General features: G+C 47.3%; 1 protein-coding gene across 1 annotated transcript in view; it reads left to right on the plus strand.

Annotated features, from left to right (window-relative positions):
* The first annotated feature begins 70942 nt into the window (after positions 1-70942).
* cyp1b1 (cytochrome P450, family 1, subfamily B, polypeptide 1) overlaps positions 70943-72089 on the plus strand; it is a 3322-nt gene continuing 2175 nt past the window's right edge. The window contains exon 1 of the mRNA XM_085997889.1: positions 70943-72089. This exon is cut by the window's right edge and continues 2175 nt beyond it. Coding sequence (XP_085854015.1) covers positions 71778-72089 — 312 coding nt within the window. The 5' untranslated portion in view covers positions 70943-71777.

Raw genomic sequence — 72089 nt, forward strand, 5'->3', positions numbered from 1 at the left:
CACAATCCCAACCGCCACTTCCCTCAAGACCCTAGGATGTAAGCCATCAGGTCCAGGTGATTTATCCGCCTTGAGTCCCATTATTTTACCGAGTACCACTTCCTTAGTGATTTTGATCGTGTTTAGCTCCTCCCCCGCTATAGCCCCCTGTTTGTCCAGTGTTGGGATATTCTTAGTGTCCTCTACTGTAAAGACTGATACAAAATATTCATTCAGTGTTTTTGCCATCTCCATATTTCCCACCATTAATTTCCCGGTCTCATCCTCTAAGGGACCAACATTTACTTTAGCCATCCTTTTTCTTTTTATATAACTATAAAAACTCTTACTATCTGTTTTTATATTTTTTGCTAATTTACTTTCATAATCTATCTTCCCTTTCTTAATCAATCTTTTTGTTATTTTTTGCTGTCTTTTAAAGTTTTCCCAATCCTCTATCCTCCCACTAGATTTGGCTACCTTATATGCCCTTGTTTTTAGTCGAATACTATCCTTAATTTCTTTACTTAGCCACAGATGGCTGTCTTTTCTTTTACACCCTTTTCTTCTCAGTGGAATATATATTTTTTGGAAGTTGTAAAATAACTCCTTAAATGTACACCACTGATCATGTATCGTCTTACCCTTTAATCTATTTTCCCAATCCACTCTACTCAATTCCGCTCTCATACCTTCATAGTCTCCTTTATTCAAGCTTAGCATGCTTGTTTGAGATCCAACCTTCTCACCCTGTAATTGAATATGGAATTCAACCATGTTATGGTCACTCATTCCAAGGGGATCCTTTACTAGGACATTTTTAATTAATCCTGTCTCGTTACACAGGACCAGATCTAAGGTTGCTTGCCCCCTGGTCAGTTCAGTTACATACTGCTCAAGAAACCCATCCCTAATACACTCAATGAACTCATCCTCAAGGCAGCCCTGCCCAATTTGATTTGTCCAATTAATATGATAGTTAAAATCCCCCATAATTATAGATGTTCCCTTATTACAAGCCTCAACTATTTCCTGATTGATACTCCGTCCAATAGAGTTACAACTGTTCGGAGGCCTATAGACTACACCCACTAGTGTTTTTTTCCCCTTATTACTCCTTACCTCCACCCAAACTGTTTCACTATCCTGATCTTTTGACCCAATATCATTTTAGGGTGGTGGATGGGGTGCAAATCAAATGGGCTGCTTTCTCCTGGATGGTGTCGAGCTTCATCAGTTTTGTTGGAGCTGCACTCATCCAAGCAAGTGGAGAGTATTCCATCACATGCCTTACTTGTGCCTTGTAGATGGTGGAAAGGCTTTGGGGAGTCAGGAGGTGAGACACTCGCTGCAGAATACCTAGCCTCTGACTTGTTCTTGTTGCCACAGTATTTATGTGGCTGGTCCAGTTAAGTTTCTGGTCAATGGTGACCCCCCAGGATTTGATGGTGGGGGATTCAGCAATGGTAATGCCATTGAATGTCAAGGGGAGGTGTATTGATTTCTTTGTGGGTTCAATGATGAGACAGTTATGAAAGAGAATGTCTTTTAATCCAAAGTCTGTTCAACTCTTTATACAGCATTTACAGGAGACATTATGCTTGAGATGCATCTAGAACAAAACTGAAACTAAACTAAACTGCCTTGCTTGTCTCAGTCACATGACCTCTGCTGGTCAGGCACAAGCAATCAATACATACAAACATGCTGTTAAGGCATGATAATCGAACAGGCAAATACTATCTCTATTTGCTGATATCATTACATCTCCTTTTCTTAAAACAAAAGTATTTTACTTTTAACTAACAACATGTTTTCTTTGTATTAATCTGCATTTTAACTGTAACACTTAATGAACTTACATTATCATTATCATGATCAAAGTTTTTTAACCTTGCTTTGTGTGTTCACATGAAATATGTCAATACACTAGAACTTGAAGAAAGAATAAGATAACATTACTTCCTTCTATAACAATAGTCCTTAAATTTGCTCAATGAGTCTCTCAGGAGGCTTCACATATCTTGAGGATTTTCTGATTGATTGTCCTTGAATCTGAGTTGTTGCCTCAGATGATGTGTTCTCAGCTGTGTGATCAGGTTGTTCAACATTATCAGTCTCTTGACCTGCTGTGGCTGGTCCCATGAGAAGATCTCGACGATTTCTTCTCAGAACAGCACCCTCATCTGTCTGAATGGTGTATGATCTTGGTTGAACTTCACTCAGGACAGTTCCCTTCTGAGTCCATGTGTTTGTTTTGTCTTTGAACCTTACTTGGTCACCAGTGTGGAGTTCAGGTAGGTTTTGTGTTCCTCTGTCATAGTAATACTTTTGCTTTTCTTTCTGTTGCTCTTTGAACTTCCTCACTTTCTCCCCCTCTTTTGTTTTCAGGAGGTTCTCCGGGATGGGTAGGTTTGACCTTAGCCGACGTCCCATAAGGAGTTGGGCTGGTGACATACCACACTCGAGCGGCGCTGTGCGGTATACAAGCATGCTTTGGTAGAAGTTAGTTCCACTGTCTTTTGCCTTGTACTTCAGTCTTTTCACTGTGTTTGCGGGCTCTCCTGGGTCAACAGCTCTGGACAACGTGTCTGCTGTATACCTCAGCTTACCCGGTGTGTACGCAACATTCAGTTCATCATAGACTGTCTCTCCTTCGCTTTCCACAACGAGGACTCTCTTTACCAGGTTCAGTCTCTCACAGGCTTTTAAACCTAGTATGGCTTGCACATCCTTTGGCACCACGATTAATGCTAGCGTGTGCTCTCTGTCCTTGTGTGTTACTTTGACAATGCATCTTCCTTTCATTGGTATATCAGTACCTGAGTATCCTGTCACTTTCACTTTTATTCCATGTATCTTTGGTCTGGGTCTAATTTTCTTAAAATCAGTCTCTGATATCACATTAACTTGTGCTCCAGTATCCAATTTAAATGGAATGTGTATGTCATTCACTTTTAGTGTCAACATCCAGTCTCTTTCTTCTTTTTTGTTTTCAGACACTACATCTACATAGAACTCCTCTATGTCGCTTTCATATACTGCATGGACCTTGCTTTGTTGCATTTGGTTCTTACAGCAACGGGCATAATGGTTGTTCTTGTTGCAACTATTGCATGTTTTACCATATGCTGGACACTTTCTTGGTGGATGCTGTGTACCGCATCGACTACATGACTTTCGATTGTCCCTTTCATTTTCGTTCGCTGGCCACGCCTCTTTTTTCACATTGGCGCTCTTTTTGTTAAACGGTTTGTGTCCGTTCTTACTCACTGCATCCACGTTGCAGCTACTGTCACTGAACAGCTCCTTTGCCTGCAACTTCACAGTCTCTGTAGCCCTACACAGTGCTATGGCTTTTCCCAGGTCTAGATCTTGCTCTCTTAGCAGTCTTTCCCTTAGACCATTATCTGGAATACCACACACCAGTCTGTCTTTTATCAGCGAGTCTGTCAGTCCCCCAAATTCACATGATTTGCTTCGGTTTCTCAGTTCAGTCACATACTGATCAATAGTCTCACCCGTTTTCTGTACACGTGAAAAATCTGTGCCTCTCAAACGTCACGTTACGTTTAGGTATGCAGTAGGCCTCAAACTGTTCCATTATTTTATCTAGCTTCATTTTGTCTCCATTAGCAGCGAATGTGAAGTTATTATACACCTCCAGCGCTTCATCACCCACGACATGTAAGAACAGTGACGATTTCCTTTCATTACTTTTCTCGTCAGCTCCGATTGCTGATAAATACAACCCCAAACGTTGTTTGAACCTTCTCCAATTTTCAGTCACATTACCTGTCAACTGAAGTGTCGCCGGTGGGAGTAAACCTTCCACTTTTCACTTCGTTAGCTATTCTCCAATGGTAAGCAACGATGTTCTCTTTTGGCTTGCTAATTTGTGGAGAGCTGATTTAACTTCAAATTTTTTCTCTTCATCTCTTTCAGCCACTTCTGACACCATGTATTGATTTCTTTGTGGGTTCAATGATGAGACATTTATGAAAGAGAATGAGTTTTAATCTAAAGTCTGTTCAACTCTTTATACAGCATTTACAGGAGACATTATGCTTGAGATGCATCTAAAACGAAACCGAAACTAAACTAAACTGCCTTGCTTGTCTCGGTCACATGACCTCTGCTGGTCAGGCACAAGCAATCAATACATACAAACATGCTGTTAAGGCATGATAATCGAACAGGCAAATACCATCTCTATTTGCTGATATCATTACAGGAGGTAGTTAGACTCTCGCTTGTTGGAGATAGTCACTGCCTAGCACTTCTGTGGTGCGAATGTTACCTGCCACTTAGCCAAAGCCTGACGTCATCCAGGTCTTGTTGCATGTGAGCATGGACTGCTTCATTATCTGAGGAGTTGTGAATGGCGCTGAACACTGTGCCGTCATCAGCGAACATCCCCATTTCTGACCTTATGATGGAGGGAAGGTCATTGATGAAGCAGCTGAAGATGGTTGGGCCTAGGACACTGCCCTGAGGAACTCCTGCAGCGATGTCCTGAGGCTGTGATGATTGACCTTCAACCAACACAACCATTTTCCTTTGTGCTAGGTATGACTCCAGCCAATGGAGAGTTTTCTCCTTAATTCCCATTGACTTCAGTTTTGCTAGGGCTCCTTGATGCCACACTCGGTCAAATGCTGCCTCGATGTCAAGGGCAGTCATTCTCACCTCATCTCTGGAATTCAGCTCCTTTGCCCATGTTTGGACCAAGGCTGTAATGAGGCTGGGAGCTGAGTGGTCTTGGCGGAACCCAAACTGGGCATCAGTGAGCAGGTTATTGGTGAGTAAGTGCCGCTTGATAGCACTGTCGATGACACCCTCCAGCACTTTGCTGATGATTGAGAGTAGACTGATGGGGCAGTAATTGGCCAGGTTGGATTTATCCTGCTTTTTGTGGACAGGGCATACCTGGGCAGTTTTCCACATTGTCAGATAGAAGTCAGTGTTGCAGCTGTACTGGAACAGCTCGGCTAGAGGCGCGGCTAGTTCTGGAGCACAAGACTTCAGCACGATAGCCGGGATCCATAGCCTTTGCTGTATCCAGTGCACTCAGCCGCTTCTTGATATCATGTGGAGTGAATCGAATTGGCTGAAGACTGGCTTCTGTGATGGTGGGGACCTCAGGATGAGGCCGATGTGGATCATCCACTCGGCACTTCTGGCTTCAGCCTTGTCATAGAGTCATACAGTCATACAGTTACACAGCACAGAAAGAGGCCCTTCAGCCCATCGTGTCTGCGCCGGCCATCAAGCCCTATCTATTCTAATCCCATTTTCCAGCACTTGGTCTGTAGCCTTGTATACTATGGTGTTTCAAGTGCTCATCCAAATGCTTCTTGAATGTTGTGAGGGTTCCTGCCTCTACCACCCTTTCAGGCAGTGAGTTCCAGATTCCAACCACCCTCTGGGTGAAAAAGTTTTTCCTCAAATCCCCTCTAAACCTCCTGCCCCTTACCTTAAATCTATGCCCCCTGGTTATTGACCCCTCTACTAAGGGGAAACGTTCCTTTCTATCTACCCTACCTATACCCCTCATAATTTTGTACACCTCAATCAGATTCCCCCCTCAGCCTTCTCTGCTCTAAGGAAAACAACCCCAGCCTGTCCAGTCTCTCTTCATAGCTGAAACGCTCCAGCCCAGGTAACATCCTGGTGAATCTCCTCTGCACCCTCTCCAATGAAATCACATCCTTCCTATAGTGTGGTGACTCTGAACTGCATACAGTATTCCAGCTGTGGTCTAACTAGCGTTTTGTACAGCTTCATCATAACCTCCCTGCTCTTATATTCTATGCTTCGGCTAATGAAGGCAAGTATCCCATATGCCTTCTTAACCACCTTATCTACCATGTCCTGCTGCCTTCAGGGATCTATGTACATGCACACCAAGATCCCTCTGATCCTCTGTCCTTCCTAGGGTCCTACCATTCATTGTGTATTCCCTTGCCTTGTTAGTCCTCCCAAAATGCATCACCTCACACTTTTCAGGGTTAAATTCCATTTGCCACTGTTCTGCCCATCTGACCAACTTGTCTATATCGTCCTCTTTTGCACTCACATCTGGGCTCCGCCATCATTGAGGATGGGGATATTCATGGAGCCTCCTCCTCCCGTTAGTTGTTTAATGGTCCACCACCATTCACGACTGGATGTAGCTGGACTGCAGAGCTTTGATCTGATCCGTGGGATTGCTTAGCCCTGTTTATAGCATGCTGCTTCCGCTTTTTAGCATTCATGTAGTCCTGTGTTGCAGCTTCCCCAGGTTGGCACCTCTTTTTTAGGTATGCCTGGTGCTTCTCCTGGCATGCTCTTCTACACTCCTTATTGAACCAGGGTTGGTCTCCTGGCTTGATGGTACTGGTACAGTGACGGATATGCCGGGCCTTGAGGTTACAGATTGTGGTGGAATACAATTCTGCTGCTGCTGATGGCCCACAGCGCCTCATGGATGCCCAGTTTTGAGCTGCTCGATCTATTCTGAATCTATCCCATTTAGCTTATAATCACCTGAGCTTAAAGTCAATGGCCTAGAAATTCAGTTGCTTGCGCCAGCCGGTAGTGCCTTAGGAGGAGGAGATGTTGGGCGATAGGCGGCTAGCGGCCGGGCGCAGCGCGATCTGCGCCTCTCCCCAACTTCACTAGAGATTTAGCGTCGGCGCAAAGTCTTTGCGCGTGCTCAGCTGCGCGCGCAGATCCTGACGTCATTTCATCGTGCAACACCCTTTGTGCGCCCCAAACCGGAACTTCAGTGGCACCGCCCTTCTTTGCGCCTGGCGCCCCCAGCGACTGCTAGAGGGGAACGGTTCCCAGTCGCTGCGGGGTGCGGGGGGCGCTATTTAAAGGGGACTCCTCCTGCATTATAAGTGACAGCCATTTTGTGCCAATCCTTCTGTGTGAGAGACAAAGGCAGAGAGCTTTCTGCTTTGACTCAGCGCTCGCACAGGTACTTCTGGCTTCAGGCCAGAGCTTTGCACTTGGATTTCACTTTCAGTGCCATAGCCTTGAGTCGCCACATATACTGTAATGGGGGCTACAATGGGTGGAAACGTTGGCTTTCTGCATTGCATTCAAAGGGATCAGAGACGCCGTGAGAGAGTGCCAGTCATGGCCAGACGGAGAAGGGCCAACAGGTGTCAGCACAGGAGGCCTTACCCACCCAGGGTATACCGCCAGCAGTTCTCATATCTGAACATGTCTGAGGAGCAGTGTGTTCGGAGGCTGCGATTCAGAAGGGAGGTGGTCACTGAGATCTGCCACCTGCTTCGCAGAGATCTGCAGCCACAGCTGAGGAGCAGGACGTCTCTGTCGGTGGCAGTGAAGGTGACGGTGGCTCTCAACTTCTATGCCACCGGCTCCTTCCAATCCGCTACTGGGGACATTGCCAACATCTCCCAGTTCGCGGTATATTGCTGCATCCGACAGGTGAACAATGCCCTTTTCAGAAGGAGACGTCAGTACATCTCCTTCCCCATGACCCTGGACAAGCAGCAAGAGCGTGCAATGGGATTTGGAAGAATAGCGGGCTTCCCCATGGTCCAGGGCGTAGAACTGATGAACCAGCATTGGTCAGGCCTTGCTTCAGGGCTGCAGTGCGCAGGGCATGGCAGCCAGACAAGTCCACCCTGCCCCTTTAAGAGCTGACCGGCGCCAGAGTGTCTGCCGTCAATCAGCAACTCGTTGCACCTGTGCTGCGCCCGCCCTCGGGGGTATCACCCCAGACCGCCGGCTTAGCGCCTAATGATAGTCGTGCATCGCCTGTTTTAGCGCAGCAGCAACCTCTTGGGGCGATGCGACTGAATATCGGTGAAGGTGGCGCGAACTTGCGCCGGGCGCAAACTTTAGCAGCCGCCCGACTGTAGCGCCCCGAACGTGGCTATACTGAATTTCTAGGCCAATGATTTTAGATGCTTGCTTGTAATAAGTACATGAATTGAGTACAATTTGTATTCTGGTAATTACCTGTAACCTCTTGTTGATTTTTAAGTATAAAAAGTTTCACAGATTCATTGGGTTTTGTGTTGCCTGTTCCATGGGTCTGAACTCTATAAACTGTCAGACAATCAGAACATCTTATAGATTATTGGTGCCCAAACAGGGACCGGTTCAGATCAGATAATGGCAAAGACAATGGATGAGTTAGTCACTAGGTATGTGACAGTGAAGCTACCCCTCAAAGAGGGGTGGGTACGGGTCATTATAGACAGTGATGATCCAGTATTGAAGGTTGAACAGTGGACCCAAGGGTCCATGTGTCAGCAAAGGTTAAGGAAATCTGTTTGTTTATTGGCCCATCAGAGGCAATTTAAATCTGATGAAAGGGTAAATATCAAGTTAAGGAAAGAAACAGAAGAAGAAAGGGAACATAGAAACAGGCTCAAGGAAAAGTTAGAACCGGAGGAGAGGTGATCTAATAAAGTACAACAACTCGAGAGCCAATATATTAATAATCAGAATCAGTGCGATGTCTTGTCAAAAGAACTATTGAAACAGAGACATCAGTCAGAGCAGGCAGAAAAGATCAATGAGGACCTGAAGGTTGCATTTAGGGTCACCCAGAAACAGGCTCTAGAGGAACGGACTGCTCGTGGGGACCACACTGAAAATCAAACAATACCTATTTTTTTGTAATCCAAGCAGATTAAGGAGTGGAAGATAAAGAGGGAAAAAGATTTAAGTTGCAGGTTAACCAATCTGAACACTCGGCAAAGTAAGGAAAAAAACGGATTTAGAGAGCCAGGAATAGCTGCTGAGATGATGATTTAAAAGAAGGAAAAAAGAGAAACTTAAAGTTTTACTGACATGGAAGCTATCAGTGTCTGTGCCGAGACAATTAAACACAAGATTTGCTGAGTGAAAGGAACCTTAAAGGATGCTGGAATTTCAGTTTGTGTGAAAGTGTGTGTTAAAGTGTGGAAGTTTTCCTGACTATGAATTTTAAGAAGTTACAGAATTCCTTTTGTCTGAAAGTCTGTTTTTGAAAGAAAGTGTCTGTTGTGTTTGTTTTAGTTCCACCCACTTTTCTGTGCATGGAGCTAAAGCCATTTAACCCTTTGTTGGACGTTGGAAGTTTTAAGAGTGTGGATGTGTTCAATATGTTCATTTCAATTTAAGATTGTGGACCTAGAAGTAGGAGAAGCTTTGTGATTTGAATTTTTTTAAGTTAAAGACACTGCTGTGGATATATTTTGACTGGGACGAATTGTAGAGCAAACAGTAGAAGCAGTTTGCTTTACAAAAGATAAACTTCAACTTTGAAGTTACGGTTGCCATGGTTTCTAATCATGTCTGGTAGAAATGAATTTGGACCTTTTGAAAGTATTTTGTTTTAATTGGATTACAAAAAATAGCTATTGTTTGATTTTATTTTAAATCAATTTGAACATTTACAATCGTTTACTGTCTTCTTAATTTAGTTACTGCAAGTCTGAGAGGCCCACTTTCCACATTTTTGACAAGTAGCCTATGGTGAAATAAAGAAAGGATAAAAGGAAAAGTTCTGTCCCTCTTTCTACTTTCAGTGTAGCGATATCTGAAAAAAAACCTTGTATGAATTTTTCGAAGCTACAAGCTGAGAGAAGCTTCTCCCTTTCTTTTGAAGCATTACTGGTTAGTTTGAGATATTGGTTTGAATTGAATTGGAGTTATTGAGGTTAATTAACCTGTTTAAACCAGACTTTTATTGTGGCCACTGTGAAATTCTGGTTGGTAAATTGTGTGTTCTAGTTCTGGACATGAGGCAATCACATCAACAATTGGTATTTATGAAATTTCGGACCAATTTCAACTATGTGTGACCAGGAAAACAATAGAAATGCTATTGTTGTGTGTGGAGTTGATTTACAAAATGTTTGTAGTAGTAACACAATTTTAAAGGCACTAAGATTTTGTTTTAAATTTACCTGAAAGCTGCAAGAAGCTGTGTGACACAAGTTGACATTGATTGATGGTATCTGGGTTTGTCTTCTTTTGAAAAATGTTAACTAACCTGTTAAATTGTGAAAACCAAACCTTCTTTTTCGACCAGGAAAGTTTTTTTTAAAGATTTACGTGAAGTGACGCAATTGCGTGTGCCTGACAATTTGTTCCGCCTTCTTACAAACCTGCAAAGGAGTTAGCTCTTTCCGCTGACAGCTGGTTTTCCTATAATTCACCACACAACTGAATGAAATTTAAAGATATTGGACAGTATTAAATTTAAGTTTCTTAAATTTAAGTTCCTTAAATTTAAGTGAATATTTCCTCACAGTGACAGAAGGGAATCAGGAAATGACGAATTAACCCATTGGGCTCGTAGGAAAGCCACAATGGATTATCTGTTTTTTCTTTTAAGCAGGGGGCCAGATGAGTGTTGATGGTGCAAGATTACCAGGTAGGTAGAAGTCTTCCCGTGCAAGTCGGCCACAGCCTCATGGATGGCCAAGACCCTAGTTAGAGAGGTATTCTCCAGATGTGGTAGAGTCAGACCATGGAAGTCATTTTACAGGTCAGGTAATGCAAGCCACTCTGAAATTGCTTGGAATTGAAGAGAAATGGCATGTGACCCACAACCCACAATCATCGGGCATTGTGGAAAGGATGAACCGTACATTGAAGTTGGCCCTGTATTGAGAGCCTGAACTGTATAAAATGAAAGAGTTATTCTGGCCAATGATCGGGATTCTGCTCTATCTCGAAGATTCCACATCAGCCTATTCGGCCTGCTGGACCAATTTGCCCTATAATAGTTCGATTGCAGTTGCCCCGGAGAAACCACCCCGGGATGCCACTCGAAACATTACCCTCCAGTACATCAAGGGTGATTGCGAAACCGCGTGGTCAAGGACAGTATGGGTTACCACTTATGAGGTCCAGGAAGGTAGGGAGGGTATGCATAAAATGCAAAGATCTCCCCACCAGGCCAAGGGTGTGGTTTTTAAAAGCAGAACCAAGTGACCATTCAAGGTACTATCAGATAAGGATCCCTCAGGGGAATGTAGGAAGCCCGACCCAATCCCGAGCAGTGGGAGACACGCTGTTATGTTGGCCACGGTGGTGGCAGGAGCATAAGGGAATCTATGGATGCGTAAATCCTTCGGGGATGCCATCCAACCATCCCGTCCACTGAATAGGCGGGAAAGGTATCCAAGTGAATGGAATAGATGACAGGGGTCCCTACCAATGGATCGTAGACAGGGAGGGAAGGCTGTGTAGGGGTTCGAAGGGTTGCACACATTATCATGTGCAGGAATGTGAAAATGGAATAATACACACGGTGGAATTGAAAGTCCGTCCTAAGCTTCCCCTCCCTACGAATTAAACACAACCGCGGGAAGAACAAGTAACCCGGGTTGTCTGCCCCAAACACACCCCGGGACGGACAAATAAGCTGGTAGTAATCCCAACTCAGATGATATTGTACCTTGATGTGCATCACAAGGTGGTACCGGTAATACTGAATCCAACTGAAGTGGGACTGCCAAACTGGTGCAAACCAGAGACAGACCGGTTATATGGGAGGATGATGCAGGAATTAATAGAAGGATTTTGGGAAAGAGCCAGCACAACATTGGCGGAATCGGAATTAGAGCCATTATATCACAAGGGCTCAGGGGATGGTAATGGATTTAACAATAACTTTGGGGAAAAGAGTACCGAGATCATTGAAGAAAATGATGTTGGTTACGGGATTAAAGGGAATCATATCAGAAGGAGACGGGGTCTGATAAATGATGCAGCCACTGTTTTTAATACCGGAACCTCCCTCGTTAATAGCCTTGATTTGGTTAATTTAGATCAATCCGTAAAGGCAGTTAGAAACCGTCTAAAGGAAATTCTGAATAAAATGAAGGGTCTGGAACAAGAGGAATTGAAGGAGGACCAAATTATGACCATTCATCTGCAGGATGTGGTTAACTGTTTAGAATCCCAGGCTAAAAAGATAAACCAAATTTTAAAGGACAAATCTGAATGCCTCTAGTGAGGCCGCGCCAAATGATGTTTCTATAATGTATGGATCCTGGTTAGTGGAACAAGCCTATGAAAACCTGCAGCGCATTGCAGAGGGGAAACTTCCCTTGTGGGTGACTGGTCGACATCTGAGGGCAATGTCCACTTACCAATTTACTATAACTATGTGCTAAGTCACGGGGTTGGTACAGGTGTACCCGGTGAAACATGAATGCCATTTGCAGGAACAGAACGACATCGCCTTATTCGGGATGGTATTGTATTATCCCATCCTGCATGAAAAGGCAACCCCAAATCCTCTATTCCACGTGGAGAATATAGGAATATGTCAGGGAGACCACTTAGTAAGGTATGATGAACCCCCGCAGTATGTGACTCGAGTGGATCGGACCACATGGGTGGCCCCAGATCTTACTGGGCGCGCTCAAACTCGTGATACATTCATCTGTCCTTATGACGTGGTGGAACACGCAGCGCCTGCGTGCGGATTCGATTGGGATGGGGTAAAAGGGAACTGCACCATGAAAGTAGTTGCAGGACTGCTTTTCCCTGTACAATCTGCATACCGAGGAAAAAGTGAGTATTGTGTCACCACCATACACCGGGAATACCAGTATGGTAACCACCTGACTTGTCCCATTGCGGTGGGAACTTTTTGCTTTACCCCAGTCCAACCTGTAAGACTTGCGACACAGGTTTTATTCAGCATTTATTCGCATAGGCAAGTAGATATAACTGTGAAAGATGAATTAAAAGAGCAATTACACAAGTATGCGACTCAATTCGGCTCTGACATTCCACCTCTACCAGAACACCTGGTCGAGTTAATGCAACGAGTTAGTCAGTCTCAAAAGCACTTCTTTGCCCAGAAAAACCGGAATCTACGCAAAGAAATATCTAAGATTGGGGATGATTTGTCTTGGGATATCGGCATGAATATCGAGGTTCACCCCTGGATAAGTATTACCTCCCATGTTTTAGTCATTGTTCAGTTGGTGATTGTGTTATACTTATTGATAATAACTTGTCAAGTCAACAGATGCCGCAAGCAGCAAGCATTGGTCAAGCAGTGACAGAAGACCCGGAAAGAAGAGGACGATGACAACATATAAGTGCCTGTGACCTTAAATTGAGGTACAGACACTTGAGGGTGGATTATGTAATACTGTCCATGGTAAACTTGACTGAATCTAAAAGTGACCAAATGGACCGACAAGCTTTGAGGCAAGAGGCCTCTTGGTTAAAACATGATGTTGTGGCGGAGCCACTAAGGGACTCCGATCGAATGTATATAATCCCCTTTAACAGTGTGTTAACTACAGCCTGAGTCTGTACCTTTGTATATACTGTTCGCATGTACAGAGCGCGGTCCCTTTAAGAGCGCAGGCAAACGCGATGACGTCACGCTGTTCATCACGTGATCCCCAACAGCGGGAAAACCGTGATGACATCATGACGCCAACCACGGGACCGCCCTAGCAGTCCTCGTGGAGCCTCTGAACTGACTAGACCTGTTTTCGTAGTTCTCGTGTATTGGCTTGTTAAACTCCGTTTGTTTTATATTAAACATCATTTGTTGATCGCCTGAGTTGACCTCAGTCTCTTGATAGGAACTAGACATTCCTACATTGGTGACCCCGGGTTTGCGAACGGTTTTTGCCGAAGGAACGCAGCATGGAAACAAACGCCATTGCATTGAAGCTACCGCAATTCTGGGAGCAACAAGCGACCCCATGGTTCGTCCAGGTCGAAGCCCAGTTTGCGCTACGGGACATCATTGCGGATCAGACCCGTTACTTTTATGTGGTCTCCGCACTCGACAGCTCCACCGCCTTGCGGGTTGTCAACCTACTCGAAAACACCCCGGACAACGGCAAGTATGAAGCGATCAAGGCGCGGTTATTACAGGTCTTCAGGCTCACGAAGTCGGAGCGCGCCCACCGACTGCTCGCTATGCCTGGCCTCGGGGACTCCAAGCCGTCTGAACTCATGAGCCAAATGCTCATGCTCCTCAGCTCCGAACCGCAATGCTTCCTCTTCAGGGAGCTATTCCTCAGTCAGCTACCGGAGCAAGTCCAGGCTGCCCTGGCCCGGTCCGAAGTCACAGACTGCGCAGCGCTTGCTGCTGAAGCGGATAAGATTTTCGCGGTGACGCAGCAGTACTGCGCTGCCACGAGGCACCCATCCCCCACGGACGCCACCCCAGCCCCTCAGCCTGCGGGGCTGTGCTTCTACCACGCGCGGTTTGGCGCAAAAGCCAGATGTTGCCGCCCTCCCTGCAGCTTCTCTCAAAAAAAAACATCCACTGCCACCCCGGCGAAGGAAGAGCAGGTCTGACAGGTGCCCCGCGGCTGCGATGGCCATCGGAAATTCTGGCAAGCTGTTGTTCATCACCGATTCCATCTCTGGTCGGCGATTCCTGTGCAACACCGGCGCACAGTGCAGCATTATTCCCGTGTTAGCTATGGATGTTCAATCTGGGAGGCACGGTATCTCACTCGAGGCGGCTAATGGCGGTGCTATCCGGACCTTCGGCAAACGGCGGGTCCAGGTGTGCTTCGGCGGCCAGCGATTTGTGTGGGAATTTGTTACGGCCAGGGTTTCACAAGCCATCCTCGGCGCAGATTTCCTGTGCGCCAACGGCCTCCTGGTCGATGTGCGGAACCGGCGGTTGGTCAACCCGGCCATGTTTAACTCCATTCCCTGTCACCGGGGCAACGCCGTGTCACGCACCGTCTCCTGCGCTTTCCCAACTCCGAACAATTTTGCTCGCCTGCTCGGTGAATTTCCGGACCTGACCAGGCCTACGTTCTCCTCTATGGCCACGAAGCATGGTGGTGAACACCACATCACCACCACCGGCCCCCCGGTCCACGCGCGGGCCCGGCGCCTCGAACCCGGCAAACTGGCGGTCGCGAAGGCGGAGTTCGCTACGATGGAATGCCTGGGAATAATTTGCCGGTCCAACAGTCCCTGGTCTTCGCCTCTCCACCTTGTACCGAAACCTGGCGGCGGATGGCGGCCATGCGGCGACTATCGGCGGCTTAACGATGCTACCACTCCTGATCGATACCCGATCCCCCACATTCAGGATTTCTCTGCCCATTTGGCTGGGAACACCATTTTTTCAAAAGGTGGATCTGGTCCGAGGCTACCACCAGGTCCCGGTACACCCGCAGGATGTGCAGAAGACTGCAGTCATCACCCCATTTGGCCTGTTTGAATTTCTGAGGATGCCTTTTGGTTTGAAGAACGCTGCCCAGGCCTTCCAGCGTCTCATGGACTCTGTGCTGCGGGACCTCGACTTCATTTTCGTCTATTTAGACGACATCCTCGTGGCCAGTCGGAGCAAAGAGGAACACATCGCGCACCTGCGCACCCTTTTTCGTCGCCTCAACCTACACGGCTTAATTCTCAATCCGGCCAAGTGTCAGTTTGGTCTACCGCACACGGATTTCCTGGGGCATCGCATTACACCGGAGGGAGCAATGCCTTTGCAAACAAAGGTGGAGGCGGTGACGTCCTTTCTGCGCCCACAGACCGTCAAGGCCCTGCAGGAGTTCCTCGGGGTGGTAAATTTTTATCACCGCTTTGTGCCCAAGGCAGCTCTGCTCATGTAGCCCCTGTACGAGGCCCTCAAGGGCAAGTCTGGCAAGGATCCAGTTAGCTGGACAGTCGACATGGACCGGGCGTTCGTTGAAACAAAAGGTGCCCTCACCAACGCGACCATGCTGGCGCACCCGCTACCAGGTGCCACCATCGCCCTCACCACCGACGCGTCAGACTACGCCATCGGCGCAGTGCAAGAACAGTGGGTCCATGGTACATGGCAACCGCTGGCGTTCTTCAGCCATCAACTACGGTGCAACGAGCGGAAATACAGTACCTTTGACCGGGAGTTGCTAGCTCTTTTCCTGGCCATCCGCCATTTCCGGTTCTTGCTGGAAGGACGTATTTTACTGCTTTCGTAGACCATAAGCCCCTAACGTTCGCTATAGCCAAGACCGCCGAACCGTGGTCAGCCCGACAACATCGTCAACTTACGTTTATTTCTGAGTTCACGACGGACATTCAGCACGTGGCTGGTAAAGACAACCTGGTGGCAGATTGCCTCTCCCGCGCGACCGTTCATGCAGTCCAGCTTGGAATCGACTACGCCCTCATGGCTGCGGATCAAGCTTCGGATCCGGAGGTACAAGCTTACCGAACCAGCCCCTCTAGCCTCCAAGCGGCCAACGTCAAACTCCATGCCGTGGGCACCACGCTACTGTGTAACGTCTCCATAGGAGAACCTTGCCCTATTGTGCCGGTCGCCTGGCGCCGAAAAGTGTTTGACGCCATACACGGGTTGTCACATCCTGGCATGAAGGCCTCGCAATGGCTGATGTCGTCCAAATTCGTGTGGCGGGGCATGCACATGGATGTCCGCGACTGGGCCAACACCTGCGTGGTCTGCCAAAAAGCCAAGGTGCAGCGTCACATCAAAGCTCCATTGGCCACCTTCGCTGTCTCAGAACATAGGTTCGATCACGTGCATGTAGACCTGGTGGGGCCACTTCCACCTTCCCATGGGTTCACACATCTTCTTACAATGGTGGACCGCACCACTAGATGGCCAGAGGCAGTTCCTTTGTCATCCACCACTTCCGCGGACGTAGCCAGGGCATTCATCTCCTCTTGGGTCGCCCGTTTCGGGGTACCGGCGGACATCTCTTCCGATCGTGGTCCGCAGTTTTCCTCTGAGCTCTGGAACGCAGTGGCTCAAGGGCTCGGCATCAAGCTACATCGCACCACAGCCTACCACCCACAGGCGAACGGCCTGTGCGAGTGATTTCACAGGTCGCTCAAAGCCGCACTGAGGGCCAGCCTCCAAGGCGCTGGTTGGGTGGACAGGTTACCATGGGTCATGTTGGGTCTTCGCACGGCACCCAAGGAAGATCTTCGCTCGTCCTCGGCAGAGCTCGTCTATGGCCAACCGCTACGCGTACCAGGTGATTTCCTTCCGACTCCAACAGAGCCATGGTCCGCATCCAAGCAACTCATCAGCCACCAGGAGGCTGCCAGGTGTTTTGCACCAGTACCAACGTCACATCACAGCTTTCAGAGCTCCCACGTCCCAGCAGAGCTGAAGAATGCCGAATTTGTGTTCATCTGCCATGACGCTCATCGGGACCCACTCAAGGCCCCTTACACTGGTCCTTTCCACGTGCTAGAGCCGGGAGACAAAACTTTCTCGTTGGACATCGGGGGTAAACCGGACCACATTTCGGTTGACCGGTTGAAGCCGGCTCACTTGGACCTTGACCGCCCGGTTGAGACCGCACAGCCGCCAAAACGTGGCCGACCGCCCACAGTCGCCGTGCCAGATCAAGCGCAACCACCCACCAGCCCGCCCACCGTCTAGCAGCTTCCACTTCAAACGTACAGAAGTCGCTCTGACAGGCTTGTCAGGCCTCCTCGCCATTTCACTTTTTCTGTTAAAGACAATTCTGGGGGGGCGCATGTGGCGGAGCCACTAAGGGACTCCGATCGAGTGTATATAATCCCCTTTAACAGTGTGTTAACTACAGTCTGAGTCTGTACCTTTGTATATACTGTTCGCATGTACAGAGCGCGGTCCCTTTAAGAGCGCAGGCAAACGCGATGACGTCACGCCGTTCATCACGTGATCCCCAACAGCGGGAAAACCGTGATGACGTCATGACGCCAACCACGGGACCGCCCTAGCAGTCCTCGTGGAGCCTCTGAACTGACTAGACCTGTTTTCGTAGTTCTCGTGTATTGGCTTGTTAAACTCCGTTTGTTTTATATTAAACATCATTTGTTGATCGCCTGAGTTGACCTCAGTCTCTTGATAGGAACTAGACATTCCTACAATGTGCTGGTATTTTTCCTTCAAAAGAAAAAGGGAGGAAAAATTAGGTCGCACTGCCTTTGGGATGCTAACTTCACCGGGGCGCTACTTTTAGTGCCCTGAAAAAGTTAGCGCCCTCGCGCCCGAAATTCATTGCTACTGGAAGCGCCCCGCCTCCCGCTTGGGGCGCTGCGAGTGAATATTGTGGCACTAGGTGCCGCAGCGCCGCGCACTACGGCATGTCTCGCCGCGGTACTGCAGGCCTTCCTCCCCTTATTAAAGGGAGGGGCCTAGCGCAGCATGACCCGGGCCCCAGCAGGGCCACCAGGGATCGGAGTGCCAGCAAAAGAGCCCGGCACTCAAGAGAAGTGCCGGGCTCATGGAGCACAGCTGGCACCCCACGGGGGGGTGGGGGCTTCACAGAAGGCCGGGGGCGGCAAAGCGGGCAGGTGCTGGCAGGTGGCCAGCAACAAAAATGGCCGCCCGGCACCTCCCCTTTAATTTGCGCCGCCCCGGCCGCAGGTAGGCCCCCTGACCCTGTCGGACATTGCGTCCGGTAAGTCAGGGGCTGCTACCGAAGATCATGGCTGGGGCGCGAGCGAGGTGCTGCGCACGGCGATGACATCATCGTGCAGCAAAGTGCCGCGGGGCACTAACGTTTACCGCCGCCGCTAACCTCCCGCTGAATTTCGCGGTAGGCGTTAGCGGAGCCATGCCCAGGCGCTAGTTGCTTTGCGCCCCGTTAGCACCCTCTTAGGGCACGAACGGGAGGCGCAAACCAACCGAACTTTTCCCCCAAGATCTTGAAAATTCTGTGAGAACCACGAGTCAACAACCTGCAAATGTGAAAACAACGACTCTCTCCAATCCTTGAATGTCTGGCCTTGGTTAACTAAGCATCAAAACAGATAGAAGGAGAGCAAGAGAGAAAAACAACATCAATCACAGTTTGGGACACGAATGCTGTGGGCGAGTTGCCAAGTTTTGGGGTATAAGGGATATTGTGGTCTGATATTCGGGGCTGCAGTCGAGGGCGACCTGGTCAGTTGCCAGTTAAAGTCATACGTCTAGTCATCGTCGAATTGACCTGTCCTCTGGTGTTAGACGTATGTGGTGTTGCTTATAATCACCTGAGCTTAAAGTCAATGATTGTAGATGATTGCTTGTAATAAGTACATGAATTGAGTACAATTTGTATTCTGGTAATTGTTGTGTATGTACCTTTAAGAGAATAACTGGTCTCAGACTGCAGTACCGGCAGTGACCACCCCTGTATAAAAGGTGCTAGAGAGCCTCTGTTGTTTAGTTTCGTTTATGCCTTTCACCAGTAAACATCTGTTTGTTTTCAGTCCTGCTAGTCCGTGTTTCAATCATTCACGGACTTAACACTGGCGACGAGTTAGAAACGAACTTACCTGCAACTCAGCAGCAGCTCCGACGACGTTGTTGAAGGTCGGAGCCAGAAGAAAGAAGAAGAAAAAAAAGAGGCCATTGAAACTTGAGAAACGGGCGTCGACCGTCAATCATCGATTTCAAAACTTGCAGGAGAGACTGTCCAGAGCCAGGCTGGGTTCCTCGGTGCGTGGTTTCCCAGCTAATCGGGCTGGTGGCAGGTAGTGTTCTGATCCTTCCTGGGCTGCGGCGGGCTGAAGCTCGATCGAGTGGCTTTTCAACAGGGCCGGGCAGCGAGTCGGGAAGCAAGGAGAGAGAGGGTGGAGCACACAGGGCGCGGCCGGTGTTTCGAAGCTGGGCAGCGTTCGGACCTCAGAAGAGGGAGGGAAGTGTCCCAGAGGGTCCGCTCCACGACGGGAAGATAATAAAAGAAAAAGAATACGCGCAAGAAACCGTGGAAAGCAGCGCTAACAACAGCGGTGAAGAAGGAAAAGCGCGGGAGGCGCCATTTTGTTAAATCGGAGAAGAAGGCAAAACGCGGGAGGTGCCATTTTAGATTTGCAAGATGCCGAAGACTGGCTGTATCACTGCTTTTGATAATACATTAGAGGACTGGACCACGTATGTGGAAAGAGTCGAGGTATATTTCGAGGCAAACGATATAGCGGAGGGGAAAAAGGCATCGATATTGTTAAACATAATGGGCGCTAGAACGTACGGCCTATTGCGGGACCTGATTACTCCAGCCAAACCGAAGGCGAAGAGTTTTAACGAAATTGTTGCTGTTCTACAGGAGCACTTAAACCCTGCACCGCTGTTGATAGCAGAAAGATTTAAATTCCACAGGAGAACTCAGCACAAAGATGAGAGCAATGCTGAGTATCTTACGGAACTACGCAAGCTATCAAAGCACTGCCAGTTCGGAGCAGGACTGGCAGATACCCTACGGGACAAATTTGTCTGTGGACTCCTGAGTGAAGGAACACAGAAGAAGTTACTCGCAGAAAAAGAGCTGACGCTAGATAAAGCTTTCAGCGTGGCAGTATCGTATGAAGCAGCAGCCAGGGGAGCTGCAGAAATTCAACAAAAACCACAGGAATACGGCACCCACGAAATGACACGGGGATTTGCTAAATGTTATCGCTGCGGCAGAACTAACCATGACCAGAAGGACTGCTGGTCCAAAGACAAAATATGCAGACAATGCGGGAAGATTGGACACATTGCACGAGTTTGTAGGTCTGGGAAGAAGACCAGCGACAACAAAAAGGGTACTAAGGAACCGTACAAGAAAGTACAAAAGATGACGGACAGTAGTTCCGAAGACCAGATGAGCGATAGTGAATCCGGAAACAGGAGACTAAGCTGTCTCAAACTTTACAATGTAATCGCAAAAGAGGATCACCGAACCATTTGGGTCACTCTCACGATAGCAGGGTCCCAAGTTAAAATGGAATTGGATACAGGATCAGCGCTAACCGTCATGAATCGACGAGACTACGAGCGGCTATTTTCACACATACCCTTGAGAGAGACATCCATCGTCTTGACGATGTATACGGGGCAAAAAGTATACCCCAGAGGAAAAATAAGGGTGCCTGTCGAATACAATGGCAAGAAAATACGGAAATTGTATCTCTACATACTGCCAAATGGTGGACCACCGTTATTGGGACGGGAATGGATCAGGAAGATAAACTTAGATTGGCATTCCATTCATGCAATGACGGTGGACGGTAAAAAAGATGAAGACGTCACTCCTGGATGATTGTCAACAATCTTAGCTAACGCCAAAGAGGTATTTCAACAAGAACTGGGCACGCTTAAAGGCGTAACCGCCTCGATAAAAATAGAAGAGAATGCAGTTCCCAAGTTTTTCAAAGCGAGACCGGTACCATATGCAATTCGCCCAGCCGTCGAGGCAGAGCTGGAGAATCTGGAGAAGGCGGGCGTGTTGTCTAAGGTCGACTGGAGCGAGTGGGCGACACCCATCGTTCCTGTCATGAAGAAAACGTTAACCAATAAGTCCGGAGAGCCAAGGAAGATTCGCATCTGTGGGGATTTCAAGGTGACGGTGAACCCTGTCCTTCGCACAGTACAATATCCTCTTCCAAGGATAGAAGACATCTTCGCCTCGCTGTCTGGAGGGAAGCGTTTTACAAAAATTGACCTAGCACAAGCATATTTGCAGATGGAGGTTGAAGAGTCCTCTAGGAAGTATCTCACGATAAACACTCACAAAGGTCTTTACCAGTATCATCGATTGGTATTCGGAGTAGCATCGGCTCCGGCGATATGGCAAAGAGTGATGGAACAAGTCCTGCAAGGGATTCCGGGGACTTAGTGTTACTTGGACGACATCCTTGTAACAGGTGAAGATGACAGTGAACACCTTAACAACCTAGAACAGGTGCTCACTAGACTACGGGAACATGGGCTGCGAGCCAACCGCCCCAAGTGCGAATTTTTTAAGAAACAGATATCGTATTGTGGCCATGTGATTGATGAAGAGGGGTTACATAAGTCCCCTGACAAAATTGAAGCGGTTGTTAAGGCCCCAGCGCCTGAAAATGTGTCGCAGCGGAGGTCATTCCTCGGGTTGGTGAATTACTATCGTAAGTTTTTGCCGAATTTGTCGACAATTCTGCACCCACTGAACGCCCTGCTACGAACGGGGGTAGCATGGAAATGGAGCGATGATTGTAAGCGTGCTTTTCAGAAGAGTAAGGACTTAATCACTTCAAAGGAAGTATTGGCTTACTACAACCCAGCACTGCCAATCAGGCTGGCGTGTGATGCGTTTCCCTACGGCATTGGGGCGGTACTGTCATATAAATTCCTTGATGGTTCGGAGAGGCCGATAGCTTTTGCGTCACGCTCGTTAACTTCTGCCGAGCGTAACTACGCCCAGATTGACAGAGAGGCCCTCAGCCTAGTGTGGAGGGTGAAGAAGTTCAATCACTATCTGCACGGTCAAAAATTTACTCTACTAACCGATCATCAACCTCTTGTCTCCATTTTCAACCCTCAGAAAGGCGTACCGATAATGACAGCACAACGGCTGCAGAGATGGTCCCTTTTCCTAGGGGCACACCAATATGACATCGAGTACAAAGGAACTAAACAGCATGGAAATGCTGATGGATTGTCACGTCTACCGTTGCCGACGGTGGAAGAAGAAGACCTTGCAGTGGATCCAATGGAGTTATTCCACTCGACCATAGTCGAATGTCTCCCTGTGACGAATGCAAACATAGAAAAGGAAACACGGAATGACCCGACACTTTCACGGATCTATGATTTAACGGTGAAGGGATGGCCAGCACATGGCGAACCACTGCTGCCAGCATTCTCGCCGAGAAGAGAACAGCTGTCAGTGTGCAGAGGAACCTTGATGTGTGGATCCAGAGTAGTAATTCCACCTAAGTTGACGGATAGAGTGCTCAATGAGCTTCATGAGGGTCATCTGGGTGGGGTAATGAAGAGCTTAGCCAGAGCGTTTGTGTGGTGGCCGGGAATCGATAGAGAAATCGAAGAGATAACCAAGAGCTGTGCAGGATGCCAGAAGGTCCAAAACGCCCCACCACAAGCTCCTCTGCATCCATGGGAGTGGCCCTCATCTCCATGGCAAAGGGTGCACATTGATTTTGCTGGTCCCTTCATGGACTCGATGTTTTTAATTGCGGTGGATGCACATTCAAAGTGGCCAGAGGTAATAAAAATGTCCTCAACCACCACGGAAAAAACTATCACAGTTTTACGAACCATATTCGCCAGGAATGAACTGCCTGAACAGATTTGCTCTGACAATGGACCACAGTTTGTGTCTGAAGAGTTCCGGAGGTTCTTAAAGAACAATGGTGTTAAGCATTACACATCTGCCCCATATCATCCAGCCACTAATGGATTGGCCGAGAGGTTTGTCCAAACATTCAAGAAGGCTATCAAGGCAATGTGTAATGAAGATATACCCCTACAACACAAGGTGGACAACTTCTTGTTTGCCTACCGGAATGCAACACATGCGGTTACCAACCAAACTCCAGCCATGATGTTCTTCAATCGAAGACTACGATGCCGCTTGGATTTGGTTCAACCAAACGTCCGAAGAGATGTGGAGAACAGGCAGTTTCAGAATATGAATGAAAGGCCGACCAGGAGTTTTAAGATAGGTCAACCAGTTTTGGCCCGGGACTACCGCACTGAGAAATGGCAGCCAGGAACGATTTGTACACGACAAGGACCTCTCATGTATACCGTGGACGTTGAGGAGAGTATTGTAAGACGCCATGCTGACCAGATTCTAGAGTCACTGGAAAACGTCAACTCCACACCACGATCTGATACACCTGGTAATGAAATCGACGTTCCAATTGCAGCTACCGCAGAACCGGTAATATTGGAAGCAGATGAACCAAACAACGCCATTGATTCCGACTCAACATTGCCAGAAGAACCTGATACCCCAAAGAGGCGTTATCCAGACAGAATCAGGAAGCCTCCTCAAAGACTGAACTTATAATTGCTTAAACTTAACCAATGTATCTCGCAACAGTAATTGTGATTGTAATTTGTTATGATTAGTTGTTAAATGAATGTCATGTACTGTTTATCTAAAAGGGGAGGAATTGTTGTGTATGTACCTTTAAGAGAATAACTGGTCTCAGACTGCAGTACTGGCAGTGACCACCCCTGTATAAAAGGCGCTAGAGAGCCTCTGTTGTTTAGTTTCGTTTATGCCTTTCACCAGTAAACATCTGTTTGTTTTCACTCCTGCTAGTCCGTGTTTCAATCATTCACGGACTTAACAGTAATTACTTGTAAACTCTTGTTGATTTTTAAGTTAAAAAGTTTCACAGATTCATTGGGTTTTGTGTTGTCTGTTCCATGGGTCTGAACTCTATAAGCTATCAGACAATCAGAACATCTTACAGATAATTGGCGCCCGAACAGGGACCGGTTCGGAGCAGATAATGGCAAGACAATGGATGAGTTAATCACTAGGTGTGTGACAGCGAAGTTACTCCTCAAAGAGGGGTGGGTACGGGTCATTATAGATGGTGATGATCCAGTATTGGAGGCTAAACAGTGGACCCAAGGGTCCATGTGTCAGCAAAGGTTAAGGAAATCCGTTTGTTTATTGGCCTTTTAGAGGCAATTTAAATCTGATGAAAGGGTAAAGGTCAAGTTAAAAGACAATCAGAACGTCTTACAATGTCCTTCAAGGAAGAGAGGCCACCAGCCCTACCCAGACTGGTCAACTTGGCTCTTAATGCTCCCTGTTGCAAGATAATCATTATAAAGTTGAAGGTCAAGTCAGGGTCATTGGACTTTCCTTGTTGAAAATGGTCTTTCCTGGCACTTATGTGGCACAAATGTTACCTGCCACTCACCGGCTCAAGCCCACATGTGGTCTTGAGCCCTGCGGAGTCTGGCATGGGCTTCTCCATTATCAGAGGAGTTGTGAATGGAGCACTTGATGCTGTTCTCCAAAAGCTCAAATTGGTATTCTATGCATAACAGAATGTCTGTCACAAGTGTGGAGCTGTACAAAGCATGGGATCAAAATGATTCCATTCTTTCTCATTTGCACAATATATTTCAGTTGAAAGCTGGCTTTACTTCCTGGCAATGTTGGCATTCGCCTCTCTAATGATATTAATACCTTGTAATAATTTGTTACAGGGCTAGCTGGCACTTTTAGCTCTGTAGCTCCTTCTGTACTGCAAATATTGCACAGATATAATTGCTTTTGGCCTTACCAACAACAGATGTAGTTCCAGCTTCAGCTCCACACATTAGTGGGCACGCTTCATTATTTTCTAAGTTTCAGTTCGGCTCAATTGGTACCACTTCCACCTCAGAGTCAGATGGCTATGAATTGAAGCCCCATTCTAAACATGAGCACAGGCCGCGATTTTGCCGGCACTCAGTGGACAGGATTGGTGGTGGGTCAGCTGTGTAATTTAAAATGATTGACGGCGGGTCGGGAACCCGCTGTTAAAACATGCACGCCTGCATTTCCCAATGTCGGGTCTGCCAGCGCTGAGCAGATCTGACAGGCAGCGGCAGGGGACCCAATTCAAATCGTTAGAGGCTTGTTTACAGCCACTTAACAATGCTTTTTTCCCAGCTTTATAACTTTTACAGGTCTCCCACAGGTTTCCCGCTGTGCATAAACCTCATCTGTGAAGCTGAGGTGGGAGGTCAGTGGTCATTGAATAAGCTGATGAGTTGACAGCTTCAGATGTCAAGTCAAAGCTCCCAGCTGATTCAGACATCTTCCCTTAAGCACTAGCTTCTCTAAACTGCATTTCCACTACAGATTCAGGATGCTGGAAGTCTTTACACAAGTCTCCATCCAGTCTGGCCTCATTACCTTTCCCACCATTGACAGATCGCTTCTGTCATCTCTACTTCACCTGCTATCTATTCCAACAACATGAGTGTCCTTTATACTCTCTCATGTTGGTCCTCAGAATCTGACCACGATCAGCCCCAACACCAGTATCACCAGGCACACCAGCAGCACCAACAAACACACCAACCTTCTTCGCAATCACCTAATGCTGCACAGGACAGAGGGCATCAGCACCCGAACACATTGCTGCCCGGAAGGCCAAGGATGGCCTCACCATGGCCAGGTTTACTTCACTTGACACTGTACACCCTGGCTGTCACATGATGCTCCAGGTTGGCACCACCCCACACCAACAATATTAAACATCCCTACAATGCCCAAGCCATTCCTTTCACACTCATCACCATTGCGGGGGGGAGGGGGGGGTACCGCTATGTCTCACCATTCACTGCAACTCACTAAGCCACTTTCAAAGGTGCACAGAAATCTGTCCAAGAACGCAAAGTGTTGAAAATAAAGATTTCAATGTTTGACAGCACATTAACAGAAACTTCACATGAACATTGGCTAAAACACCCAAGTGCCTACCCTTGTGTGTTGTTAGTTGGTATGATTGGACTAGGATTAGGGTGAGTGTGAGGGGTGGCTAGTGAGATGGGGAATTGATAATGTAGGTAGAGAGGGATGGGTGGAGGTCCAAGATAGGTTGGTGTGAGTAAGGATGTGCAGGAATAGGGTAGGGAAGGCACTGTGATGGGGATGTGATGAGTGGCACTGCAGAACCTCCCTGCGTGCTGTGACTCCCTCCATAAGCATATGGAGGGAGTCATGGGAGAGCCTGGGTGCAGCCCTGCACCTCTGTGTAGTACTTGTCAGTGTTTGCAGCACCTCAATGCTGTAGAAAACTGACAGCACAAATGTCAAAGTAAATTTGCGCATGGTCCCTTTAAGGAAACCGGCTGATGACGCGTCATTAAATGATGTCATCAGACCCGCTTCCTTCAACTGGCCGGGAAACGTGCTGGGCAGACTTGACAAGCCCAGTCAGAGGAAAGCCATGTCAGAGTCCAGAATGGAGCCAAGAGCGGGACTGAGGCCCGCTACCGACGTCGCCCGCCTCGGATCCGCCGAGGTTGGGGAAATTGCGGCAATACTGTCTATAGTGCAGTATTGAGGAAATGCTGCATTGTCAGAGGTGACATCTTTCAACAACATCGTGTATTTATATAGCGCCTTTAATGTAGTAAAATGTCCCAAGGCGCTTCACAGGAGTATCATGAAACAAAATTTGACACCGAGCCATATAAGGAGATATTAGGACAGACGACCAAAAGCTTGCTCAAAGAAGTTGTTTTTAAGAAGCGTCTTAAAGGAGGAAAGAGAGGAAGAGAGGCGGAGAGGTTTAGGGAGGGAATTCCAGAGCTTAGGCCCTGGCAGCTGAAGGCAATGGTGCAGCGATTAAAATCAGGGGTGCTCAAGAGGCCAGAATCGGAGGAGTGCAGATATCTCGGGGGCTTGTGGGGCTGGAGGAAATTACAGAGATAGGGAGGGGCGAGGCCATGGAGGGATTTGGAAACAAGAATGAGAATTTTAAAATCGAGGCGTTGCTTAACTGGGAGCCAATGTAGGTCAGCGAGCACAGGAGTGATGGAACTTAGTGCGGGCTTTGGATGACACATTAACTGAGGCCTTTTTTGCCTGTTCAGATGAATGACACCATTTGAAGAGCAGGGAGTTCTCCCAATGTCTTGGCCAGCATTCCTTCCTCAACCAATGCCAAAATTCAGATTATCCGGGCATTCCTTTGCTGTTTGCAAGATTGCACGCACAAATTGACTGTCCTGTTTGCCTATATAACAGCAATATCACCATTCTATAGCCCTTGCATATCTCTGTGATTTCTCTGCAGATTTGCTCCTCTAACTCCCTCTCACTATTTGGAGGCCTATAGAATACCCCCAATAGCGTGATTATACCCTTTTAGCTCCTCAACTCTAACCAAATGGATTCTGTCCTTGTCCCCTCAAGAATATCCTCCCTTTCCAACACTACAATGTCTTCCTTCATCAGCACTGCCACCCCACCTCCCTTTTTTCCTTCCCTATCTTTTCTGAACACCTTGTACCCTTAAATATTAAGTGCCCAGTCCTCACCATTTTTAAGCCACGTTTCCGTTATTGCCACAACATCATATTGCCGCACGACTAATTGTGCTTGTAGCTCAGCAACCTTATTCACCACACTTTGTGTGTTTACGTACATGCACTCTAAACCCATTTTTGAATTTTTCGTAGTTCTTCTTAGTCTGCTCCTATCTAATATGGTACTACTACCGCCTCTAGTAATATCTTCTTTAGTTGATAAGGTACCTGTGGTATAAACATAATATTTACCATTTAAGGATTAATATCAAATCATAGGACGACAGAGATTTACAGCACAGAAGAAGCCATTCTTCCCATCATGTCTGTGCTGGCTCTTTGCAAGAAAAATCCAAATCTAAGCCCACTGCCCTGCATGCTCCACACAGCCTTGCATCTTCTTCATCTTCAAATGTTTATCCAATTTCTCCTTAAAGGATACAATGGTCTCTGCCTCAACCAGTCACTGTGGCAAAGCATAACGTGCTCCAACAACTCTCGGTGTTTAGCCATGCACAGTAACACCTACACAACTCACAACCATTAATAAATCATTCCCCCTCTCACAAGTGTGGGAATAAAAGCTGCCCGACACCTAGACCGTGAGCACATCAATTAAAAGTGGAACGTTCTATGACAGTAAGTGCCAACTGCACTCTTATTGGATACCGACTGAATGATTGACAGCGGCAGTGTGGCCTTCACTCCATATATAACTGGATATGCCAATTAATTAAAAAGGAAATTTAATTGTTGCTTGACACCTACTTAAAAAACTACCGCTCCACACTTAAACAGAGTTAAAAGGTATTCAGCATATGTGTGGATTCTGACTCATTCCTACCATTGTGTAAAGCAACTCCAGAAACAAAACCAAGAAAGTCTGCAGGAACATTAGATATCTTTTTGCTTCCAAGGTTCTCCTCTCCCACCCCCAACTGCCTGCACTGACTCACGCTGGAGAGCGTGGCTCCATTGAAGGGCAGCTTCAGGGGGGCATCAAAGTCAAGTCCAATCCCATCCTCACTCACCAGATTGGCTCTTTCCAGCACAGGGGGAGGCGGGGGGGCGACTGGAAGTGTGAGCCTTGGTAGCTTTCTCCCTTTGCTTTCTTGGGAGCAGTGTGGCCAATGTTAACATCCCCACCTGCAGTCACATTAGCTGAGATCAGATAGCTCAGCACAGATCAAACTGAGGACCTTCCTGCCCTGTATGGTTCATCAGCACACTGGGCATTGCATTTACCCAGAAAATGTTGGGGTTGGGGGGACATCGATCAAGGGCGAGGGGCACAAAACAGTAGGCTTCACCTTTGCGGCCCCTTCTACGATATGCCCGATGTCCAGCTCTATTGAAGTCAGTAGAACTGACTATCAGGCAGGGTGTATCACGGGCGACCGATTCAAAACCGCCTGTTTTGCTTTCCCCACCCCATGTCCAATTTAACCCCCCTCGGCTTCTGGGTTTTATTCCGTCCACACTTTTAATTTTGGCCCTCTTTTCCCGGGAAGTACAACACAGCTCAACTTTCACATAGATGGTTGTTAAAATTCTTTCGAATGTGCAAGTAGATATCGAGACCCTTCTGGAAACCTCTGAGCCGAGTGTTATGTAATAATCTCCGACAATTAAGCAGCTAATGGCAACAGGGCTGGTGCGATACTGCACAGTGACACCAAGTACCACGATTAACGTGTCAAAACATGACTTGATCCGGGTTGGCAAGCTAAACGGAGTCTGGTTGAACCCTGGGTTATTTATGTATGACATGACACTTGAGAACACAGATATTTATCATTTTTTTATCTTCAAGTACTTACCCAAGATTTATATTTTAATCTTGATTTGATTAAATCCATGTTTGTCCAACAGAATCTTTCGTCTCAAGTTCCAAATTTTACATAAACACCGAGCCTTAAAAACACACGTCTTGTTATTAAATTCATGCTCAGCTTTCCCATAAATCTTAACAATGAGGTCAAATACAACCAATTTTTTTAGGTGAATCTTTGTGCTCATCAAGTTGAGCAATGTCAGTACTAGGGAGTGAAACACTTTCCCATTTTTGCTGTACCCAAGTGTAGCTCTGAGCACCGACAGCTCAGGTGTAGCTCGGGTTGCCATCGTCCCAGCAGTGTGCCCTAAGCCCAGCTACAGGACAGCACCCCATACTACACCGGCATAACATTCCACGCTACCTTTTCTCCTGGCCTCTCTGAGAACGATTGATTGCCAATTTGGGCTGACTTACGAACCACGTCATGCTTTGAACTTGTGCCCACTCACAGCTGTGCTGAATGTGCCCAAACTCACTTCACAGAGGGTTCTTAGAATCATTGCTAGGGGGATAGAATATAAAAATAGGGAGGTATTGCTTCAGTTGTACAAGGTATTGGTGAGACCGCACCTGGAATACTGCGTACAGTTTTGGTGTCCATACTTAAGAAAAGACATACTTGCTCTCGAGTCAGTACAAAGAAGATTCACTCGGTTAATCCCGGGGATGAGGGGATGGACATATGAGGAGAGGTTGAGTAGATTGGGACTCTACTCATTGGAGTTCAGAAGAATGAGAGGCGATCTTATTGAAACATATAAGATTGTGAAGGGGTTGGATCGGGTGGATGCAGGGAAGATGTTCTCGATGATGGGTGAAACTAGAACTAGGGGGCATAGTCTTAGAATAAGGGGCTGCTCTTTCAAAACTGAGATGAGGAGGAACTACTTCACTCAGAGGGTGGTAGGTCCATGGAATATGCTGCCCCAAAAAACTGTAGAAGCTACATCATTACATAAATTTAAAACAGAAATAGACAGTTTCCTAGAAGTAAACTGTTACCTCTCTGGCCACAGGGGATGTACCAGAGGACTGGAAAACAGCTAACGTAGTACCATTATTCAAGAAGGGTAGCAGGGATAAACCAGGGAATTACAGGCCAGTGAGTAGCGGAGCGGGCCCAGGGGCCGTGTAGCCTGATCCTGCTCCTATTTCGTGTGTCTAATTCTGTTAGATTCAGGAGATGGTTCTGTGATAGTAGATTGGCGGTTAGGATCAGATCAACCATGATCTTACTGAATGGCGGAGCAGGCTCGAGAGGCCGATTGGCCTACTCCTGCTCCTATTTCTTATGTTCTTATGTTCTTATAGCATCATACAGGCACAGAAGGAGGCCAGTCAGCCCATCTTGCCTATGCCGGTTCTTTTGAAAACGCTATCCAATTAGCCCCACTCCCCATAGCCCTGCATATGTTTCCACACACAGAAAGATTTGAATCCCATCAATTCCGGTTTGAGCCCAGATCCGAAAGCTGAAAGCATAACGTGCTAATCCACCCTCTTGCTAAAGGAAATACTTGCATTTATGAAGAGCTGTATCACTTCAAAATGTCTCAAAGCGTTTCAAGGCATGATTTAAAGCATAGTGACCATTGTTATGCCAGCAAACACGTCAGCCATTCCGCATCAGCAACGTAACGCAAACAGTAATGAGATGAGTGACTAGTTGAAAAGACTAATGGGAAAACCCGCGACCTCTTCCACCTAGAAGGACAAGGGCAGCAGGCACATGGGAACACCACCACCTCCAAGTTCCCCTCCAAGACACACACCATCCTGACTTGGAAGTTTATCGCCGATCCTTCATTCTCGCTGGGTCAAAATCCTGGAACTCCCTACCTAACAGCACTGTGGGAGTACCTTCACCACACGGACTGCAGCGGTTCAAGAAGGCGCCTCACCACCACCTTCGGGCTGAAGGGCTTGGAGGGTTCGAGATGTCCGGTGTTCAGGTGAATGATGGGTGCATGAGTGCAGAGGTAATTATGTTTGGTGTGTGTAAAGTGCTTAAAGAAGTTTTACTTACCTTTACTTACCTTTACAGCCTTCCTTCCTTCAGGTCTTGGGAGTCCCTCATCGCACCGGCACAGAAAGCAGAATGGCTGTGAGCTGCCAAAGGTTGCAGCATTCCGCTTTCTGTTCTGGAGAGATCTCTAAATCAGCCTGAGAGGAAGGAATTAGCTTAGTGTACAGATTGTCAGTGTTTGACAGCTTCAAAGAGCTGTGAAACGTTGATATTTCATCTGTCAAAAGCTCTTGACAGATGAAATGTCAATCTGTGATGTCACCTGTTGCCGGGTGGCCCGCTGGGCGGGCTCAACAAGGTCAATCAAGTGAAAATCGAGTGGGTTGGCCACAACTCGATGGAGGTGGGACTACAACCCCGAAAGTTGTAGTCCCGCCTCCTACACGCCTCCAGTATCAAAATCCAGCCCATTGACTTCAACCACCTTTGTTGCTTTGTGTGAGGTGTTTGTAACCATGCTGAACATTTTGGCGCAAACACTGCCTGAAAGGGTTGTGGAGGCTGATTCAATCTTGGCTTTCAAAAAGGAATTGGATAAGTAGCTGAAGGAAAAAAATTTGCAGGGCTATGGGGAAAGGACGGGGGAGTGGGACTAGCTGAAGTGCTCTTGCAGAGAGCCGGCATGGACTCGACAGGCCGAATGGCCTCCTTCTGTGCTGGAACCATTCTATGATTCTATGATTCTATGACATCGCCCCTTCCTTCCCTGCGCTTCCAATGCAGCAGTGAATATGTGGGGGGCCCCACATAACTTAGAATGCCCTATCAGAAGAACCCATCTCTCAAATGTAAATCACTTGTTGCAACGCCATTTACTGGTGAGACACAAGAAATCCTGCAGACTTTTAAGTTTCCACGTGTTAATTTAATTAAAATATCCAATTTTTTTTTAAAGAAGAACCTTTAAAGCTGGATCAATTACAGTTGCAAATGAACGACAAAAAAAGGACAGCCTTTGGCAAGTTATTCACAACCTGGGCCCCTTTGAAAATGGGAGTGGGGAAACAAATCTAAACATCTGATCACACAGCACTGAGCATAAAACATAAAAGGACGTGTGCAGCAGAAATGCAGTTGGCAAACTTTTAATTATTGGGAAGGATGGAGGTAGAAACAAAGTGTGTTACAGTGTTGCCACCTGCAGATTGGTGATTGTGCATCTTGACATGAATTACTTTGAATTCAATAAATCTGGTTATTTGTGGACTAGCACCAAAACAAAAATGACTACCAAAGCTGCCAAATTGTCTCAAAGAAACCAATTGGTTCACTAATGACCTCAGGGAAGGGAACCTCCCACCCCTACTCAGTCTGGCCTATATCTGACTCTCGTGCACTGTGATGTGATTGACTCGTAGTGCCCCCTGAAGTGGCCCAGCAAGCCTTCCGGGTATACAATCAGCTGTTACTCGGACCATGTACAGCAGGCACCTCAAAGCACTGGAGAGGTACCACCAATGCTGCCTCTGCAAGATCCTGCAAATCCAGTGGCAGGATAGGCGCACCAACGTCAGTGTTCTTGCTCAGGCCAACATCCCCAGCATCGAAGCTTTAACCACGCTCGATCAGCTCCGATGGATGGGCCACATTGTCCGCATGCCCGATAAGAGACTCCCAAAACAAGTGCTCTACTCGAAGCTCCGGCACGGCAAGAGAGCCCCAGGTGGGCAGAGGAAACGCTTCAAGGACACCCTCAAAGCCTCCTTGAAAAAGTGTAACATCCCCATCGACACCTGGGAATCCCTGGCCCAAGACCGCACAAAGTGGAGGAGAAGCATCCGGGAAGGTGCCGAACACCTCGAGTCTCTTCGCCGGGAGCAAGCGCAGGCAGCGCAAGGAGCGCACGTCAACCCAAGCACCCCACCCACCCGCCCCTTCAACCACCGTCTGCCCCGCCTGTGACAGAGACTGTAGGTCCCGCATTGGGCTCATCGGTCACCTGCGAACTCATTTTTAATGTGGAAGCAAGTCATCCTCGGTTCCGAGGGACTGCCTAAGAAGACTCGGAAAGAAGGCTCATCATTCCCTTCTCAGAGCTCATAGGGATGGGCAATAAATCTGGTCTTGGCAGCAATACTCACATAGGAATTGCTGGATGACAGAAGACCTAGCTCCATCTAGCTCACCTTCTACCATCCTGGTAGTCGCATGGTACAATGATAATGGAGTTGTTGACTATTCATACCAATCAATCTCTATCAACTAGTCTACAACAGACCCAGAGCTGAGGCGAGGAAACCCCCAGTGGTGGAGAGCTTTAGGTCCAAAGTCACCTGTTCCTCACAAGCAAGTTACACTTACCACATGTCATGGCACAAATTACTCATATAAATCCACAGAACAAATTAAAAATTAAAACATTACATATTTTCAAGGACACGGGTCGATGACTTTCACAAAAACACTGGCAAAAATGACATGAAATAAAAATGGAAATGGGTACTTACCCAGTCAGGCGTAAATCTGTGGCCCTGGTTTTCATAGAGAGACAGCGAGAAGAGTCAAAATTCTCAGGCCCAGACCTGGCACTGTGAGGGCTGCACGCGCCCGAAGCATAAGGCCCGAAAATGGCTACAAATTGGCCATCAGGCCTCATCTACACATTTAGAGATGAGCTCCCGGCGCCCGGCACGCCATCGCAGGCAGCTCGCCCCACAAGAAAAATCAATTTTAGGCCATCTGCGCCACCAGCAGCAGCTGTCAGGTAGGTTCTGGGTGGGGTTTGGAGTGGGAAATGGCTGGGACGGGGGTGGGGGGGGAGAAGCATTCTTGCTTTTCCTGGCTCCAGAGAAAGATTAAAAAATATATATATATATAAAAATGACTTACCTTCAGTTTGCGGCGGCGGGGGCTTCTGAAGAATCCTGATCGGTAATTCATTTTGTAAAGGGGTCCTTCAGCAGGCGTTAGGTCCCCCATTAACATATTCAAGGTGCCTGGTGCCTGTTTTAGGCGAGCACTCAGGACGCCTAAAAATGGGTCCCATGAATTTAGCAGTGAGCGTTGCCTGCACAGGCCAATCCCACTGCTAAATTGGTATGCATTGTGCCTGGTTTTTTTGGGGCGTAAAACAGGTGCAAAGCATACCAATTTCTACCCCAGAGTATCCTTTTTTAAACCGATCTATTTGGGATGGAGTTGGCTGCAAGGTGTAATGCCTGGAGATGGGAGACTGGAACTGAGCAGATCTTCTCCGGCAGGTTTGCTAAGTCGATACCTGAGCCAGGCAGCTCCACAGCTGACCTGGGTCATTGACATGACTTGGAGGTGCAGACTGATCACTGAGGGCCGAGATTCTTCTCACACGGCTCTGGAGAACTCTGCAAGCCAGTTGCTCTCAACCAAGGCAGTCCCAGTGATTGAAAGGTAATTTGTTAAAAAGACGCATTCAACTCCGACCTACCCTGCTTAATCTTTGATTTTGCCATTTTAACAGTTGACACTGCCGCATAACCTTTGACCCCACCCATAATCCATAATGCTTCATTTAAATTAAGTTCACTCTGAAGAAATACAACAAATGAATAAAATTCAGTTGAAAGAAGCTCCCCAATTTAAATTAACCCATAATTAAATAAATAAATACATACATACATACATACATACTATCACAACAGACTCAGACATAAAGGGGGTGATTTTCTGCCATTGGAGGAGGCGGGTTTGGAGGCGGGAAAGGCAGGAAAATCAGATTCAATAAGGGCGGGTTCGGAACCCGCCTCCAACCCACCTCCGCAGGATTTTACCGGTGCCGGTTTTGGAGGTCGGGAAATGGTCCAGTATCCAACTGGCCACAGCTATACTTGTGATCATTAAATGCTGGTTAAGGGCCTCTCTAAGCCTATTTTGAGAGGCCCTCGTGATTTTTCCAGCATTTCGGCCTGCTCCACGACCCTCCTAAACCCCGCCAGGTCTCGTGGATGGCCTCCTCACAGCTGCAGGTCTAACAAGACATCATTTATTGCATCAAGGATTACTTGCAGGTGCCAGACCTTGGCTTTAAAAGGTCTCTGAGCACTTTTAGAAGGTCTTCCGAAGTCGGAGGTGCTGCAGCTTGAATCAATCAACTGTGGGACCTCCTTGGAAGACCCTCTCCCCGCTTACAATGAGCACTTCCCCAAAGGAGGCATCTGCAAGCAGCATGGGAACCATTCATTTTATTTCTGCATGGACCTCAGATGAGGATGAGGAGGAGGAGGAGGAGGCTGAGGAGGAGGAGGAGGATCTGGAGGAGGAGGAGTAGGAGCAGGAGTAGGAGGAGGAGCAGGAGGAGGTCAGAGCGCTGGTGTATCGACCAACGGCAGCGGCAGCACGCAAGCACATGGCTGCCCGGGATGCAAGGGATGAACTTATCCTGGCCAGATTTGCATAGGTTGCCCAAGCTGGTACATGTCCTTGGCTCCATCCTAGGACATCATTGACAATGGACATGACTCTCTCACCTCCTTTCACTCAGGCCACCAACCTGACAACGCAAGTGTGGCAGAGCCTGCAATGTGGAGCTGCCTAAGGTGAAAGAACAGATGTCATAATGCCAATATTTTGGCTTCAAATCATTTTAATGCTTTCCAACAGAGATGGCATTTCATTAATACACAGAAACATTCTCCCAATCTGCACACAGATCTGGAGGTTATATCCCTTGCCAGCTGTACCCACAGGGGTTTCTTTGGCAGGCCTCTTCCTCCCAGATGAGTGGAAGAGCACCTCCCTGCTAGCTGTCACCCCCTCAAACAACATTTGCAACGCCTCATCCGAGAGCCTCGGGGAGGGCCTTGGCCAATGATGTCCTTTGCCAATGATGTCCTAGGATGGAGCCAAGGACATGTACCAGCTTGGGCAACCTATGCAAATCTGGCCAGAATAAGTTCATAGTGGTTTCTCAGAATATGTTGCAGGTGGTGCAGCATAGGCAGAAATCCTGTGGAATGAGCCAAGAAACCATAAAATCAGACTGGAAAAGTGATGTCAACAGAGGCGGGTTTCAGTCCCAAAACATTAATTGACCCAGGGCATCCCACACCTCTGACATCAAGTGGCCAATCAGGGGAAAATCTCAAATTTTTGAAAACTATCAGTGGAGGCGGGTTTCAAACCCACCCAAACCGAAACCCACCTCCATCTCGCCTCCAGTGGGAAAATCGTCCCCAAAAAGACCAAAAAAGTGGTAGTGAAAGTGCATTCTCCAAGCAGAGACTTCAGTCACACCGGTTCAATAACTGCATCAATAATTGACAGCCAAGCACCACAGGGACACAAGAGAGTGGAGAAAGAAAGATTCAGGAGAAGAGAAACCGAGGGAGGGAAGAAAAAACACAAAGCAAGGCGACAGGATGGCGATGGGAGAAAAGTGCTCATTCATATTTTGACGTGTTTGTTGTCTCCACGTGCTCCACACCTGCCCAGAGCGAAAGTGCGGCTAGTTGACTCACTTCCAGCCCTCTGCTTATCGCTCTCGATAACTAGTTGTTCAAGAGTAACCGAGTAAACTCTGACTTTTCTGTTTTCTGCAAGGGGGAAAGAGCGGGCCTCTGCTTCACGGCACTGTGTTCTGGTCTGGGCTTCCTCCTTAGACAGCTCAACACTAAGTTGCTGCTCCCAAGACTGACGAAGAATCCCTGACCTTTCATTTATTGCCATATACAATTTGTTTTAAACATAGTTTAAAAATCTTATCGTGCCTTTTATTTTTTAAAACAAACTTAAAGGACATTTTGTTTTGTGCTGTTTTCTTTACCGAATTTTATTCTTTCTCTAACCCCTTCTCCCCCTCCCCAATCTCAGAAGCCTGCTATGTCTTTCCTGCAGGGAGCACAGGGACAGGAGGAGGCCATTCAGCCCCTCGAGCCTGTTCTGCCATTCAATGAGATCACGGCTGGTCTGTACCTCAACCCGCCTTCGCTCCATATCCCTCGATACCCTTACCCAACAAAAATCTATCGATCTCAGTCTTGAAAATTTCAATTGACCCCCCCAGTTTTCACAGCCTTTTGGGGGAGATAGGGCAGAGTTGGAAAAAGAGAAAAAGATTGGCAGGTTTTCATACTCCTTCAAAGGAAAATAAAAAAACAATTGTTGTGTATTTTGAATGTGTATTAGAATTGTCCCACATGAGATACCGTAGTGGTGATTTGCAATGCACTATGGGAAATGTAGTGCATTGAGCGAAGAAGCACATTGTAAATAAAATGGCCATTAACTAAACTCTCCACCCCAGAGTCCTTCTTAATTGTTATATAGGTAAGGGTATAAAACCCCTTGAGACAGAACAAAACTGGCGATGAGGACGACGGACTTGCGCATCACTTTGCACTGGAATCGGCGATGTTTAAAGTGAGAAGTTCCTGTCTTTTCTTAATGGCGCGCCCGCAGTTTAGTGCTGATGCAATCGCCTCGTAAAGGTGGCGGTTCGTGTGTTACACAAATAAGAAGGGGGAGAGTAACGATACAGTGAAACGAAGTGGAGGAAAAGGACTGTAAAAAAAATTTTAAAAGTGGAGGAAAAGGACTGTAAAAAAAAAAGAAAACAAAATGGCTATGCTAACCGGAGCGTTTGGACCATTTGATGAAACGGCGGAGCAATGGAGTGCTTATACAGAGCGTTTCGGATTTTTCGTGACTGCAAATGGCATTAAAGATGACGTGAAAGTGGCGACGTTCCTCAGTGTGATCGGAGCAAAAACATTTGGCTTGTTACGGAGTTTGATGCACCTGGATAAGCCCGGCGCTAAGACATATGATCAGATTGTGGAAGTTTTGGAAACGCATTTCGCACCCAAGCCGCTGCTGATTGCCGAGAGGTTCAGGTTTCACAAACGAAACCAAGGGGAGGGTGAGTCCATAGCCGAATATGTTGCAGTGCTAAAGAAGCTAACTGAGCATTGTGAGTTTGGTGAAACTCTAAATGACACTGTCCGTGATAGGTTTGTGTGTGGATTAAGATGTGAAGCAACACAGAAGTACTTGCTCACAACTGACAAACTGATGCTTAAATCAGCAGTGGAGCTTGCTGTGTCTATGGAGTTAGCAGCTAAAGATGCACAGCTGTTGGGGTCTGCAACAAGAGTGCACAGGGTAGCAGCTACACCAGATAAGTCTGCAAGGGGTGCCAGAGAGTGTTACAGATGTGGAAGGTCAGGTCATCAGCCATCTGACTGCTGGTGTAAAGACCTGACCTGTCGGAAATGTGAAAAGAAAGGACACATTGAACGTGTGTGTAAAGGGCAAAGCAAACAATCCTACACAGACACACACAAAACAAACAAGGAAACACATCCAACTGGCGTTCTAAAAAGAAAAACCTACACATGGTGAAACAAGAACAGGAAGACAGTGACACAGACTCTGATGGGGAGCTGAATCTCCATGTGTTAACGGTGAATGGAGGCTCATCAGGCTATGGAGTCACTCCACTACTAGAGGGAATACCGGTCAAAATGGAGCTGGATATGGGGGCCGCTGTCTCCTTGACTTCAGAGAAGCTATTCAAAGAAAAACTGAACCACCTATCACTGATGCCGGCCAAGCTCATCTTAAAGACCTACACTGGGGAAACAGTCCCAATGCTGGGTAAGATGGAGGTCAAGGTGGAGCTTAATGGACAAACCGTGATGCTGCCAGTTTACGTGGTCAAGGGTGACTATCCATCCCTGATGGGCAGGCCATGGTTGGAGAAAATTCATCTGGATTGGAAAAAAGTGAATGCGGTGTCAGTCGAAGAGGCGGGGCTAGCGGCAGTGTTGACAAAGCATGCGGCTGTCTTTGACGGAGAATTGGGGCGTATGAAGGGGATTATGGTCAAACTCAAGGTGAAGCCTGACAGCCAGCCACGAGTCCTGAAGGCCAGGAACGTTCCCTACGCCCTCAGGTGGCGGCTGACCTGGAGTGCCTGGTCAAGATAGGTGTCCTGGTGCCGGTTTCGCACAGTGAGTGGGCCACGCCCGTGGTACCAGTGATGAAGAGTGACGGCGCGGTTCGCTTATGTGGAGATTTCAAAGTAACAGTGAATCCTGTGCTCTCAGCTGAACAGTACCCCCTCCCCATCATTGAAGATCTTTTCGCGGGTCTAGCAGGCGGTCAGAAATTTAGCAAGATTGATCTATGCCAAGCCTACTTGCAGATGCATGTAGAAGAGGACTCACAGAGGTACCTCACCATCGCCACCCACAAGGGCCTCTACAGGTACTGCCGCCTACCCTTTGGTATAACGTCAGCACCAGCATTATTTCAGTGGGCTATGGACCAGATCTTAAGCAGCATTCCAGGGGCACAATGTTATCTCGACGATATCCTTGTCACAGGAAAGGACGACAATGAGCATCTGCAGAACCTGACGAAGACACTGGGAAGACTTGAAGAATATGGCTTACGCGTTCGCAAGGACAAATGCGAATTTTTCAAGCCATCAGTGGAATACCTAGGCAATGTCATCGACGCGGATGGCCTACACACATCACCGTCGAAAGTGAAAGCCATTGCCGACACTCCTGCACCTACAAATGTCGGCCAGCTGCGGTCATTCTTAGGTCTCCTGAACTATTACGGAAAGTTTATTCCACAGCTGGCATCACTGTTGAAGCCATTACATGAGTTGCTGCGTCAGGGCAAGGCCTGGGCGTGGACGAAGGAGTGCGAAGCTGCATTCAAGAAAGCCAAAGCAGCTTTGACTGACCCCAGAGTGTTGACGCACTTTGACCCGTCGTTGCAGATTCAGCTGGCCTGTGACGCGTCGCCTTATGGCGTCGGTGCGGTCGTGTCCCACATCCTTCCCTCAGGCGAAGAGAAGCCGATTGCATTCGCATCAAGGTCCCTGAGCAAGGCGGAGGTGAAATACCCGCAGATCGAAAAAGAGACTTTGGGCATCATCTTTGGAATCAAAAAGTTCCATCACTACTTGTTCGGAAGGAAATTCACCTTGCTGACGGATCATCGTCCTCTGACATCGATCTTTGGTCCACACACAGGAATACCCTCCCTGGCAGCGTGCAGGATGCAGCGCTGGGCGCTGATGTTAAGCGCTCACAATTACAACATCAAATACCGGAGGTCAGCAGCACATGGCAATGCGGACGGATTGTCAAGACTTCCGCTGCCTGTGCCCTCTGAAGGCTGTGAGCAGAAGATTTTCTACTTTGACATGGTGAGCAATGCCCCTGTCACGGCCCGGCAGGTCAAGAAAGAAACCAGAGTGGACCCTACGCTATCCAAGGTGCTGGATCGGGTGATGCGAGGAGACGGATCACGGGTGTCAGACGCACCAACTGAGTTCCTACCTCACCTGTCAAGCGGGAAGGAGTTGTCTGTCACATCAGGATGCCTCCTTTGGGGCATGCGAGTGATCATACCACCAAAGCTGCGGAAACATGTCCTCAACGAGCTGCACTCAGGACATTGTGGTATTGTCCGGATGAAGGAGCTGGCACGAAGCTACTTCTGGTGGCCCGGTCTGGATCATGAAATTGAAGTTGAAGCGAAATCATGCCCATCATGCGAGACAACCAGGGATACACCAAGAGCAGCGCCACTGCATCCATGGGAATGGCCGGCGACACCGTGGCAACGGATCCATCTGGACTTCGCGGGACCAGTGGAAGGAGCAATGTTCCTGGTCGCGGTGGACTCCCATTCCAAATGGCCGGAGGTTGCAGTAATGTCCACTACCACTACGGAGAAAACCATCGAGACTCTGAGAGAGATGTTCGGGCGATTTGGTCTGCCGGAGCAGATCGTAACCGACAATGGAACACAGTTCACATCCCAGGAGATGGAGGAGTTCCTCAAGAGCAATGGAATCCAGCACACGTTCTCCGCGCCTTATCATCCATCCAGGAATGGATTGGCGGGGAGATTTGTCAGAATGCTGAAACGCGCGTTGAAAGCGGCAAGAAGTGATGCTCCTCTAAAGCAGCGCCTGAATGCTTTCTTGCTGAAATACCGAAACACGCCTCATGCTACGACTGGAGCATCTCCTGCTTACCCACTCATGGGAAGGCAGCTACGGACACGCCTTGACCTGCTGAGGCCAACGTCCACAGAAGCAGTGCTGCACGCCAATCAGCAGGATCAAGTCAGCAGACGAGCTCAGAGGTCCAAAGAACGACACTTTGTGGTGGGGGGCAAAGTCCTCGCACATAACTACACCACCTCGGAGCGGTGGGTCCCGGCTACAGTCATTCAAAAGACGGGCCCCGTTTCATACCGAGTCTGCACCGGAGACAACCGAACATGGAGACGGCATGTAGACCAGTTACTGCCAAGACAGTCGCCACAGGTAACCCAAGAAACAGAGGATCAAGGACCTGCTGGGGTCTCCAGCAGGGACTGGTCGTCCGACCCTGAGACGGTGGCACCATCCACTCTTGTGCCATTGAGGGAGGAAGCCACGCCTGCAGGGTCATGGGAGAGCCAGCCAGAGCCTACCCCTGAGACTAGGCGTTACCCCCAAAGAGAAAGGCAGCCTCCAGAGCGCCTTAGTTACAGTTAGTGCTAACCTGTGTGCATGGGGCAGAATAATCCCCAGGGTTAGCGGAATGTAGAGGCAGTCTACCCTCTCTTCCAAAGTTATAGTCATTTTCAGTTATTCTGTTTTGTGGACATTCTATTTTAAGGGGGAGGAAATATGTTGTGTATTTTGAATGTGTATTAGAATTGTCCCACATGGGATACCGTAGTGGTGATTTGCAATGCACTATGGGAAATGTAGTGCATTGAGTGAAGAAGCACATTGTAAATAAAATGGCCGTTAACTAAACTCTCCACCCCGGAGTCCTTCTTAATTGTTATATAGGTAAGGGTAAAAAAAACCTTGAGACACAACAACAATCTAAACAAAATCAAACTGTATTCTCTTTTATTATACTTGCTTTTTAACAAAATATATGAAATCGGGAAATCAAGCTGAATGTGACTCGGGTCACTAAGTTTCAGGTTAAATGGAGCTTGTGATGAACACACCACCTAAGGAGGGGTCGGCAGAACGGTGTGCAGTAAATTCAACTGAATGGACGGAAGACGGTGGGCAGCGTGTGCCGGATTTTCTGGTACGTGCCCGCAGCGTGCGGAGCTGTGTGGCGGGTAGTGGCAAAGATCAAATTTAACCCCTGTAGGACTCAAAAGATGCTAAAGCCCACCACCACTGGGGCCTTCTGCTGGACAGCCCAGACTCCTGCCTGAACAAGGTGGGAACCTCACTGCTGTGTGCAGATCGTGCTCCTATGATGTATATAGGATTACGAGGGACGGCTGGAAGGAACATGTACACTCTGCCCAGTTGTACTGGGCTGCGAAGCAGAAAAAGGGAGTACAGGCCATGAGGAGCGTGAGTGCTCCTCCGGGCTCCACAAGACGACTGTGGGCCAGCGCCGCCCCAGGCTCCCCTACCCCCACCCTCAGTTCCTTCCCACCTCCTCCCCGCTCCTCCCCCTTCTCGATCTCCAGGCTGCCCAATATTGCACCAAGTGTGAGCCAGCAAGCTGCAGCGGGACACCCACTCAAAATGGCCCCAGCTGCCCACCAGCAGGAGCGGGCGAACTTTCTGCCCGCTGCCTACCCGTTCCATGCTGGGAGATAAAACTTCCCAACATTGAGGCTGCTTCCACCCATCATACCACACCCTGACACATGTGGGGACCTTCAGGAATGTAGAAAAGAAAGACACATTTATATAGCGCCTCTCACAACCATCAGACGTCGCAAAGGTTGGGTTCAAAGTCCCACTCCAGGGACTTGAGCACATAAATCTAGGCTGACACTCCAGTGAGGGAGTCGTATAGACGGAGGTGTCGTCTTTCAGATGAGATGTTAAACCGAGGCCCCGTCTGCTCTCTCAGGTGGACGTAAAAGATCCCATGGCACTATTTTGAAGAAGAGCAGGGGAGTTATCCCTGATGTCCTGGCCAATATTTATCCCTCAACCAACATAATAAAAAAACAGATTATCTGGTGATTATCACATTGCTGTTTGTGGAAGCTTGCTGTGCACAAATTGGCTGCCGCGTTTCCCACATTATAACAGTGACTACACTTCAAAAGTACTTCATTGGCTGTAAAGCGCTTTGAGACGTCCAGTGGTCATGAAAGGCGCTGTATAAATGCAAGTCTTTCTTTCATTCTTGAACTCCAACACTTGCCAAGATGTCTGTGAATAAATAGAAATTTAGTTAGAATCTGTGGGTTTCAGGGAGCGGAAATGGCTATCTTGATAATCTTTAATTCAAGAGGACAGACATGGTGTGACTGTGAAAAGGCAGGGGTAAGGAGTTCGTGTAGTTTGCTTTTCCTTAATAAAACATGACGTAACAAGCAGGACACGCTTGAGGGGCTAAGTGGCCTACTCCCATTCCTATGTTCCTATGTAAACCTTGAACGCATCGGGTGACTGACTGGATGTAATAATTAGCAGGGAGTGAATCCGAGACAGTTGACACCATTTGAGGGGAGCTGGGTAAGACCAAGGTGAGAGTGATCACAGCACACTTACTTTTAATATTCTAATAATGCCGAGAAATAAGTTAAGATTCCAACAAAGTGAAAACAGACTGAACTGGAGAGAATTCTACACAAAATCAAGGGTACACTGGAAGCAAAACAATTGAAGTATTGAAGCAGTTGATGGAGTGACAGGGGGTTGCTATTGATTTAGGCCCAAGTGTTGGATAGAGAATTACAATTAAAGTATAATTAAAGTATAAAGTGACTCTGAGCTAGGTAGATGAAATATCGGCCAGGGTTCCTGCTCCTGAATATTAGCCAGGGCTTTTTGCTGAAAGATGTGTGGGGATGTCAGGTGAACATAGACTTAGGCCAGAATTTTCTGTACCTGGGCGGGTCGGGTTCGCGCAGTCGCCGTGGCGGGTCACGACCCCGTTCTTCATATCATGCCGCTCCTGAGATTGACTTTCCATTAATGGGGCCTATTAAGGCTGCCCTGCGCGTTACCCGGCCCTAATAAATGGTGTGGGCCTGATGATGTAATCGATGACACGTTTTCAGCTGGGATATTTAAAGGAGCCATGGCCACATTGCATTTGAATGTTCATCCAGGAGTCTGCAGGCAGCACACTGCACAATTGGACTGCTACAAAGAGTGACAAACAAGACTGCACTGAGACAGAGGACATACCTGGGCAGTTTTCCACATTGTTGGGTAGATGCCAGTGTTATAGTTGTCCTGGAACAGCTTGTCTAGAGGCGCGGCTAGTTCTGGAGCACAAATCTTCAGCACGACAGCTGGGATGTTGTCGGGACCCATAGCCTTTGCTGTATTCAGTGCGCTCTACCGTTCTTGATATCACATGGAGTGAATCGAATTGGCTGAAGACTGGCCTCTGTGATGGTGGGGACCTCAGGAAGAGACCGATATGGATCATCCACTCGGCACTTCTGGCTGAAGATGGTTGCAAATGCTTCAGCTTTGTCTTTTGCACTCACGTACTGGGCTCCACCATCATTGAGGATGGGGATATTCATGGAGCCACCCCCTCCCGTTAGTTGTTTAATGGTCCATCACCATTCACGACTGGATGTGGCAGGACTGCAGAGCTTTGATCTGATCCGTTGATTGTGCAATCACTTAGCTCTGTCTATAGCATGCTGCTTCCGCTTTTTAGCATGCATGTAGTCTTGTGTAGCAGCTTCCCAGGTTGGCACCTCATTTTTAGGTACGCCTGGTGCTGCTCCTGGCATGCTCTCCTACACTCTTTATTGAACCAGGGTTGGTCCCCTGGCTTGATGGTAATGGTAGAGTGAGGGATATGCCGGGCCATGAGGTTACAGATTGTGGTGGAATACAATTCTGCTGCTGCTGATGGCCCACAGCACTTCATGGATGCCCAGTTTTGAGCTGCTAGATCTGTTCTGAATCTATCCTATTTATCATGGTAGTAGTGCCACACAACACGATGGAGGGTGTCCTCAGTGTGAAGACGGGACTTCGTCGAGGTCAAGTAAGTTTTTCCCTCATGTTGGTTCTCTCACCACCTATCGCAGGCCCAGACTGGCAGCTATGTCCTTCAGGACTTTGCCAGCTCGGTCAGTAGTGGTGCTACCCAGCAACTCTTGGTGATGGACATTGAAGTCCCCCACCCAGAGTACATTCTGTGCCCTTACTACTCTCAGTGCTTCTTCCAAGTGGTGTTCAACATGGAGGATTACTGATTCACCAGCTGAGGGAGGGCGTTAGGTGGTAATCAACAGGAGATTTCCTTGCCCATGCTTGACCTGCAGCCATGAGACTTCATGTGGTCTGGAATCAATGTTGAGGACTCCCAGGGCCACTCCTTCCTGACTGTATAACACTGTGCCACCACCCCTGATGGGTCTGTCCTGCCGGTGGGACCGGACATACCCAGGGATGATGATGGAAGAGTTTCGGACATTGGTATATGTACCCATTCTTCATATAACATTTCTAACTCATCTCTTTACTCTCCCACAGGTCCATCAAGAGCCCTGCAAACCCCCCCCCCCCCCGCCCCCTCCCCGCCACCACACTGTCCAGGAGGAAGAGCAAGACGACTCCTCAGAGGAGCCTCCAACCTCTGAGGACGCACCGTCACTAGACATAGGCACACCCAGCACCAGCGCAGATACATACACCTCGGTGGGTCCCACGCGAGATAGAGTAGTGTTGTCACCTGGTATCTCACAACTCACAAGTGAGCAAGAGCAGATGGTGGAGACAGGGACATCAGTGGAGACTCCTCGCCAGAGGGCGCAGGATGCTCCCAGCTCTGCTCAGCTGCATGCAGACGCTGAGCCTCGGGGGCCATCCAGAAAGAGGGAGATCCTGGATGGGCAGCAAAAAGTGCAGGAGGCTTTGCCAGGTTTTGCGACCGCGATGACTGCAAATGTGCAGAGAATGGAGGAGTCAATCTCCAAAATGAGCACCACCATGTCGCAGGCGATGGGGATTGTAGGCTCTTCCATGGATAGGATGGCGACCTGCATGGAGCAGCTAATTCGCCACTCACAGGAGCACATGGTATCTATGGAGAATAGATGGCTATCTATGGAGAATAGATGGCACAGGCTCATAGACGTCCTCTCTAGGAGGGATGTCAATGTACAAGTGGGTCCTCATGGCCCCACTGCTGTGCAGCAAGGTGCTCTCCAGCTTCTTGCTAGCAGGGAACTGCGGGTGGCCCATGAGAGGGATGATGGTGAGAGGGGACATGGAAGTGGGGGCTCCACTTCTCCCCCATTGCCCCCCTCCCCCCAGTCAGAGCCCCACATGCCTCCTCTGATCACGATGGCCGTGTCTGCCCCTGCACAATCGCAGGAGGAGCAGACTTTGGCGGCGCCATCACAAGCTCCAAAACCCAGAGGACATCCGCTAAAAGGGTCTGTGCAGTTGCAGCAGGGAAGTGAGCAGGCGGCCTCTACCTCTGCTGAAGCCACAGGGGTAGCACCTCGTAGAAGATGAAACACACGTAGATTCATAAGGGTCTTTTATTAAATATTTCTGTAAAGTTTCTGTTACTGTGATGTCGTATATAAAAATCTTTATTTTCACCACTTTGCGGTCATGGACAAATTTGTGTGCACCTTTAGAAGTGGCTTAGTGAGTTGGAGTGAATAGTGATACATAACGTTACCTCCAGCAATGGTGGTCAGTGTGAAAGGATGCTTTATGGTGTTGCTGTGGGATGGTGTCAACAGCATGTTGCAGCCATATGGGTGTAATGCATAAAGTTAAGTAAATTTGGCCATGATGAGCCCATCCGTGGCCTCCCGGGCAGCAATGTGTTCGGATGCTGGTGGCATTTAGACCACAGGTTCCTCCTGCTCCTCCTCCTCATCTTCCAGCTGATGCTCCTCCTGCTCCTCCTCCTCTGAAGAGGCTGTGCGCTCAGTGCCTTGCTCCTCATGCAGCGCTAATCCTTGCTGCTGTGCTATGTTGTGCAGGGTGCAGCAGACCGTGATGATTCTGGAGACTCTGGTTGGTGCATTCTGAAGGGCTCCTCCAGATCTGTCAAGGCATCTGAAGCGCATTTTCAGCATGCCTATTGTCTGCTCTATGACATATCTGGTTGAAATGTGCCTTTCATTATATTGCTCCTGGGCCTCAGTACTTGACCTCCTCAAGGGTATCATGAGCCATGTCGTCAGTGGATAGCCATGGTCTCCAAGCAGCCAGCGGAAAGTCTGTTTGGAGGAGTGAAGAGCTGAGGGAGGGTGGACTGGCACTGGAAGAAAGAGTCATGACAGCTGCCAGGCAATTTTATGCACACATGCATAATGATCTTCCTATGGTTGCAGACGAGCTGCACATTGAGGGAGTGGAAACCCTTGCACTTGACAAAGACTCTTTGGTGATGATGAGGTGCCCTGATGGCCACATGTGTGCAGTCAATGATGCCCTGCACCCGTGGGAAGCCAGCCAGAGTGGCAAAGCCGAGCGCCTGCTCAGTAACATTGGCTTCATCAGTGGCAACTTGTCTGACTTGTCAAAGAGGGCATCAGTGACCTGTGTGATGCATCTGTGGGTGGCCGACTGCGAGATGCTGCAAACGTCTGCTGCATCCCTGGAAGGAGCCTGAGGTGAAAAGGTTGAGGGCACTGGTGACTTTGACAGCCACTGGTAAGGAGTGTTCACCAGGTCCTCTGGGCTGCAGGTCTTCCTCCAGCAACGTGCAAATGTCTGCGATGACCTGGTGCGATAGTCTGAGCCTCCTTTGGCACTGCTGCTCAGTCATGTTAAGGAAGCTCATCCTCTGCCTGTATACCCTGTGTTGGGGGTATTGCCTCCGGCACAGTGCAGCCCTGCGCTAATGCCCTCTGTCCTGTGCAGCATCAGGTGGCTGAGGAGAAGGTAGGTGGTGTTGTTGGTGCTGCTGGTGTGCCTGGTGCTGCTGGTGTTGGGGTTCATCATGGTCCGATTCTGAGGACCAAGGTGAGACAGTATAAACGGCACCCATGCTGATGGAATAGATGGCAGGTCAAGTAGAGATGAGAGATGCAATCTGTCAATAGTGTGATAGGTTCTACCAATGGGGTGACACTGGATGCCGACGTTGTTGGAAACACTTGCAACCTCCAGAAAGCTAAATCTGTGCGGACAATACACTCAGCAACAGCATCTGCCTGCTGGGGTGGAGATCACCTCTTACAGAAGGTAAGTACTGTAGGAAATCCAGGGACAGAGTGATCTCCTGGACAAGTTTCGATCGCCTAGATGGGTCGGAGAGGAATTTCCCAGATTTTTTCTCCCAAATTGGCACATTGGGTTTTTTATCTGGTTTTTCGCCTCTCCCGGGAGATCACATGGGTTCGGGTGAGATGGAGAGTGAAAGTAGATTTGAGGTTAGGATCAGATCAGCCATGATCTTATTGAATGGCGGAGCAGGCTCAAGGGGCCGATTGGCCTACTCCTGCTCCTATTTCTTATGTTCTTATGTTCTTATGGAGGCGATCAGGTGTCAGGTGGGAGTACTGATTGAGCTTTCCATGCTGTGCACTAATGAGCTGGATCAATGACCACTGCACTTCCACCTTAGGTTCACAGACATGGTTCCCGAGCTGCGTGATTCCCGTGGTCATCCAGGTAAATTTGAAAGGTAAGGTTAACAAGGCACTTCAGGGTCTGACAAGTGCCTCACTAGCTTGCCCGCCTCTGTCGTTTGGGTCACTGCCGTGCTGGCAAACATGCCCGATGGAAAGGCCCATGGGGTGGAATGATGGTGGGTTCCCTACCCACTGCAAGATATTACAAATTTCCCACCTGACCCGCCTCCAATCGCGCCCGCATGGACCTCAGAAAATTCTGGCCTAAGACTCTGCCATGATGCCCTCAGTGGTCACAGAGCATGCCACAGTCTTTGTCTAGGTTAATACCAATGAAGAATGCCCACTTTGACTAGGTAATGGCAGGTTGCCAGACCTGTGCTCTTGGCAATGCTTGTGGTAAATACTACATATATATACATAAATATATTTGTTTTAATTTGGCCTTGGGATGTGTACAAAGCTGGCATGGCTGTATTCATGGCCCATCCCTAGTTGCCCTGCAAAGGTGGTGTTGGACCATCTCCTCGTGCTGATGGTGATCCTATAATGGCGATTCCCACCGTCATACGTATCCCACTGTTATGTAGAGAATTCCAGGATGTTGATCCAGTAATGATGAAGGTACGGTGATAAAGGTCCAAGTCAGGATGGTGTGTGGCTTGGAGAAGAACTTGGAGCTGATGGTGTTCCCACAATATAGCTTGTCTTGTCCATGTTGATGTTGTAGGTTGTGAAGCAGGGAGATGCTTCAAAGTAAACTTAGTGAGTTGCTGCAGTGCATCCTGTAGATCGTACACACTGCAGCTAGCAGTGGTGGAGGCCATGGATATTGAGCCCACCAATCAAGGACACTGATCAAGTGAATCGCTCTGTCATGTCTGATGTTGAGCTTCTTAAATGTTGTTGGAAGGCCCATTCGGGCAAGTGCTGGCCATTCCATCACACACCTAACTGGAGCCTTGCCGGTGGTGGAGAAGCTTTGAAGAGTCAAGAGGCGAGCCAACTTGAATTATAGGGAGTAAAGACAAAATGTCTTTTCTGCTTAGAATTGAAACCTTGATGCCAATGGCTGTGAGAACATATGTTGAATAATTCAAGAGAGAGCTGAAGTAGTCTCTCCTTGAAGACAAGTGCGCAAAAGTTCAAACTTGGATTGGTGCAAAGATGGTGATAGAAATGGCTGCTTAAAACACAAAGCAGGAGCACAGGTTCAAAGTCAAAACCAGCAGGAGAGTTTTAGACAGAGTTCTCCTTCTCAGTTTTTGCTTTACGGGCGGGATGAGTATTATGTCTACTGTCCAAGGTCCAAAGGCGTGGGTGTTAGCTGTTCAAAGATAGCAGCAGAACTACACCATGAAGATGGCCACATTTTAAGACAAACATTGTACAAATTTTAACTACGCGCACCATTTATCGATGGTTATCTTAACAAATCCCATGAAGTTTGTACAGCACAGAATATAATTTCGTCACCAGAAGGAATGTGTTAGTGAATAAAACAGATTTGGATTGAAGGAAGAGAGGGGCTTGAAAAGAATAGGCAAAGAAAGAAAATAGGTTACACAGTTAGGACAAGAGGAGAGAGAGAGAAAAGCAGAAAGATAGTTGGAACTGGAAGCAGTTCCGTTTAGCCAGTCATTCGGTGAAAGGTTAGGCTTTGGAGTGAGCTGTGTTGCGCATTAGGACCGCGGGGAGCGGCTCGGCGGCGGAGCTTCACACGCCGTGTACATTTTTCATGAATCAAATGAACGTGTGGTTAAAAAGCAAACCTTGTTGAAAAGCTTTCCCTAAAACAGCTCAGCTTTCCTCAGGGTAATCCAAGGGCCAAGACAGGAGCTTCGGGTGAATCGTAGGGTCCTAAGATTGCTGCATCTGCAGATCCAGGATTGTGTTTATTTTTATTTGTACATTTATTTATTTCCTCCAAATTCAAGTTAAACCTTTGCGGTGAGTTCCACGGGGAGGTTGGTTTGCACTCGAGGCGCGCGTCAGCTCTCTGGTTGTAACCGAGGCTCATAGTCCTGCAGTGTGATACCACGGGCACTGCCTGGAAACATGGCACAGTCCCTGGGCACCTTCCCTGGGCACAATACCCCGACAAAGTCCCCCGGCACAATCCCCAGGCACAATCCCCCAGCACAATCCCCAGGCACAGTCCCTGGGCACAATCCGCCAGCACAATCCCCCCGCTCAATCCCCGGGCACAGTCCCTGGGCACAGTCCCTGGGCACAATCCCCAGGCACAGTCCCTGGGCACAGTCCCTGGGCACCTTCCCTGGGCACAATCCCCAGGCACAGTCCCTGGGCACAGTCCCTGGGCACAATCCCCAGGCACAGTCCCTGGGCACAATCCGCCAGCACAATCCCCCTGCTCAATCCCCGGGCACAGTCCCTCGGCACAGTCCCTGGGCACAGTCCCTGGGCACCTTCCCTGGGCACAATCCCCAGGCACAATCCCTGGGCACATTCCCTGGGCTCAATCCCCAGGCACAGTCCCTGGGCAGAATCCGCCAGCACAATCCCCCCGCTCAATCCCCCCGCTCAATCCCCCCGCTCAATCCCTCGGCACAGTCCCTGGGCACCTTCACTGGGCACAATCCCAGGTACAATCCCCCGGCTCAGTCCCCCGGCATAAACCCCTGGCACAGCCGCTCAGGCATAATCCCATGGTATAATCCTCGGCACAGTCTGCAGGCACAATTCCCGGCACAGACACTCAGTATAATACCCTGGCACAGCCCCATCGGGTACAATCCCACGGTATAATCCTTGGGCACAATCCCTGGCCACAATCTCCGGGCACAATCCCCAGGCACAGGCCCCGGGCACAGTCCCTTGGGACCTTCCCTGGGCACAATCCCAGGTACAATCCCCCAGCACAGTCCCTGGGCACAATCCCCCAGTGTGATGCCATGGGCACTGCCTGCAACCAGTGCACAATCCCTCAGCATAATCTCCGGGCACAGCCCCCCAGCACAATCCCCCAGCTCAATCCCCAGACACAATCCCCCAGCATAATCCCCAGACACAATCCCCCAGCATAATCCCCAGACACAATCCCCCAGCATAATCCCCAGACACAATCCCCCAGCATAATCCCCAGACACAATCCCCCAGCATAATCCCCAGACACAATCCCCCAGCATAATCCCCAGACACAATCCCCCAGCATAATCCCCAGACACAATCCCCCAGCATAATCCCCAGACACAATCCCCCAGCATAATCCCCAGACACAATACCCGAGCATAATCCCCAGACACAATCCCCCAGCATAATCCCCAGACACAGACCCCCAGCATAATCCCCGGACACAATCCCCCAGCATAATCCCCAGACACAATCCCCCAGCATAATCCCCAGACACAATCCCCCAGCATAATCCCCAGACACAATCCCCCAGCATAATCCCCAGACACAATCCCCCAGCATAATCCCCAGACACAGTCCCCCAGCATAATCCCCGGGCACAATCCCCCAGCATAATCCCCAGACACAATCCCATGTTATAATCCCGGGCACAGTGCCCTGGATACTCTGAGCCATGTCTAGGGAGATGCTACTTTCCTAATGGACGGAGTGTGCAGCCTTCGCCTGGTCTTCGCTATTCGCAATGATTTAGCGAAATAACAACTCGCATTTATGTAATGACTTTAACGTCGAAAGACGTCCCAAGGCGCTTAAAGTTGTACAACTGACTAACTTGCTCTATTCCCCTCGTGCATTGGCTCAGATCTGCAGCCTCCTTGCATTAAATGAGATTTATCTAAAAATCACATCGCCTGTGATTGTTTTATTATTGGTTATTAAAAAAGGCACAATTCAGAAAGTCCCAAAGCTACTTCCTTGCAGTCTTCCACTAGATTTGCCCCGGAGCCAAGATGCAGAGTAATCGCGTGCGAGTGTTCCTCCTGATCCTCAAACATTACATAAACTAAAAATGTTCGGTTTGGTGAGAAATAACAGGTATATCCGGGTTTCTTCCGGTGTACAAGTTCAAATCCAAGGCGTGCAATTAACAGAGCAAACCAAAATGCTTTTCTCGGAATAAAATGTCACCACATCCAAGAATCGCAATGTTCCCATGACGCAACCCTTGGCATTTACACCTTAAAATGAAAAAAAAAGGTTTCTTTTTGTAAACCACCCTTCAGCAAATTGAAATGCCACTGTCCTCGCACGAATACTGGGTAAGATGACTGGAGATAGCACGAACCAGTGTTCCCCATTGCAATGTATAGTATTTTTAATTACTTCAACTTTTTTTCCATACCACGCGCTTGCAAGAAGACTCGGTTTCTAAAATCGAACAATCCCCCCCTCCTCAACTAAGCAAACTCCAATAGACCGATGTTTAATCACGAGGGCACTTGCAAAAGTGTGAACAGCAACTGGAGTCAAACTCCAGATCGAAAATGACAAATGTTTAAAAAGAACTCCATCCAAAGTGACCAGTCACCTAGAGCAAGTAGCCAATCAGAGATTTACCTGGAAGTCTTTGTGAGGGCCAGGTTCGATATCACCACAACCGGGACCTCAAGCCCAGCACCAAGCTCATGGTCTACAGAGCAGCAGTGATACCCGCCCTGCTGTATGCCTCAGAGACATGGACCATGTACAGCAGGCACCTCAAAGCACTGGAGAGGTACCACCAACGCTGCCTCTGCAAGATCCTGCAAATCCATTGGCAGGATAGGCGCACCAACATCAGTGTTCTCGCTCAGGCCAACATCCCCAGCATTGAAGCTTTGACCACGCGCGATCAGCTCCGATGGACGGGTCACATCATCCGCATGCCCCATACGAGACTCCCAAAACAAGCGCTCTACTTGGAGCTCCGGCACAGCAAGAGAGCCCCAGGTGGGCAGAGGAAACACTTCAAGGACACCCTCAAAGCCTCCTAGAAACAGTGCAACAGCCCCACCGACACCTGGGAATCCCTGGCCCAAGACCGCACAAAGTGGAGGAGAAGCATCCGGGAAGGCGCCGAACACCTCGAGTTTCTTCGCTGGGAGCAAGCGGAAGCCAAGCGCAGGCAGCGCAAGTCAACCCAAGCACCCCACCCACCCGCCCCTTCAACCACCGTCTGCCCCACCTGTGACACTGTAGGTCCCGCATTGAACTAATCAGTCACCTGAGAACTCATTTTTAATGTGGAAGCAAGTCATCCTCGGTTCCGAGGGACTGCCTAAGAAGAAGAAGATAAACCGAGACAGTGAAACGTTATTCGTCACCTGAAACCAGAGATTAAACTGCAGCACTGATTTCACAAGGGTCAGTGTTTTTTGAGGACTTCATAACACATCAAGATCACCCAGCGCACTGAGAATCGCCACATCGTAAAAAAAACTGACCAGACACACCTACAGAAAGTCAAACGGTCAGCAGATTTTGGATAGAATTCTATCTATCATTAAAAATGGGCATCTCCAACAATCTCTCCAGAACTGCACTGAAGTGTCAGCCTAGACAGTGTACTGATAGTGGGACTTGAACCCACAACCTTTCACTCCGAAGTGACAAATAAAGAATAACCCGCACTGGGAAATGGAGTCAAGGCTGGCATCAAATGTCCAACTTTGAATAGACTGCCCAAACCTGGCGACTGAGTGGTGCAGTGGGTTAGTGCACTGCCGTTTCACCCCTGTGATCTGGCTGTGTAATTTGCCCAGACTGATGTAATGAACAGGTTCCTGCTGTGGGCTGTACAGTAAATGAACTTGGGGTGTGGGGCAATGGGGGTTCTCAGCCTAATTCCTCGTGGATGAGGGCCTGCAGTACAAAACTGCCCTGAAGAGAGATTATAAGGATATGGGAAATAGGAATACTGGGTACTCATCTGAGGATGGAAAGGGAACAAAAGATAGTTTGCACTTTAGCACATTCAATGAAAATTATCGAGATCCTATCTTATGTCGGACCCACTACCCTGTGCCCACCAATATAATCTGAAGTTTGTAAATATAAAAATGCAATTGTTTCCATACATCGAGTGATTTAAAACGTATTTATTGTACTTACCACAGATTTTTGCAGACATAAAGCATTCCATGTCCAGGCTGTCTCCAGGCTATTTTTTTCCTCCAGCCTCTTAGGCCTATCTATTGTCCCATCACTGCAGAAACCCACGTCCACACCTTTCATCACCTTGGGTTTGTTTTCTCACATGCTCTCCTCAACAACAACTTGCATTTATATAGCGCCTTAAAAATAGTAAAACATCCCAAGGCGCATCACAGGAGCGTTATCAAACAAGATTTGACACCGAGCCACATAAAGAGATACTAGGACAGATGACCAAAAGCTTGGTCAAAAAGGTAGATTTTAAGGAGCGTCTTAGAGTAGAGAGAGGTAGAGAGGCGGAGAGGTTTAGGGAGGGAATTCCAGAGTTTAGGGCCTAGGCAGCAGAGGGCACGACCACCAACGGTGGAGTAATTAAAATCGGGAATGCGCAAGAGGCCAGAATTGAAAGTTCGCAAAGATCTCAGAGGGTTGTAGGGCTGGATGAGGCTACAGAGATAGGGAGAGGCGAGGCCATGGAAGGATTTGAAAATGTGTGAATTTTAAAATTGAGGCGTTGCTAGACCGGGAGCCAATGTAGGTCAGTAAGCAGAGCAGTGAAGGGTGAGGTGCGAGGTATGATATGGGAAGCGGAGTTTTCAAGAACCACTTTCCTCATAAACTTCAAATACTCCAGAGCTCTCCTGCACAAGTTTACACACACCCCTCACCTCTGGCTTTACCCAGCTCCTTTAGCTCTCTAGTCCCAGAAAATCAACTTCAAGAACCAGGTTCTAGTTTTCAATCCCTGCATGGCCTTGCCTCAGCCAGTTTGGGAAATCTCCAGCCATATCTCCCAAGTCACACCCTCCGTTCCCCTCACTTTGAATTACTGCTTTTTCCCTATGCCTCTACTCCGTTCCACCAGGGGATATTTTGGCCATTACTCAACTGAGCTCGGGACCTCCCTTCCAAAACCACTTTGCCTCGCTATCTCTCTCGCTGGCTGTTAACCCTCCTAAAGTGATAACGAGATTAAGAAATTATCTTTGGTTTTACTAATCCAAAATTCTTCTGGCTGGTTTCCACCCTTGTAAATCAGACTATTATTTTATACCCAGAACACTATATATATAAGTGTAAGTTGTTGCTGTTGTTGTTGAGTTGCCACTGATTATTATTGTGACTACTTTAGGAGAAGCAGTTACATCAGAAAAACCTAACGTCGTAAAGAGCAGATGTTCAGTTTAAATGGGATAGCATGTCTTACCATCTGCAGCACTGAATACTAAAGATGTTCAAACGCCCTCTAAAGTACTGTTGTTGAGACACGTACTTGTCTGGGTGGTGTCCTCACGCTAGTGATTTGTGACAGTGGAAGCTGCGATGCAGCAGATAAAATGCTGATGTGCTATAAATGCATTCATTTTCCTCAAGTTAATACATCCTCACTGAACTTCGAAAGGTGTCAGATTTGAGGTGAGCAACAATTTGTATTTAGTTGGTGCCAAAACATAGAAAGCATCTCAAGGTGCATTATGGGGTAGGAGAATGAACAATAAATAATGCTCAATAAGGGAACAGGTGCTGAACAGTGGATGGTGAGATTGCAAAGGGTGGCTGGAAGCTTTATTGAAAAGTTGGGTTTTGAGGATACTTTTAAAGGAGGGAAAGATGGAAAGATGGAAGGGTTTAGGGATGGAGTTCCAGAGAGTAGCGACATGTTGTCTGAAGGCTCTGTCACCAAAGTTGAAGCCCATGGAATAATAGGGACAGTGGCAGCATGGATATGAAATTGGCTAAATGACAGGAAACAGAGAGTAGTGGTGAACGGTTGTTTTTCGGACTGGAGGAAAATACGCAGTGGTGTTTCCCAGCGGTCAGTACTAGGACCACTACTTTTCTTGATATCTATTAATGATTTGGACTTGGGTATACAGGGCACAATTTCGAAATTTGCAGATGACACAAAATTTGGAAGTATAGAGAACAGTGAGTGATAGACTTCAAGAAGACATAGATAAGCTGGTGAAATGGGCGGACACATGGCAGATGAAATTTAATACAGAAAAGTGCGAAGTGATACATTTTGGTAGGAAGAATGAGGAGAGGCAATATAAACTAAAGGATACAATTCTAAAGGGGGTGCATGGACAGAGAGACCTGGGGTTTATGTGCACAAATCGTTGAAGGTGGCAGGGCAGGTTGAGAAAGTGGTTAAAAAAGTATACAGGGTCCTGGGCTTCATAAATAGAGGCACAGGGGTCGATTTTCATTAAGCTGTCGGGAAGGAGGCGGGACTACAACTTTCGGGTTTTAGTCCCACCTACATCAACGCCCGGCCAATCCACACGATTTTCCCTTGATTGACCTTGTTGAGCCCGCCCAGCGGGCTCAGCAGGCCAATTAAGGGCTACCCGGCAACAAGTGACATCACAGACTGAAATTTCATCTGTCAAGAGGTCTTGACAGATGAAATATCAGTGTTTCACAGCTGTTTGAAGCTGTCAAATACTGACAGTCTGACTTCTAACCTGAGTCCTTCTACACAGACTCAGTTAGAACTCTCACCGGCAATGAAAGCTGAAGGCTGTCACTTTTGACAGCTCGCAGCCATTTTGCTTTCAGTGCCAGCTGAGTGATGGACTCCCGAAACCTAGAGGAAGAAAGGCTGTTAAGGTAAGTACAGGTAATTTAAACTTCTTTACACACTTTAGACACACCAAACACACTTACCTTTGCACTCATGCACCCATCACTCACCTGAACACTGACATCACGACCCCTCCAAGTCCTTCAACCCGACGGCTCGCCTGCACATTCTCCCTGTGTTTGCGTGGGTTTCCTCCAGGTGCTCCGGTTTCCTCCCACAGTCCAAAGATGTGCGGGTTAGGTTGATTGGCCATGATAAAAATTGGCCCTTAGTGTTAGGGGGGATTAAATACGTGGGGTTACGGGGTTACGGGGATAGGGCTTGGGTGGGATGGCTGTCAGTGTAGGGACCGGGTGCTAGGGTTTGGATGATCAGCCATGATCTCGTTGAATGGCGGAGCAGGCTCGAAGGGCCGAATGGCCTACTCCTGCTCCTAGTTTCTATGTTTCTATGTTTCTATGCTCTAAACTGGCGTGGTTTGGAGCCGTCGGGAATCTCACACGACACCCCTCAAAATAGGGATTAGGCTAAAAACTGCCTGTTAACTACCTGTTAACAGGCAGTTAATTGGCACTAATCCCTTCCCGCCTCAGGTCGGCGGGTCCCAGTGCGGGGCGGGTACCCGCCTCCTCTGAAACTTACGTGGAGGCGGGTTTTGGGCGGGATGGTGTCGGGACCCCCGAATTCGGGATTTTAGCCCCCCGCACACCTAAAAGCCCGCCTCACGGTACACTGAAAATCGACCCCACAGAGTACAAAAGCAAGGAAATTATGATGAATCTTTATAAACACTGGCTCGGCCTCAACTGAAGTATTGTGTCCAATTCTGGGCGCCGCACTTTAGGAAGGATGTGAAGGTCTTAGAGAGGATGCAGAAAAGATTTACAAGAATGATTCTAGGGATGAGGGACTTCAGTTATGTAGATAGACTGGAGAAGCTGGGGTTGTTCTTCTTAGAGCAGAGAAGGTTGAGAGAAGATTTGAGAGATGTGTTCAAAATCATAGGGTTCTAGACCGAGTAGATAGAGAGAAACTATTCCCATTGGCAGAAGGGTCGAGAACCAGAGGACACAGATTTAAGGTGATTGGCAAAAGAACCAAAGGCAACACGAGGTAACACTTTTTTACGCAGCGAGTGGTTAGGATCTGGAATACACTGCCTGAAAGGGTGGTGGAGGCAGACTCAATCATGGCTTTCAAAAGGGATTTGGATAAGTACCTGAAGGAAAAAAAATTGCAGGGCTTTGGGGAAAGGGCGGGGGAGTGGGACTAGCTGAAGTGCTCTTGCAGAGAACCAGCACGGGCTCGACAGGCCAAATTGACTCCTTCTGGGCCGTAACTATTCTATGATTCAAAGGTAGTGTGAAAAGAGTTGGGTATTGCCAAAAGAACAGAGTTAAATTGAAGGATGCAGGTGGGGACATAAGTCTGCAGGAGATTGCAGAGGGAGATTGGGGCAAGGCCATGGAGGAATTTGAATACAAGCATGAGAATTTAAAATTTAATGTGTTGGGGACTAGCATTCAATATAGGTCAGCAAGGACATGGGTTTTAGTAAGCAGGACTTAGTGTGGGACAGGATACAGTTGGCTGAATTTTGGATGAGTTAGAATTAAACAGAATGTACAGCACAGAAACAGGCCATTCGACCCAACTAGTCAATGCCAGAGTTCATGCTGCACATGAGCCTCCTCCCACCCCTCTTCATCTAACCCGATCAGCATAACCTTCTATTCTTTTCTCCCTCATGTGTTTAACTAGCTTTCCCTTAAATAAATTTATGTTATTCGCCTCAACTACTCCATGTGGTAGCCAGTTCCACATTCTAACCACTCTCTGGTAAAGAAGTTGTTGGAGTTTATAAAGGGTTGAGAATAGGAAATCAGCATGGAGGACAGTGGACAAATTGAGTCTAGAAATAACAAATCGTGGGTCACATTGTCCGCATGCCTGATACGAGACTCCCAAAACAAGCGCTCTACTCGGAGCTCCGACACAGCAAGAGAGCCCCAGGTGGGCAGAGGAAACGCTTCAAGGACACCCTCAAGGCCTCCTTGAAAAAGTGCAACATCCCCACCGACACCTGGGAATCCCTGGCCCAATACCGTACAAAGTGGAGGAGAAGCATTCGGGAAGGCGCCGAATGCCTCGAGACTCTTTGCCAGGAGCAAGCGGAAGCCAAGCGCAGGCATTGGAAGGAGCGCACGTCAACCCAAGCACCCCACCCACCCGCCCCTTCAACCACCATCTGCCCCACCTGTGACAGAGACTGTAGGTCCCGCAATGGACTCATCAGTCACCTGAGAACTCATTTTTAATGTGGAAGCAAGTCATCCTCGGTTCCGAGGGACTGCCTAAGAAGAAGAAGAGAAATAGCAAATGCATGATTAAGGGTTTCAGTGGTGGACAGGCTGAGGTAGGATTGGTGGAAAAGCCCACTGCTCCGAATCCACCCAACTCAATGCATTTTCCTAGGTCAGGGGTCATCAGAGATGCATTGCAGATTCCCAATGGGATTCCTGCTGCCTAGAGGGACCCCTTCAGTGGAAGGACGCAAGACTCTTGCAGTGCTGCAGTGGGGATGCCGCTGGCAGCACCAGAAGCAGCAGCAACGGGCCTTAAAATGCCAGCCCTAGCCCAAAGACGTGATCAAGGCTCCTGCTGAATGCCTCGGCCAAGATTGAGGCCTTCAGTAGGTAAATGGTGGGCCCAAATTGGAGGGAAAAGAGGCTGCTACAAGGCCCTCTTCTTCCACTGGGGGAACTCAGGTGGCGGGGGGAGGGGGGGGCCTTTACTGCTCCTTCCCAGGGCCTACCACCATCGGCCCTGGGAAGTAGCAATAACTGGAATAGAAAGGAGGGAAATCCTTTGGGTTACTGAGCCCCATCCTCCCCACCATCATTTTCATGCAGTGAGTTGGGAAGGAACAATCAGTGGGTATGTAAGTGCTGATTGGGGTGGTGCAGAGACATCACTGCCCACATTTTTCCACATTCTGCACTATGATCCCACCCAATATCTGTAGCACACAAGTTATAGAGGTTAATACAGTATTGGTTAAGTGGCTTGTTAACTTCTTGAGAGGGATTGAAGAAATATAGCAGATGTTTCGTTCTTGGCCAACATTTTTTCGTTCTTGCTGATGAAATTGCTTTTTCAGGAAGTTACCATTAGTGTCCATTAATTTTGGTCAAATATTGCCAATTTACCCATGTTTTGGGAAAGTGGGAATTCTTGACACTTGCTATAAGAATTCTTTTACACAACTTGTGACTGCATGTAGGTAAGTTACCTATTTCTGTTACAATACTTGTTACAATGATATCTTTATGACTCTGATTGCTATTTATTTCAATCACTTCTCCTCTATGAAAAAAGCTTTCATTCAGTTCAGTTACAGGAAACAGTCAAGTCTTTAGAATTGAAGTTCTTGTTAAAATTTATGCAATCGGCCTCAGGTGATACTTAAACTTTTACATATGGGTAGTTCTAGTGTTACTGGACCTCAGTGCAGAAACCCAGGAGTCTAAATCCCAGCATGGTTTATATTGAGAATGCTGCAATTTCAAAATGAGAACTGGCACTGTATCATCCTGTTTGCTGAAACTGAGAAAGCAGTGCACGTTTAGTCACAATAACTAGTCAGGCTCGAGGGATACGAGCTTTGAATGAAAAATGGAGCCTGCATATTTTATCAGAAGGTTGTATTTGTGTTTTGTAACTAAACTTGAACTTGTTGTTTCACAGTACATCAAACTTAGTCTGAAACATTGGATACCAGCATCTCCATGCTATTAACCATGGGAATTAAAACAAAGGGGGATAAATAGCTGGAATGTGCAGAATTGTAATGTTTAAAGGAGAAAGTAACCACTTGCAGTGCAAGTTCTTATGCCCATATGTGTTCCATGCTATTCATTTTTATAGTCTCTTCTCTTCATAGAGTAATCCCCAGTTGAATGTATTCTCCATACAGCCCAGTTTTCAGGCTTCATTTAAGCAGAAGTAAAGCAGATATGCGTTGGCATCAAGTAGTGTGATCTTCACAGAATGATTCTGCAAACCACCATTGATCAGCACTTGGCTGGTCTACTTCCAGCCTAATTGGGTACTGTCCAATTCTTGGTAATGCACTCCCTGCATGTTCTTTTTTGATGAATATGGTCAAAAGATTGCTAACATATAACCAGCAGATAGTCCAAAAGCATCCTCTTGTTTGAGATCATCGTAACACATTGGTTTCCTTCTGCTAGATTAAAATACTTGCCTTCTGGGCTCCATATCAGAGTCCACCCTGCAAAGGTTACTCTTTGGAAAAAAGAGGCTTTGAGAAACTTTCAGTGCCGAACACATAAGGAGTGGCCACTTTCCACCAGTGAGGAGGTGAACCATACAGAAGAGGAAGGTCCCACTTTAGATCTCTGGCCTTTGCAGAATTTGCTGATCGCAGCTAAAATAATGGTAGGGGTGCTACAGTTGGCCTCAGCACCCATGAATTAAGAAGAGGGGCAAAGCGGATGGGGTTGCTGATCACTATCCATTGCTTGTCAATGTATGTGGATATTGGCTGAGGACAGAATCAGGTGCATTTACTTCAGTCATGTGGAGAGAGTGCAGAAGCTGGGATTGTTCTCCTTGGAGCAGAGAAGGTTAAGGGGAGACCTAATAGAGATGTTCAAAACTATGAGGGGTTTTGATAGGGCAAGTAGGGAGAAACTAGGGGAGGTCATAGATTTAAAATAATTGGAAAAAGAATTAGAAGGGAAATTAGGTGAAATTATTTCACACAGAGGGTTGATAGGATCTGGAACACACTCCCTGAAAGTGTGGTGGAAGCAGTTTCCATAGGAACTTTCAAAAGTCAATTGGGCATGTACTTGAAGAGGACTAACTTGCAGGGTTATGGGGGAAAAGCTGGGGTGTGGGACTAAATTGGACAGATCTTTCAAAGAACCATCACAAGCACGATGGACCGAATGGCCTCCTTCTGTGTTGTACGATTCTATGATTCTACCCAACAATCACCGCCCGCCCCCGCCCCCCCCCCCCCCCCCCCCACCGCCAACCCCCCTGCAAGATAGATTAATATACTGTCAATCACCGTTAAAGCTCACACATTAGTAATATCCACCTGGGTGAGGCATAAAAGTTTTTTTAAATGCCCTCACAGTTCAAAGTGTCAAAAGTATTAAAAAGAGAAAAACTGCAGAATAAATTATTGTTCATAAAGTATAATGCTCCTGTGCTAATAAAGCAATGCATCATTCAATTTACTAGGAGCAGCAGCAGAGGAGATCTGCTGGAGAGCCACTCTTTAGCTGGAGGGGAATAAGACTTTGTCAACAAAATTGTAATTTGACTCGAGGATTAAACTGACTAAAAACAGCTTATTTTACTAAATGAAGAGCAAACTTTAAGAGGAAGGGTACTTTCAACTTGAAATACCTAGTCCTTTATATGGCCCACATCATTTATCTTGAAGCCATTCTTGATTTTTCCTTGTATTTTACCATAACAGTCTGGTGGGTTGGAAATCAGATTTAGAGTTATGACTAGCAAGCAGGAATATCCAAACAGGAAAGGAATCCCAAACAATAGGAGTGTAAGTAAAATGTGGCTGGCTTTTCAGGTTTCTTACTTGTTTACTTACAGAATGTGTTGTGCTGCTTCTGCACAGGGTTATAGGGAAAAAGCTGGGGTGAGTTTAACCAGCAGGACTTGATCCTCAGTCATAAGGTCCTAACCAGATGCAGCCAATGTGTCTGAGGGTTGAACATGTGCCCTTAAAGAGAACTGCTTTGGGTAACAGTATAGTGAAGAAAGAAAGACTTACATTTCTATAGTGCCTGTCACGACTTCAGGATGTCCCAAAGTGCTTCACAGCCAATGAATTACTTTTGAAGTGTAGTCACTGTTGTAATGTAGGGAAACGCAGCAGCCAATTTGTGTACAGCAAGCTCCCACAGACAGCAATGAGATAATGACCAGATGATCTTTATTTTTAGTGATGTTGGTTGAGGAATAAATATTGACCAGGACAATGCCATAGTAAAAGGAAGCCATCAAAGCAGCAAGGCATGATGGTTATAAATCTGACTTTTTAAACAAAAATCCCAAACGCAAATCAAATCGAATCGTGCGCACCAGCAAAATATCTTCTTTCTCTTTGACATGATGATTTCCTTTGGACTGCTGCCTTCTTAGATGAATGGCAAGTCAGTCTGACTTTACGCTGTCAGTGGTTAAGAACACTGGGAGAACTCCCTGCTCTTCTTTAAATGGTGTGATGGAAATCTTTAACATCCTGAGCGGGCAGGTGGGGCCTTGGTTTTGGGTGACAAAGCAACACGCCCTCAGTACAGTACCCAAGTGCCAGCCAAGATTACCTGCTCAAGTCCAGGAGTGCAACGCAAACCCGCAACCTTGGGACTCAGATGTGGCAGTGCTACCAACTGAGCCAGGGACAAATTTATTATAAACAATTGAATAGTAATGATGTGTGGTGGGGGAGGGGAAGGGATTCATAGAATGACACAGCACTGAAGGAGGCTATTCAGCCCATCGTGCCTGTGCCGGCTCTTTGAAAGAGCTGCCCGATTAGTCCCACTCCCCCTGCTCTTTCCCCATAGCCCTGCAAATGTTGCCTTTTCAAGTATTTATCCAATTCTCTTTCGGAAGTTACTATTGAATTTGCTTCCGCCACCCTCGCAGGCAGTGCAATCCACATCATAATGGCTCGCAGTGTAAAAAAAAAATCTCTGGTTCTTTTGTCAATTATCTTAAATGTGCCCAATGGTTATCGACCCTCCTGCCAGTGGAAACAGTTTCTTCCTATTTACTCAATCAAAACCCTTCATAATTAATCCAGACCCTGTTTTTGTACAAAAATGTGATTTGTTTTTGCCTTAAAAGCTGCATTGGGCGACTATAGAAATGAATGGAACACATGCTGGAAACACTCAGCAGGTCAGGCAGCACCTGCCGAGAGAGAAACAGAGTTCAGGTCGATGACCTTCCTCAGGTTCTGACAAAGAGCCATAGACCTGAACAGTTAGCCATACCTTCCTCCCTCCACAGATGCTGCCTGACCTGCTGAGTGTTTCTAGCGTTTTTCTGTTTCTATTTCAAATTTCCTGCACGTTGTATTGCAGAATGAATATGTGTTGCATGTCATGCCCAAATTCCACAGAATACTCCATCCATCCTCCCCTTTACCTTTGAAAGCATATTTTAACCCGGGAATCCTTCAGTGCACTAAGGGTTAATTTAACGCAGGGCCTGAGCATGGTATGTGTGTGTGTTTTTTTTTAAACAGTGTTTCCCGCCTGGTGCAGTGTTTTTTTATGTGTTGAAAAAGCTAAATTGGTCATCTATGCCGGTATTTTGAAAATAGTGTCCTCAGGGAACACAAACACAAGCATTAATTCTGCACATTTATACATCAGCCTTTTAACACAAGGATATCCTGAAGCGAGCTCCAGACCAGACTGGACCTGCAGCGCTTACTCACCTCCACTTTTCCATTCAACAAATTATCTCTCGGGGTTCGTGCCAATAGATGGTTACTGCTGAAAAAACATGCCTTGCAAGTGCACCTTTCCATTAATTTTGGCGAATAAAATCATTGCTGGGGAATTTATATGACCAATAAACCGAATGCTTACTGGTGAGCTAGTTAAGTGTTGTTTTCTCACCATTAAGCTGAACATTAGTTCAAAGTGTCCTGGAGCGTGTTATTTACAAAATCGAGTTGCTTGGCGCCTTTTCGCGTCTCTCAGAAATGTCTCTTGAGGACTTCGGGAACGATTAACTGCTTTAAAGCGCGGGGAGTACACGTCAGTCAGTCAAGGGAAATAGCCACTAATACGACACAATCGGCGGAGTCCCGGACTTCCTTGAACTACACGGTTGTCACCGAGTCTCGATTATTGATATTACATCCCAAGGTGTCACCGGATGATTGAAAGTCATGAAGAATCTGACCTCCACAGCCTTGTGTCGCCCCCCACCAGTGTCCCCTGAGGCCTATCGCTCACCGGCGATCAGCGATCACTGACAAACGGGGATAGAGCAGGGGGAATGGGACCGACTGGATCGCTCTACAGAGAGCCGGCACGGACTCGATGGGCCGAATGGCCTCCTTCTGTGCCGTTATGACTCTATGATATCTATCTGTGTCTGTGAAATATGAGGCACAGCCCACTGAGATAGGGGCGAGATACGGTCATAACTACCCTCCCCACCTCCCTACAGTGGTCTGTATGGCTTTCCCATCGTTACCCCAGGACCAGACCAGCTAAATGTCTGAAGACAATGTAAGCTCGAAACTGTTGAAAATACTGGCCGAGAGGAAAATGTTAACTTCTCTTCCAGCTGTTCATGAAACTCCCGTGTATTTACAGCATTGTCTGATTCCAGTTTTTTTTTAATTTATAGTTTTTGGACAGACTTTAGGAGTTTCCTAACCCCGGTTATTTGGTGAGATTTTCCCACTGGGTGATTAGTGTTAAGACAGCTTTGGCTGTACCGTGGTGTGAGCGGTGGACTAATACACAGCTCATACATAAATCTTCTTCTTCTTCTTAGGCAGTCCCTCGGAACCGAGGATGACTTGCTGCCACATTAAAAATGAGTTCTCAGGTGACTGATGAGTCCAATGCGGGACCTACAGTCTCTGTCACAGGTGGGGCAGACGGTGGTTGAAGGGGCGGGTGGGTGGGGTGCTTGGGTTGACGTGCGCTCCTTGTGCTGCCTGCGCTTGGCTTCCGCTCGCTCTGGGCGAAGAGACTTGAGGTGTTCAGCGCCTTCCTGGATGCTTCTCCACTTTGTGCAGCCTTGGGCCAGGGGTTCCCAGGTGTCAGTGGGGATGTTGCACTTTTTCAAGGAGGCTTTGTGGGTGTCCTTGACCTGGGGCTCTCTTGTCCTAGTTCCAAGTAGAGCGCTTGTTTTGGGAGTCTCGTATGGAGCATACATAAATATAGTGAGAGTGACAGACAAAGCAGAGCCCTGGTGTACTCTCTGCGGGATCTATTGTTAAAAAAAGTTCACGAGGTTTATATGCTGTGTGGAGTTCACCAAAATGCTATCAGAAGCATTTTTAAAAAATCAATTTTTAGCTATGTTTAATAGATGTGAACTAGATCCATTTGAACAGTCGCGGGTTTCACCTGTTATTAAAAGCGTTCCTCAATGTAAACTGCACAGACTGTTCTTTTATTAAACTAATCTCTGACACGTCTTCTAAATAACGTTTACCGGCGACGAAATTGGTCAGCTGTATAAACAGCGGCGCTGGTGTCAAAACTAATCTGTAGGTGATTAAACTGTTTTACAACTGAGCGTCCCTTACTGAGTTTTTAAAAAAAACATGTAAAGGAATGCAACTTTATCGCCAGTGTTTATTGTAGGATGATATTGCTTCAGTTCCACATTAACTTGTTTTAGGTGTGGTACTTTCAGACAGCGTCTGCACTCTCTATTAAACACAGCTATGCAATTTTACATACTTTATATAATATATAATATATAAACATATGTCAACCGATATTATTTATGCTATCTATTAAATGTGCATTGTAATTTACCTACCTATCTAGATATACCCATATAATCTGTCAATCTGTGTTTGTGCTAATGCGTTTATGTAATCCACATACATATTTCACATTTGTGGATTTATATATATGCCCACCTATTTATGATATCCATTAAATGTAAATATGCCCTTTAGTTACCTACATATATAACATATAAATTGCGTGCATTCCGTATTAGTCACGTGTTTATGCTATTAAACATATATATGTGTTTTACCTACCTATATGTATTATATAAAATATTTCTACATCTGCCAACCTATAAATCTGTATTGAAGTATTTATCTCCTGTTTATCTTTCGTACATCGTTTTATTATCTAATCATCTATGAAGCTAAAACGTCTGCCTGTCTGTCTATCGATCTAACTATCAAATCATTGTGTGTCTCTAAATTAACTCTTCCTCAATGGTATTTACTTTAACAGTTCGATATCTCTAGCGATGGGTCCGTCTAAATCCATTGCAGTTTAGCACAAATCCCTCTCTTTTAGACAGAATCCTAATCTCCATAAATATTAGAAAATTGAATCACTTTAAATTTGAATGAACTGTAGATTCTGTCCGATCCAGCAAGACCGTTAAATAGCAGAATTCCTTGGATACTAAAATCCGTGGACAGAAATACTGCAACACTCCCATGAACCGCCGGCACTGGGGAAGATTGTCTTTAATCTATAATAATGTTTGTTTGTTTGGCCTTTTCCTCAAACACGTTCACGTTATGAATAGACACATATTTGGAAAGAATTAGTAACAAGTCTAGGGATTTCACACGCCGGGGTTCCTTTCCCTGTGAGTGATAGTATCTGCAGCTATTGGCTGTAAATGAAAAGCTGCCTTGCTGGGTCCTTCTCAAGGAGACTGATTGTAATGACTGCGGCCTGGGGGGCGGGGCGTGCGAAATCATCATGGTTTAAAATCGTGCTTCCAATTTTAGTTTAATGGTTTAAAGCAAAGATGTTGGATTTATATTTGAAAGTGAGCGGTGGCGATATAATACAAAAGCACTCTAAGGAGCCAACTTGCATTTATATAGCACCTTACACATAGTAAAAGGACCCAAGGCGCTTATTATACAACAAGGATCACGTGCAAAGAAAGAACTTGATTGGTGTGTAAGCAATTAAATAAGTTGTTGGAAAGGAAGTGAGATAGACGCGAGTCGGTGCATAAAACACTTACAGGTGCAATGTTGTATCTGATACAGACACAGTGATCTTCCCGGGTCGGTTCATTGCGGCCGCTTCAAACCTCCTCTCGGGGTCTGCTCCATTCTGGTGGTGCGGCCACTCTTTAACTGGGGCCGCAGTGCGACCGCGAGGGAGAGAAATTGGCCTCGCTGGAAACGTCACGTTTTCACAATATAAGAAGGACTTGGCTATTGCGTACATCGTTCAGAATGTATTTATCAAACACATGCATGCGTGTGCACAAGGAAAGAAGAAAACCTTGCTTAAATAACGCCTTGCTTAAATAACCCGGATGCCCAAAGCCTTTTACGGCCAATGAAGTATTTTTGGAATAACAACAGAAAATGCTGGAAAAACTCAGCAGGCCAGGCAACATCCGTGGAGAGAAATTAGAGTCGACGTTTCGGGTCTAACCCTTTTTCAGAACTGGAAAGGAAATGAAATAGATCGAAAGGCCAGGCTGGGAGAGAACAAAAGAAGTGAAGAGACATTAAGAGGTATTCAAAACCAGACGAGATGGTGATAGGACTAGTGGAGACAAAAGACGGCTCAGATTAGGTGTGAAATGCTCTGGCAGAATGGGAGACAGCTGCCATGTGGGAGAGAAAAAAAATGGTGGGGGGAAAGGGTCAAAACAAAGGTGTGGATAAAATATAAGCAAAAATGTAATGGGGGCCGAGGTTATGATCTGAAGTTGTTGAACTCGATGTTGAGTCCGGAAGGCTGTAAAGTGCCTAATCGGAAGATGATTTCTAATCGGAAGTATTTTTGGAGTCTAGTCACTGTTGTCATACAGGAAGATGATTACTATTTGGAAGTATTTTTGGAGTCTAGTCACTGTTGTCATACAGGAACCGCGCCAGCCAATATGCGCTCAGCAAGCCCCCACAAACAGCAATGTGACAATGGCCAGATAATTTGTTTTAGTGATGTTGGTACACACACACATGTACATACACACACATACACACACACATACATGCACACATACAAACACAGCTGTATACACACATTTCTATTCAAAAGCATAAACTTCTTTGACCATTCGTGATGTGTTTTAAAACATGTTGCCCTTTAACTAAAACCCAGGCATTTGCCTGCACAAGGCTGCTTCCTGCTGTACATTCAAACACTTTACCGGTGTTAAGACGCTGTTTATCTATTGCTGCGCCTTGTGTTTGCTGGTGTGGGACGGTGCTGCGGTGAATTGAATGGTATCCCCCCGAGGAGCGGTTCAGGGGGGGTCGATGGATTCGCTGTTCGGATCAGAGACCTTCAGCCCACCGATGTAACGACTGAACAACAAATAGACGAAATGAGCACGGAGCAGCATCATAGAGGCAAGAATAAATCAAGGCTCTTTTTATGTTGCAACTATTAAACGTGGAAGGTAAGGAAAGAAAGATGGAAATTCACCGAATCCGTGTGGTAACTGCGAGTTAAAGTGATTAATTGAATGATTGAGGTCGGTTGGAGATAATCGGTCACAACCCCACACCCTAAGCTGACCTCAAGGTGGAAGGAGATGTTCGAATTTCAGTGGTTAAGTGAGAACACGAGCCACTCGTCCGAGCAGAGCTGGCCGATCTGGGGTTAGTTTTCGACAGGAATAGTGCGAGAATGACTCCAGGCAGCGGTAAGGTGTGGGCGGGCAGGACTAGGGACATCACTTCTCAGTCCCTCATAATCTTTACAGCATCCACGGATCAACTCCATTTGCGGCATCCCAAATATTTCATACTCGCTTATTTAAATTGTTATTCCCCCCAAAAAATCAGAAATGCTTGTTACGAAAGACAAATACTGAATCAGAAAGCATTATATATATATTAGAAAACAATATATATATATATTAGAAAGTTATATATATATTAGAAAGCAATATATATTAGAAAGTTATATATATTAGAAAACAATATATATTAGAAAGTTATATATATTAGAAAGCTATATATATTAGAAAACAATATATATATATTAGAAAGCAATATATATATATATTAGAAAGTTATACATATATTAGAAAGCAATATATATATTAGAAAGTTATATATATATTATAAAACAATATATATATATATATATTAGAAAGCAATATATTATATAATACAGCAGATGCTGGAAATGTGAAATGGAAACAGAAAATGCTGTTGTTCTGGCGAAAGTTTACCGACCTGAAAGGTTAACCCTACCTGTCTCTCTCTCCACAGATGCTGCCTGACCTGCTGAGTGTTTCCAGCATTTCACTGTTTTTATTACTAAATCACATCGTTAGCGAAAGGAGGAATAAAAGTGCGAGGTTTAAGACCCTGCAATAAACGCATTAATCTCCATTTCCTTTTAACCCGCTATTGCAGTCAGATCTTTCATGTACAATCATATTAGAAAGGCGGAGTCACTGCGATAAGCAAACAGGCGGGGCAAAGGGAGGGCGGGGAGATTACGGTCTCAGATCTCGCTTGTGTTTGCCCATTAGAAATCCACCGCTGGTGTCAGGTTATCACATTGTTCTGAGTGAGATTATATTTAAATAGCCCCCAATCGCGGCACGCATTGCTTTGCTCCGCACGCAACGGGGAGGCGACAGCGAGCAAGCCTGGAAACGGGAGTGGGTGGGCACTGTCTGCACCGGCTGATCCTGCAACTTTCCTGGACAGAAGGATCCCGCCAGCCCCCCTGTGTGTGTGTGTTTCTCTCACCCTTCTCTCTCTTATCAAATCACACCCAGCAATGAGAAGACCCGGCGAGTTGCAAGCGTCGGATTCTTGGCGATCTAAAGTGCTTGGAGTTGTTTTAAAAAAGAAAAACAAGGTCAAATACCTTTTGCCCACCGAGGAGTTGGTCCCACTCGCTGATGACTTAAAGCCTTGATAGAGCTCGCCTGCTGCCATATGACGGTAGGGGGACAGTCTCTCTCTCTCTATATATATATACGTGTGAGGTGACAGCAATCCGGAGAAGCTCTGAGACGGCACACTTGATGAATTGACGCTGCTTTTAATGAGATCTTTTGCTGGGATCTGCATTATGCTCTCCTCAGTATCAACCAACTGCACAGATTGGCTTCGTTCGTTGAAATACTACGGATGTCCCCTGTCCTAACTGGAACTTCTCAGGAATATAAAGGATCTGCTATTTGAATGCACATATAAAATATATACTTTATTTATGTTAAAAAAGGCTATATCATTTGAGGAAAAACGTTTTTGAACGTGGCAACATTAATAGACAGAGGAAATTCCTGCTGCTACTTCACCCACAAGGACACTGAAGGAATGATTTTCAATAAAACTTGTCGTTTTGGAGGAGTCGTTGAACAGGAGACGATGATTGAGGGAGAGGATCTGGCCAAGCCGAGCTTGCAGCTACTGTTGGCGGCGGCGCTCTCCGTGCTGGTCGGGCTGCAGGTCTGGAGGTGGCTGCAGCAGCAACTGCGGGATGGGGACCACAGGAGCCCGCCCGGCCCTTTCCCCTGGCCCCTGATCGGCAACGCTGCTCAGCTCGGCAGCATGCCCCACCTCTCCTTCTCCAGACTGGCCGAGAAGTACGGCGACATCTTCCGCATCAAGCTGGGCAACCGCACGGTG

This window comes from Somniosus microcephalus, chromosome 9 (genome assembly GCF_052327205.1).
Source record: "Somniosus microcephalus isolate GS21.2 chromosome 9, FLI_Smic_1.0, whole genome shotgun sequence".
In the NCBI taxonomy this organism is placed as follows: Eukaryota; Metazoa; Chordata; class Chondrichthyes; order Squaliformes; family Somniosidae; genus Somniosus; species Somniosus microcephalus.